Source organism: Barbus barbus (assembly GCF_936440315.1).
Source record: "Barbus barbus genome assembly, chromosome: 41".
Lineage (NCBI taxonomy): Eukaryota > Metazoa > Chordata > Actinopteri > Cypriniformes > Cyprinidae > Barbus > Barbus barbus.
This window is the reverse complement of record NC_136719.1, coordinates 2,101,395-2,173,483: the sequence shown is the minus strand read 5'-3', so window position 1 is coordinate 2,173,483 and position 72,089 is coordinate 2,101,395. Positions and strand designations below refer to the sequence as shown.

Below are 72,089 nucleotides of genomic sequence, written 5' to 3'. Positions count from 1 at the left end.
ACATACCACCTCAGCAGTGCCACAAACTGATCACCTCCATGCCACGCTGAACTGAGGCAGTAATTAAAGTAAAAGGAGCCCCTACCAAGTATTGAGTACATATACAGTAAATGAACATACTTTCCAGAAGGCCAACAATTCACTAAAAATGTTTTTTTTATTGGTCTTCTGAAGTATTCTAATTTGTTGAGATAGTGAATTGCTGAGTTTTTGTTAAATGTGAGCCTAAATCATCACAATTAAAAAGAACCAAAGACTTAAACTACTTCAGTCTGTGTGCATTGAATTTACTTAATACACAAGTTTCACAATTTGAGTTGAATTACTGAAATAAATGAACTTTTCCATGACATTCTAATTTATTGAGATGCACTTGTAGTATTATGTAGTTAGGTATTTTATTATATTTTTAGGTATTTTCTTTTCTTTTTAGTTTTATTGTATTTAAGTCGAGGTCTTCACTGGGGATATGTCCCCGGGGCTCATCCAGGTGTCCCGGCCTCCGCCAACGATCAGGGAGACATCATCTCCCAGCGCCGATCTACCATCTGATCCGGACACGGACTGAGAAACGGAATAAGAAAGAAACAGACAAATATTAGCATAGATGCCATTCTTCTTACGATGTAACGAGTACATTATGTGTTATGGGGAGTGTTCCTGGTTCCGGTTGATTTAATTAATGCAGCCTAACAATCCTTTAATGGATTTGAATAAAAGAAGCATATTAGTGTGTCATGTGTAAGCCAAGTTATAGAAATGTGTCTTTAATCTAGATTTAAACTGACAGAGTGTGTCTGCCTCCCGAACAGCGTTAGGTAGATTGTTCCAGAGTTTGGGTGCTAAATAGGAAAAGGATCTGCCGCCCGCAGTCGATATTCTAGGTATTATCAAACGACCTGACGACATGGAGGACTATTATGTGATAAGAGCTCGCTCAGGTACTGAGGAGCTAAGCCATTCACGGCTTTATAAGTAGTTAACAAGATTTTAAACTCTATACGATGTTTGATAGGGAGGCAGTGCAGTGTTGACAGAACCGGGCTAATATGGTCATACTTCCTGGTTCTAGTAAGGACTCTAGCTGCTGCATTTTGGACCAGTTGTAGTTTGTTGATCAAGTGTGCAGAACAACACCCAATAAAGCATTACAATAGTCTAACCTTGAGGTCATAAATGCATGACTTAGCATTTCTGCATTTGACGTTCTGCATAGGTCGCAATTTAGATGTGTTTTTGAGATGGAAAAACACAGTTTTACAGATGTTAGAAATGTGGCTTTCAAAGGAAAGATTGCTATCAAACAGCACACCTAGGTTCCTAACTGATGAAGAAGAAATGACAGAGCAGCCGTCAAGTGTTAGATAGTGTTCTAGGTTATTACATGTGGGGTTTTTAGGTCCGATAATTAACACCTCTGTTTTTTCAGAATATAGCAGTAAGAAGTTTCTCATCATCCAGTTTTTTATATCGACTATGCATTCCGTTAGTTTCTAAATTTGGTGTGTTTCACTGGGCCGCGAAGAAATATAGAGCTTCATTCACTGCTACGAATTGATGGCGGTCAGATAAGTACGATTTAAACCATGCTAAGGCACTTCCACTAATGCCAACAAAGAGTTCTAGTCTATTCAAAAGAATGTTGTGGTCGATAGTGTCGAATGCATCGCTAAGATCCAGTAGCACTAATAAAGACATACATCCACGATCAGATGATAGAATCAGGTCATTTGTAACTCTAATGAGAGCATTCTCAGTATTATGATACGGTCTAAAGCCTGACTGGAATTCCTCACAGATACCATTTTTCTCTAAGAAAATAACCATAACCATAACCGCGACTGATCTAGTGACCATCAATCCCAGTCAGCTCTCAGCAGAGTGAGACTATATTAACACTATTAACATAAAGATTAAAATGAACAATATTTAAGTGAGGAAAGTAAGCTAAAATTTCACTTACTGTATTTGTCAATGTTGCAGCTGATCATTTATATGTATATCCCTCCAGTTACAGAAATATGGCTTTGAATCCAGGTCTGCTGGTGCAGCGTGTGAGTGTGTATGGAAATGCATCTCTGATCATTCCAGCCTTTGCGTACACAGTCTGCACTGCAGTGTCAATTAAAACCCTCCAGTCGCTCCAGTCGATCAGACCTCAGCAGCCCGTGGTGTTCTTTAGTCCCTACTACCTCAAGACATTGGACCGTTTCTGGAAGGGGCTTGGCCTGAAAGAAAAACGCCTCTCCACAGGTTTCATTTTAGTTACAGTTTTTCTCGATTGCTTAAACACATTTCTTGAAACTATGCCTCTTATTCTCAAAACTGTAAACACGAATCCATAACTTCTAACTCAATTCCCCAGACTTCCTATATTCAGGTCAAAATGAAGCTTTCCACTCAAAACAGCTCAATCTTGCTGAAAAAACCAACTTTGCTCTCAGACATGACACACAGTCAAAAACACACACAACAGAACAGTTTTACACACTGATGAGATCAATTCAAAACAATACTACAAAAACCGGTTATAAGTGTGGTACTTCCCAAATGTTTTATTTCTCAATTTACAGTTTTTCTCAATTGCTTTGCCACATTTTCCGAAACAGTCTTAACATTCTCTAAACTGTGAGTGCAAATGTCACAACTGTTTGCTGGAACTTCAGAACTTTATTGCAGGTCTGCAAACTGTAGTTACTCTCCCAAAACATTTCATTCATGCTTTAGAACCTAGCTATCATGTCGGTAATTTGGCCAAGGCCTCCAAAATATAAAGTATTTTTGTCATCGTGTGAGCCACACTGGTCAAAATGTTTGGTTGTTTTTTCACCATGACTGTAGAAAACTGCGTGTAGTATTACCTGAGGCAAACTATGGCAATAGTTTAGATGACAGTTACTGTAGTCCTACTAAAACAGAAGGCTGCACATATATCCATTTCAAAAGTACAAATTTACACATTACTGTAGTGTTGTCACGATACTGGAATTTCTAACTTCGATACGATACCTTGAAAAATATCGATATTCGATACCATTTTCGATACCACGGTGAAACAAACTGCCACAATATTAAGGGAGTATTTTTTATTTTTATTTAAAGCTAAATATAACATGTCTAGAACATGACAATGAGGTATATTTCACATGAATAAAATTGTCTTGAGGTAGTGCACTTGTTCAAAATCCTCTCAGATTGCCATACATTCAAAAACCAATAAAGTGCAAGTAAAAAAGTGCAATCTTTTGTATTTCCAAGTAAAATCAAATCCAATCACAATGTCAACAAAAGATACTTAAACTTCAAGCAAAAACAAAATCAGTGCAATCTTATGCATTAAGTAACAAATTAGTAAACAAAATAATTAAATGGAATCTGTTGCTGCAGTTATATGCAGAATTTCTCTACAGAGGTGAGTGAGATTGACACCCATTACTGTATCCTACAGTTGTTTTGCAATTTTCAGATTTTGAGCTAGGAACATCAGCATGTCAATGTGCTCCTCTGTAAGCCGTGCACTTCTTGCACTGCAAATGTGCCCTGATGTACTAAATACACGCTCTGAAGCTGAACTTGAAGCAGAGATGCACAGATACTTCTTAGCAAACTGGGCAAGGTGAGGTCAAGTTGTCTCATGTGTCCTCCACCATGTGAGTGGGTCCTCTTCTGCACTGATTTCAGGCATCTTTTCATATACTGAAAACTCATTCTTGAGTTCCGTCTCTGCACCCTCACCTTCTACTCTGGATGATGAACCCTCTCCATGTTCACTCTTTTTTCCCCCCTGTATGTTTGTTAACAGTCTCTTCAGATCTGATTTAGTTTTTTTGCTGGTTGCTGCTTGTCATCTGGAGATGATGTTTGCTGACTTTGGCCCCCTGCTTTCAAATTGACACTGAATATAAAATTCTGTTTAACCTGCTCTCTTAAGGTTACAAAACTGTCCTTGAACCTTGGGTCAAGAAATGTGGCTGTGTTTAATATCAGCTGCAGATGTATGTTCTCATATCTCTGTCTGAGATCTTCTCTGATGTTGTCTTTAAGTTGATGTTTTAGGTTGCTGTCACCTTCCTCAACTGTCAAAGTAGAGAAGATCTTCCAACTCAGAGGCAGGACTGCAGAGAGAGTGGTGTGTTTTTCACCACTGAGGGCATCCATGAAAGAGCTGACGGGGCTCAATACCTCTTTTACAGTCTCAAGAACTGTAATATCTGAATCTTTGGGCATGAGGTGCCATTTCTTCCAATCATCAGCTAGAACTGAATAGACCGCTTGCTGCTGTTCTAGAAATCTCTTCACCATTTCATAAGCTGAGTCCCAGCGTGTGGGCTCATCATGGATCATTCTGTGTTCAGGCAGTTGCAAATCTTTTAGTTTTTTCTTCAGCTGTCGCAACATCTTTGGTGACCTGCTGAAGGCAGACACTGTCTTTCTCAACCTCGACAGTGATCCAGACACACGGTCTATATCCAGGCCCTTGTTAATGGCAAGGTGCAAGTTATGCCCAAAGCAGGGGACCCATGTGAAGTCTTGCTGAAATGCTTTCTTGTTTGCTGAAGCATTATCAGTGGTGATACCAGCCATGTATGACATGTCCAGCTTCCATGCTTCTTGTATCATCTCTTCCAATGCTTCCCTCAAGCATTCTGCTGTGTGCTCAGTGTTGAGCCCAATACAGCCCAATCACCAGCTCTGCATGTCCCAGGTTTCAGTGACAAATTGCAGAGTTACTGCCATGAACGTGGAAGTGGCCCTGCTTGTCCACAGATCAGTGGTGCATGAAAAAAAGGTTTTCCTTCCAAGATGGTTCATGACTATTTCTTTTGTTTCGTTATATAGGGCTGGGATTTTGGTGTGCATGAAAAAGTTCCGTGAAGGAAGGGCATACCTGTTGTTCAAATGTTCAAGAAGTTGTTTGAAGCCAGGTTTCTCAACAGTATACACAGGAACCTGATCCATGCACATGTACACTGCTACAGCCCTGTTCAGCTTCTTGGCTTCATTTGAGTTTGCTTCATACTTTCTTTGCTGTTTAAATACAGCTGGTAGTGTAGGTTGTGAGTGTGTTGTTTTTGTTGCTGGTCGAGTCTCATCTTCTTTCTGGTGCTACAAGAGAAAGCCAAACTTTAATAAACATTTTTTTTTATTTTTAGACCACACTTTTAAAATGAACTGAACTAACTAATCTTAGAACTTAAGTTAATGGTAATATATATTTGTTAACATTAGTTAACATGAATAAACAATGAAAAATACTTTCAAAACATTTATTAATCTTAGTTAAGTTTATTTAAACTAACGTTTACTAATACATGTACTAATTAAAATCCAAAGTTCTATTTGTTAATATTTTTTCATTGGACCAGCGCTAACATGATCTGTTGTATTTTTATTACCTATGTGGCGGGAGGAGCCAACGACAGACACAGTGGGCGTGGCGTCAAGCCTCGGAGAGGTTTTTATTAAACAAAACATTAAAATAAAGTGTCCAAAGGGGGAAAAGTGTCCAAAATAAACAGGGATCTGGTGTCCTCGTTGTGCCACGGGGCTAGTGAAGGAGGGTCGTGTTCGTCAGGGAAGGGTCCAGGGAAGGGGCGGAGTCCTGTGGCCGCACGCGCTCCCCTCTCGGGGCCGGGAGCGAGTGGCGGCGGCGTCTCTTGCGCGGCTCCTTCCATCTCCTGGATTCCCGGCGCTTCTGGGGGATTCGGCGGCTCGGCATCCTGGCCCGTCAGCCGCCTAACGGGTGCGGCAGTCCTGCTCGACGCACCCTTCCTGGACCCACAAGGACACCAGCGTGCATGCACGGGGAAGAGACCGGTCTCCCGAGGAGAGGCGCGTTCGGCATTTAACGGCGGCGGTGATGAGGCTCTATTCACGTCAGGTGCGCCTCATCACACGCCGCCAGCCCTGGCTGTTTCAGCGCCCCTCCTCTCTCACACACCCACTCCTGTCGGGAGCCTGGTGAAGGGCGGCGAATATGGGATGGGGTGGTGATGATGGACAGGGGGGAGGCAGCCGACTCATCACACCTAATGTTATCAAAGATTAAAATATACTGTAACAAATGCATTGCTCATCGTTCATAAATTCTGGTTAATACATTAACATTATTTGATGAACAGATTTTAATGCAAATGTGCGTGCATCACACGCAAAAACAATGCTGACTGGATTGACAAGAAGACAAATTGCAGAATTAAATATATATATATATATATATTTAATAAAGTTAAATAAGCACCAGTTAATTTACATTTGACCACAGTTAAAGTATTTACTTGTCTAAGATTCCTCAGTCAGATTATATTAACTTTAAGAATTGCGGTGAAAATACGAGACAACACACACTCATATTAACAACAATACTAGGCCATCTTGGTTAATGTTTCCGAAATGTTAAAATGAGAACAGTTACCAACCTCTCGAAATTCTTTATATAGATCCGGGTGTCGGTCTTTCAGGTGCTTTGCTATATTAGAGGTGTTAGCGCCTTTTGTTAGCACTGCTCTGTAGCAACTCTTGCATATTGGCTTGCTTGTGTCCTTCGGCTTTCCATGTTCATTGGCTTCATATCCAAAATATTTCCAGATAGCACTCCTGCTGTGTTCTTTATCAACCAGAGCCGGTCGCGGGGGCGCCGCACTCGCCATCTTTCCATTGACTTCACTTTCGCGATTTAACCAGAGCGAATGAGACGAGTGCGGTCACGTGTGGTGCTTGTCCACACGCCTTTGGAGAGAAGTGAAAGTGACGGCACGGCTAGTATCGGTGTATCGATACTTCGGGAAATTAATATTGGTACCGTTCAGATATTTCAGTATCGATATTTATCGAAATATCGATATTTTTGACAACACTACATTACTGTATGTGGGATATTGATTGAAAGAGACTGTTTCGAAATGTTTAAATTACTGAGGATATGGTTGATCTCCCAATAATTAGCTGCACACTTCAGCTATTGTAAGGCCATGACTGACAACATGGTCCACAATAGGGGCCCTAATTTCATCTGATATGCACCTCTGTCCTTGGCCTCTTCTGCCTCTTCCTCTGTTTTGCCTGTGTACAATTTTATTAATTATCTCCATCGAAGGTTCTGATTGGTGTGTGATACATTTTGACTCCTAGTGTTTCCACTTGGGTAAATGTCTGCTAATTGAGCTCAAACTGTGCAGACTTGAGTGAACAATATTGATTGCTAGTGCTTTCTAAATGATCACATGGTGTAAGCACTGAGAAATGTAGGGATTTGTGTGGAGTTTTGCAGTAACAGTTCACCAAATCTGATTCATGTGTTAAAGCAGGGAATAGTGTTTATAGTTCAGCAAAATGGGTGTGCTTTTTGAAAAATGGCGTTATGGTTTTGAAATTTTAGTTCAAAAGCCTGGTTATAGTGTTTTAGCAATCGAGAAAAACTGTAACATGGCACTAGAGCTGTGTGATGATGTGCATTTACTGTATATGGATTCTGGCCATTTGACATCAATGAAAAGCAGGAGACACTTCAACACCATTATTATGACAATAAACCACCCAATCAGTTCATGCACGCCATGCGAGAGGAATTTGTCCACTTGTTACAGCTTCACAGCCAGGGGGCGCTAACACTGCACCTACAGCCCTACTTGTAACACACACACACACATGTTGGTTTTTGTGGTTTATGGGGACTCTCCATAGGCGTAATGGTTTTTATACTGAACAAACTGTGTGTGCTATTGCCCTACACCAACCCTACACCTAAACTTAGCCGTCACAGGAGACTTTGTGCATTTTTAGATTTTCCAGTGTCCTCATAAACCACCTTCATATTGTAATACCTCTGTCATACCCATGTCATTATACAAATTTGTGTCCTCATAAACCACATAAACATGCACACACACACACACACAAACCACTGGCTTCAAAGACACTCCTATTATATAATATTATTATATAAATATATATTCTTAAAAAAATACACTTTAATAAAAGTTTGAATTCCAATAATAAAAGCATCTCATATTAGCAAAATATAAAGAATGAGTGCATATTTTCATCAGTTTTTCCAAAAATTCCAAAAATTTGCTTAAATAATTTTGACTTTTAAATTACTGATAAAAAAAAAAAGAGTAACAAGGTTGTATAAGTTTTTGAATTGCCTCATGATTTTTAATTTATGTTGATTAACGCTGGCAAAGTGTCCTTAATATTTGTAATATGTAATAATAACCGTGAAAGCAACAGGACTCTTAAAGCTGTGTTGTATTATAACACAATGCCATTTTGGTGTGACTGTATGTCACGTTGGTGTTCAACGTAAGGCCCTGAGTGACTTGTTGATTATATATAGGCCTATATATATAAATATATATATATATATATATAAATGTAAGGAATAATTGACGACGGGCTGTTGAATTATTCGAAAAATAATGCACACCTGAGGTGGTGATGCGGCCACGACGCGAAGCGTAATTTTAAACCGCAACGGAGGCTTGAGCCGTTGATAGTGCAGTTGATAGTGCTAATGCAGTTAATACAGTTAATAACTAAGTTATGAGGGGAAAGAGAGAGAGAGCCGTTGTTGTTATCTCGCTTGTGAGAATTCATGTACTTTTTAAGTTGTTAAACTACATTACTAATAAAATCGTCAGAGTAGTGCTAACAACATTAGCGCATCTGTTAACATGTGTGCAAAACTGTCTGTGAGGGAGAGAGAGAGCAGGAGAGATAGCGTATGTGCTTTCCGTACATAATAAACATAATTTTGTGGCAAAACATGGATATTATCTGTTGATTGTATCCTTTTGTTTACTATATTTATTTGTTTGGTCAGTGTCATTGTGGGTTTTGGTTCTTTTGCTGTTTTAGGTTGTAAGGACCTTTGAAACGCAAATCATTTGGCGAAGTGATATGGACATGTAATGTGGTGCCTGGAACTACGTTCACCGTGCGTTTCCCTGAAAATAATTTCACGCCTTAGAACATTCGTCAGCCAATCAGATTCAAACATTCAACCGCCCCGTAATATATATATATATGTTTGAACCCACCCATTTTTCATGTTACCAAACGTATTGGAACAGACAGGATTATCATAGATTAAAGTGAAAAATAATCCTTTGCTTTCAATAACTGCATCAAGCCTGTGACCCACTGACATCACCAAACTTTTGCATTCTTCTTTTGTGATGCTTATCCAGGCTTTCACCGCAGCCTCTTTCAGTTTTGGGGGTTACTCCCTTCAGTCTCTTCTTTAGCAGGTAAAATGCATACTCTACAGTGTTTAAGTGTGGAGATCGACTTGGCCAGTCTAAAACCTTCCACTTCTTGCCCCTGATGAACTCCTTTGTTGTTTTGGCACTATGTTTTGGGTCATTATCTTGCTGCATGATGAAGGATCTCCCAATCAGTTTGGTTGCATCTTTCTGTAAATTGTCAGACAAAATATTTCTGTAGACTTCTGAGTTAATTTTGCTGCTGCCATCATGTGTTACATCATTAATGAAGATTAATGAGCCTGTCCCAGAAGAAGCGATGAAAGCCCAAGCCATTATATTACTTGTGTAATGTGTACTATAGTGTACACCTGTGTTCACTGTGTTTCAGATGAGCTTGTATGCTTGGGATCATGAGCAGATCCTTTCTTCAAACTTTAGCCTTTCCATCACTTTGATCCATAAAATCAGTCCATAAAACCTTGTCCCAGAATTTTTGAGGCTCGTCTCCTATTCTTCTTGCTAATGAGTGGTTTGCATCTTCTGGTGTAGCCTCTGTGCTTGTGATCATGAAGTCTTCTGCGAACAGTAGATTGTGATACCTTCACTCCTGCCCTCTGGAGGTTGTTGCTGATGTCACTAACAGTTGTTTTAGGGTCTTTCTTTACAGCTGTCACAATGTTTCTGTCATCAACTGCAGATGTTTTCCTTGATCTACCCGTTTGAGGTGCGTTAGTACACCAGAGGTTTCTTTCTTCCTCAGGAGATGGTTGTACTTGCTGTTGCCAGTGTTTGTGCAATGGTTTGATTGATTTTTCATCTTCTCTCAGCTTCACAATTGCTCGTTTTTCACCCATAGACACCTCTCTGGTTTTCATGTTGGTTACACTTCTAACTAACTATAAATGCAGTCTGCACGGATCTGAAACTGAGCGCAGACATTCAGTGCTATTTATTGTTTGAATAATCAGTTAATAGGACACACCAGGGCAACAAAACACATCTGTCAGCCACATGTTCCAATACTTTTTGTAACATGAAAAATGGGTGGGTTCAAACAAAAGGTGCTATCTTCTAAGTTGTGTATCAGATCCAGATGAAAATACCTGTAACTAAAAGCTGAAATGTTAATCTCTCATCTCATATTCATCGTTTGATGTCAAACCCAAATGTTTTCAGTCTACAGCAAAAATAAAGCAATTGGCCTTACTGTTCCAATACTTTTGGAGGGCACTGTATATACACTCACCTAAAGGATTATTAGGAACACCTGTTCAATTTCTCATTAATGCAATTATCTAATCAACCAATCACATGGCAGTTGCTTCAATGCATTTAGGGGTGTGGTCCTGGTCAAGACAATCTCCTGAACTCCAAACTGAATGTCAGAATGGGAAAGAAAGGTGATTTAAGCCATTTTGAGCGTGGCATGGTTGTTGGTGCCAGACGGGCCGGTCTGAGTATTTCACAATCTGCTCAGTTACTGGGATTTTCACGCACAACCATTTCTAGGGTTTACAAAGAATGGTGTGAAAAGGGAAAAACATCCAGTATGCGGCAGTCCTGTGGGCGAAAATGCCTTGTTGATGCTAGAGGTCAGAGGAGAATGGGCCGACTGATTCAAGCTGATAGAAGAGCAACTTTGACTGAAATAACCACTCATTACAACCGAGGTATGCAGCAAAGCATTTGTGAAGCCACAACACGCACAACCTTGAGGCGGATGGGCTACAACAGCAGAAGACCCCACCGGGTACCACTCATCTCCACTACAAATAGGAAAACGAGGCTACAATTTTCACGAGCTCACCAAAATTGGACGGTTGAAGACTGGAAAAATGTTGCCTGGTATGATGAGTCTCGATTTCTGTTGAGACATTCAGATGGTAGAGTCAGAATTTGGCGTAAACAGAATGAGAACATGGATCCATCATGCCTTGTTACCACTGTGCAGGCTGGTGGTGGTGGAGTAATGGTGTGGGGGATGTTTTCTTGGCACACTTTAGGCCCCTTAGTGCCAATTGGGCATCGTTTAAATGCCACGGCCTACCTGAGCATTGTTTCTGACCATGTCCATCCCTTTATGACCACCATGTACCCATCCTCTGATGGCTACTTCCAGCAGGATAATGCACCATGTCACAAAGCTCGAATCATTTCAAATTGGTTTCTTGAACATGACAATGAGTTCACTGTACTAAAATGGCCCCCACAGTCACCAGATCTCAACCCAATAGAGCATCTTTGGGATGTGGTGGAACGGGAGCTTCGTGCCCTGGATGTGCATCCCACAAATCTCCATCAACTGCAAGATGCTATCCTATCAATATGGGCCAACATTTCTAAAGAATGCTTTCAGCACCTTGTTGAATCAATGCCACGTAGAATTAAGGCAGTTCTGAAGGCGAAAGGGGGTCAAACACAGTATTAGTATGGTGTTCCTAATAATCCTTTAGGTGAGTGTATATATATATTCATTCCAGCAGCACCTGTCGCAAAACATAAAGACTACTCGTGATTTTGTTTCTCATATATAATAGTTTTGCTGGTTAATGTGTTTCACGTGCTTGAGATGCCTTATATTATACAGCTCAGATGCTGTAACAGTGTATTCATAGCTGATATTTCTTTCACAAGTGACATTCCCTAACAGGCCTCTTATTCGATTGCTTCATTCTGCACTTAGTGCAGTGATGATCCAGTAGCTGCTCCTGTCATGCATTCTGAAAAGGGCCGAGGCCAGGGCTCTCTTAATCTCTCTCAACCTTGTTACTTATCATGCTATTATACTGCCACCTAGCTGTCATATGCAGAATCACAGTTTTTCACAGAACGTAACACATTCCCAAATCTTAAATAATATAGTGATGTCAGGAACATCCATCCTTACATCTTTGCAAAAATAAAAAGAAAGGAAAAATTGAAAATGTAATCTTACCGAAAGAGCATATGAAAACACTAGAAACTGACTGTGTTTGGTCACAAAAAAGTAAGTAAGAAAGTATGGAAAAAAGATTCAGTTCGAAAGGTTGGTGCCTCTGTTGACCATGTTTATTAATAAAAGCTTGCATATGGATCTGCATGCCTCACATCTAATCTGCTTCGTTAAACAAGTATATATATATATATATATATATATATATATATATATATATATATATATATATATATATATATATATATATATATATTTTTTTTTTTTTTTTAATCTGTAAAAAGATTTTTGTAAATCATTTTCCAGTGATTAATTTTCCTAAAAGCAAATGATGTACAGCATAAATTGCATAAATAACGATGTAACACATTAATGTTAGCAATGCTGATGTATTGCAATGATTTTAAATTGTTAGTTGATTTGTTTTTCTCATTGTGCGTAAAAGTTGTACATTTTGTACGAGACTGATTGTTTTCTGTATCATATACATTCATGGCCAAAAATATCAGCACCCTTGGTAAATATAATCAAAGAAGGCTGTGAAAATTAATCTGCATTGTTAATCTTTTTGATCTTTTATTTAAAAGATTAACAAAAATCGAACCTTTCATTTTATAGTAAGAATTTTAAATGGGGGACAATAATATTATGAAATTAATTATTTTCTCTAATACACATTGGCCACAATTAACGGCACCCTTTAATTCAATACTTTTTAAACCTCCATTTGCCAGTTTAACAGCTCTAAATTTTCTCCTATAATGCCTGATGAGGTTAGAGCAGCAGAGCAGCCACCGGGTCGCGACCCACTACCGGGCCGTGGACGAATTCCTACCGGGTCGCGAGAAAGTTTTGGGGAACATGTGTATAGATATGACGCACTGTTATTTATTGTGCGTAAATGATTTTTCTAATTATTCTGTATTTTCGTTGTATGCGATTGATGTCGAGTAGCAATTTGATGATTTCATGTTAAATTAGTAAATAAAAGATTGCTCTGATCTGTCATATAGGCTATTAAACGGATCGCAGTTGATCAAATCGATATGCCGCGCGGGCGCGCTGTCTGAAACACCTCTCTATGCTTGTGCGCGCTTCGGGTGTGTACAGCGCTCACAAGAGAGGTGTTTCAGACAGCGGGGCATACCGAGTTGATTCCTCTTTCATGTATCCCTGCGTTTAAGATACATATGCATGGGGGTCACAATACTGGAAATATTTCTCTTTTAAACCATGAAGACGAGCCAATGGATATCACAAAAGCAACGTGCAAACTTTGCGCAACAGTGGTGAACGTCTTAACTTCAGTCATACAGAAAGTGAAAGTAAAAAAAAAACTGATGGAGTTTTCTAATGCTGCATTAACAGCGCATATTCTCAAGAGACGAATATACTTCAACATGTGCTGATAACAGTATAAATGAATAGACCTGTTTTAAAGACCATCTACAACAACAAGACATTCAACCCCGGAAACGCCAGCAGAAGCTTAGTTTTGTGCTCAGTGACCCATTTTTGTGTTGTTTTTGAGGTTTGTGTTTTGATTATTGTACGTTTGGAAGATCCAAATATGGCCCATTATAAGATTTCTATCAGAGTCAGTCACTTATTGATTTTTTATCTGTTGGTATTTGATAGAATCCATGATGCCATGTGTCTAAACAAGATGTCCAGGACCTCCAGCAGAAATATAGGCCCACAACATCAAAAATACAGCAGTATATTTCATTGTACACATGGGGTACTTTTTATCCCTGTGTTCACCAAACCCATCTTGAGTGTTTGCTGCTAAAAAGCTCATTTTTTAGTTTCATCTGACCATAGAAGCCAGTCCCATTTGAAGCTCCAGTCGTGTCTGATAACTGAATATGCTGGAGTTTGTTTTTAGATGAGCTAGGAGAATTTTTCTTGAAACCCTCCCGAACAACATGTGGTGATGTAGAGGATGTTTGACCAATTTCTTTTAAGGTTTTCTGACCCCGAGACTCAACTATTTACTGCAATTCTCCAGCTGTAGTCCATGGAGAGTCTTTAGCCACTCAAACTCTCCTTCTCACCGTACATTAGGACGATATAGACACATGTCCTCTTCCAAACAGTTTCGTAACATTTCTGTTGATTGGAAATTCTTAATTATTGCCCTGATAGTGGAAATGGGAATTTTCACTGCTCTAGCTCTTTTCTTAAAGCAACTCAACTCATTTGTGAAGTTCAATTATCTTTTGCTGCACATCAGAAATATATTCTTTGGTTTTTCTCATTGTGATGGATGATTAAGGGAATTTGGGCTTTGTTTTCCTCCTATTTATATTTCTGTGAAACAGGAAGCCATGGCTGGATAATGTCATGTTCATAATCACCCTGGAGTGCTCAAAATTGTGAATATGAATGGGAAAATACTTCAGAGATATTTTACTCAGAAGAATTTCTAGGGGTGCCAATAATTGTGTCCAACATGTATTTGACAACATGTAAACAACAGATTCCATCATAAATTGACAATGTAATCCATAATATATTGTTTGCATTTGGGGCTTGATTTAAATAAATAAATACATACATACAATATGCATAGGCAGTACTGAGCACATGCACTGATAACCAATGTCTCATCAGAAGAGAAGTCATGGGATTTGAGGTTTTCATCAGTACTCCGAAAGGAATTGGAGATCTAAAACTCTCACAAAAAAGAGAAGCTTTTTAAACCAGTTACTGGCCACAAAAAAGCCTGAATGAAAGGTTGCCAAGTTGCTTAAAGTTTAAACGTTTAAAAAAAGTAACATTCTGTTCCTTCCAAATATGTATGCTGTTATATTTTTAAGTAGAATTTGAGGAATCTTCATGCAACTCTTTTTCATAGATCAGGGAAATCATGTCCACTGTATCTAAGATAAAATAAATAAATAAATAAATCAAATAGCTGTATACATATAGTACAACATGTAACTTGTGCACTGCAAGTCTACCACAGCCACATGGCAGTTTTGTGAAAAATGTCAAGAAAAACAGAAATACTGAAACCATCACAATACTGAAATCATTATTGACTAATCATCTAATCAAGTCTAATCTAGTCATGTTGGACCTCAATAACATTATGAAACATTAATGATTCTTGTGCATCATTGATAAGTAATTGGAAACTTATGCATACAGGTTTGGAAGGAATGAATAAGGGGAAAGGAAAGGGAAGTGGTGTGTGGCCAAGTATGGTGACCCATTTGTTCTCTGCATTTAACCCATCCAAGTGCACACACAGTAGTGAACACACACCCGGAGCAGTGGGCAGCCAATGGCTGCGGCGCCTGGGGAGCAGTTGGTGGTTCGGTGCCTTGCTCAAGGGTCTCACCTCAGTCGTGGTATTGAGGGTGGAGAGAGTGTTGGTCATTCACTCCTCCACCTACAATCCCTGCCGGACCTGAGACTCAAACGTATTGTTAAAAGCACTATATAAATAAAGGTGACTTGACATAAAATGTATGTTCATCTGCTCCGGGAAAGAAAAAACAAACAAACAACCACTCTTTCAGTGAACATTTCACATTGAATATGTCACAAAACGTACACGGCGGTATGTATTTTGCTTCTTGCAAAAAAAAAAAAGGTACAGTTACAGTTTTGATTCAGTATTTTTTGCTTAGTTACCAAGTCAAGTGGTGTAATATCCTTTTGCAAACGGAATACTAATTAGTATTCAACTTTATTTATATTTTATATTTATATTTATGCATATTTATTACCACCTCTCTTTGTTTTTGCTACGATCAGTTTCTCATCATCTAAAGGAAGTCGCTGTTGATTTCATTGGAGAGTTGGCTGACTGCCACCTCACTTTGAGTGGAGCCAATGAGGATGCGTGCTGTCCTTTGGGGTGTGATGTCCAAGTAATGCCCAGTTTGTCCTTCTGGACAATGTCTGCATGACTGGTGGCTCTCGTTCAGTCCATTAGAGACCCACGTGAGGTTACACTTATCCTTTTTGTTCAGTTTTGAAAGGCTTGTTGTACTTTTTTGTTGGCTTTCTGTCTGACATATGCAGGGACAGAGTGTTCTCTTGCACCTTGTGGCGTCCCGGCATAGAGATTTTCTGAAGCTGGGCTTAAAGACGAGGTAGACCATTGGATTGTAGAGGGTGGATGACTTGGCAAACATGGCCGCCAGGGCAAACGCTATTGGAGGTACCAAGTCTGAATCAGTAAAGGCTGCCCACATGGATACCACAGCGTACGGGCTCCACGCCATCAGAAATCCAATACATACTGCCACCGACAGCTACATGATAAAGGGAAACACATACACAGACAAAAATATCAGCAAACATTTATTTGCAATATTGGGTCAGTGATATGATTGAATGATTTATGGATTACTAAGTGTATTCAAAAGGACATTAAAAAGCAATTCACCAACAATGAACACGCAAAACCTGATTTTTTCAAATGCGACATGTTTCTGGATCAAAATCTTTGTTGACTGTGGAACAACATTGTGCTTAACCGATCAGATTTGAAGAACCAGTTTACAGTTTTTGTGAAGTTTAGGCTTACAATCAGTGTTTGGTGCTTGTACATCGGTGTCATTCACCATTTCCTCAGATTTTAGGGATTACTCATGGTTTATGTTAGGTGTAGGGATATGGTCAGTACAACATTTTTGGATTAAAATGTTATTCCAGGGTCCAACAAAATATGTTGACCTAGGAACACATCTAACTGAGCAAAATCAGGACTTGCATGAATATACATTTGAATTCTAAAGTGAATATTAATATTTAATTTCTGAACAAAATTGTTGCTGGACCAAATATACTCAAAAAGGTACATAAGCTTATTTCCACTGCAAAATGAATGAATGATTGTAATTCTGACTTCTTTTCCTGCAATTCTGAGAAAAAAAAGAAATGCAAAACTGCATAATATAAATTTAGAATAGTGAGCTCCAAATAATAATAAAAAAGGTAATTGCAACATTTTTATTTCATAACTTTTTTTCCCTCAGAATTCCAAGAAAAATGACAGAATTGTGAAATATGAACTCATAATTTTGACGTGTTACCTACGCCAGTGGAGGCTGTTTGTGTAATGGTGTGCAGACTAAGCTCCATTTGTTTAATCTATTTTATGGTCCTATTAGTTCAGTGTTGGACTGTTTGCAACACTTACTGTCCACAGTCTCAAGACTCATCTCTGCTTGCTTTTCAGACATTTGATCAACACTTTGAAGAAAAGACTGAACTCACTGTCATCCTGCCAGACAGCCCATCAGTCCATCTATACTGTTCTGTTCTTCTGTTCAGCTTTGCCATTGAAACTGGCTGCTGCTCCACTGCTAACATTGCTTGTAATATTACTGTGATAAATTACTTGTTTGTCCTCTGTTAGTTAATTTCTATTAATGTAAATATCAGCTAAATAAATAAAATAAGAAGTGTATGACTATATCTAGTTTATGCATATTTTGTTTTCTTTAAGCATGCACTGCAGTTTTGTCATCAGCCACTAAATGCTTGAGTTCTTTTAAATCGGGTGGATTCTGATTAGCTGTCTATATTTAATAATAATAATAATACATTTTATTTGAAGACGCCTTTCAAAGCACTCAAGGACACCGTACAGTTAAGATCAAGATAAGATATAAAATCAAGACAACAACAACAATTAACATAAGATAATTTAAAATTGATCTGAGAAGGCTAATATAAACAAATAAGTTTTAAGACATGATTTAAAAGTAGTCAGACAGTCACTTTCTCTTATAGATTGTGGAAGAGAATTCCAGAGATTAGGAGCAGCACAACTAAATGCCCTAGACCCCATAGTGGCTAAGCGAACAGAAGGTACAACAAGGGAAAAATATGAAGAAGATCTTAGTGTACGCTTCGGGATGTAGATATGAAGCTAATCAGAAAGGTATGGGGGCGTGAGATTATGGAGAGTTTTAAAAGTGAGAAGCAGAATCTTGTACTCTATATTTAACAGGTAGCCAGTGTAGATGATAAAGAACTGGAGTGATATGCTTGACGGAGGAGGTTCTAGTAATTATACGAGCAGCTGAATTCTGGACCAACTGAAGTTTATGAAGGAGTTTGTGTGGTAGCCCAAATAGAAGAGAGTTACAGTAATCAATGCGCGAGGTAACTAGAGTATGTACAAGAATAGCTGTAGAATTTAATGTGAGGAATGGCCAAAGACGGCTAATGTTCCGTAGATGGAAATACGCAGACCGAGTAACTGTTCGCATGCTTTTCAAAGGATAAAGTACTATCGAGAACAACGCCCAGGCTTTTAACCTAAGTAGATGGGAAGATTATAGAATTATCAACAGAAAGTGAAAAACTATTAGATTTTAACAAATTGGATTTGGTACCAACTAGGAGAACCTCTGTTTTGTCAGTATTCAGCTTGAGAAAGTTACACAAAAACCAGGATTTAATCTCTTCTAAGCAATCCAAAAGAGAGGAGGAGAGAAGGGCAGAATTTGGCTTAGAAGACAAATAAAGCTGGGTGTCGTCAGCATAGCAATGAAAACTGATACCGTATTTCCTAAAAATGTAACCAAGGGGTAGTAAATAAATTACAAATAAAAGAGGGCCCAGAACAGAGCCCTGAGGAACACCAGCGGTAACAGGTGAAACATATGATTTTAAATTTTTAAGTTGAACAAATTGTGTGCGCCCAGAGAGATAAGATCTGAACCAACTAAGAGGGACACCAGTAATGCCAATAGAGAATAGTCTAAGAGAACTTGATGAGAGATTGTATCGAAGGCTGCGCTTAAATCAAGTAGAATGAGTATAGTTAAAAGTCCAGAATCAGCTGTCATCAACAGATCATTAATAACTTTTACCATGGCAGTCTCTGAAGAAAAGACAAATTGTAAATTGGGCAAAAGTTGGCAAAATTATTAGTGTCAGCTCCCGGTTTCTTAAGTCTTGGAGTTATTACAGCAGCCTTGAAAGATGAAGGAACCACACCAGAGGTGAGAGAGGAATGTATAATATCAATTACTACACCAGACAGAGAAAATAAACAGGCTTTAACCAGGTAAGTAGAGAGTGGGTCTAACAGACAAGTTGAAGACTTAGATTGTTTGATAAGACCTGATATTTCGTCAACAGTTGGAAGTTCAAAACTATAAAATAAGGACAAACGAGAATCATGGGAAGGTAAATACAACAGATCAGATGCCACAATATTTTGAGGGGTTAATTGTTGATGAATATTTTCAATTTTAGCATTTAAAAAAGTCATTAATTTATCACATAAATAATTAGAATATAAATGAGAGGGAAGGGTATCCGGCGGCCGTATCATATTATTTACTGCATTAAACAAAGATCTTGTATTCCCTTCATTTAACCCAATTATAGTAGAATAGTAATCAGACAGAATTAAATCGGATTTCCAGATATTTTTATTGTTCATCAACTAAAAAAAATAATAATCTAAAAGTGATTCCAATTATATCATTTTTGTATGTTGTTAACATTATAACTGTGGTGTAAAATTGTCTATTCTCACAGAAGGATAATTATTAAAACCCATGGGTAATGTTATAGTTATCATTCTTGGAGTGAAAGGAATGCTTGCCTTGATAATCACTAGTAATTGACATCACAAAGAATGAAAACCAGAACAAAACATCCACAAAAGTCCACATTTTAAAGTATGACACATTTTCCATTGTTTCATCTCTTTGTTATCATTCATGATTTAAAAAAGAAATAGTATTTTTTTTTCAAACATAAATGTGACCCTGAACCACAAAATCAGTCTTAAGTGTCAATTTTTCGCTGAATAAATAAGCTTTCCATTGATGTATGATTTGTTAGGATAGCAAAATATTTGGCCGAGATACAACGATTTGAAAATCTGGAATCTGAGGGTTCAAACAAATCAAAATATTGAGAAAATAGCCTTTAAAGTTATCCAAATGAAGTTCTTAGCAATGCATATTACTAATCAAAAATTAAGTTTTGATATATTTACGGTGGGAATTTTACTAAATATCTTCATGAAACATGATCTTTACTTAATATCCTAATGATTTTTGGCATAAAATAAAAATGTATAATTTTGACCCATACAGTGTATTTTTGGCTATTGCTACAAATATACCCCAGCGACTTAAGACTGCTTTTGTGCTCCAGGGTCACAAATATGATAACAATGATAACAATTTAAAAAAATGATGTGTACACTAAGTGTGCAAGATTTCAGGAGAATTTGTTATCAAGGTACCACTTTACAATAAAGGCCTTAATGCAATAACTTTTTAGTAAAACTATCAAAGAGCAATGGATTTGTTGAATTGTTATTGATATGAAATGATACAATATCCTACGATATTTATTGTTAATGATATATACATGTAGCAAAGTTACTTTCCGTTAGTTATTTGTCTAAATTATACTCAAAATATCAAAATAAAGTGTTACCAAAACTTTATTGTAAAGTGTTACTGTTATCACTTTTAACCTGGTTAATTATACCATTTGACATTTCAGTTATTTGGAAAGTTATTAAATGTCTTATATACAAGAAATGGTTGCAACCAGTGAGGAATCAGTATTTCTACCACTACCTCCAACAAGTTCAAAGGAAGTGGAATATCTATTCTCCTTCAACTCTTACCTTGACGAGAAGTGTCTGTACATTGGAGATTTTGTTCTGAGTAGAGACGTGCTGCTGCACTGCATTCTGGGCCCCCCGGACCGTCACCAAGATGAGCATGTAGGAGAGGAAGATGATGGTGCAGGGGACGATGTAGCAGAAGAAGAAGAGGCAGACGATGTAGATCATGGCAGGTGTGTTGTAGCTGGGCGCGTGCCAGTCGATGCAGCAGGCCGTGCCGTAAGGCTCTGAGCTGTACTGACCCCAGCCTGAGAGCGGACCTACTGCAAACACTGCAGCGTAACACCACACCCCAACCACCAGCAGACGCGCGTGGGACGGGGAGAACTTATTACCTGATCAAACAAAAACAGAGCATGGCAGATTGATCATTTTCAAAATAGCATTCTGGCATACAATTCCTGCAGTGCATAGTATTCCAGCTGTATCTCATATGCTAATTTCAGGTGCACTTTAGTAGACAGTGTGAGCAAATAAATGGACATTTGGAGTTAATGTCTTTTAATTATTTTTTCCTCTGTCACTGACACTCTGCCAAAACGAACTCGTAACCTTGGGGGAAAAAATGGCTTAATTACATACTGTATGACAAGTTCATTTTCAAAGAAGATAACAATTTTCGAAAATCTTTAAATCAAACTGCAGTTGGGTTATTTTGATTAAGTAAAAATGGTTACACTTCATTTTGATAGTGCACTTTAGGCTTTCTACTAACTATAAGTACTGTTGTAACTACATGTCAACTAATTCTCATTCATTTGCAACTACATATCTACTAACTCTCAGAGTAGACTCTTAGGGTAGGTTTAGGGTTAGTAGAACAAGTTGACATATACTTGCAAAGTTTCTGATAGTCAGTATGTTGTATGTTGTGGATCCATCAAAATAAAGTGTTAGAAGATATTGAGCAGACAGTCTACTAATACTCTAATGACTGCTAGTTGACAGGTAGGTGCAAAGTTACTTACTGTTAGTAGAATGTCTAAAGTGGACTATCGGAATAAAATGTTACCGTAAAAATAACTAAAACAATATAGCTAACACAATAAAAACATATAATTAAAAAATATATATTATAAATTATAATGATATTATAAATAATTAGCAAATTTAATAAAAACTGAGTTATCTGTTTTTGCAAATAAACTCTTCATATGTAAATAGAGTTATGTGTTCCATAGTAGCCTGCATAGCAAAATACATTCAACTCTCTTAACGTCAAGGTGAGGTGTAGGAGAAACGCACGGATACGATGAAAATAATGGTAAACAGTCTTTAATACATCCACATAAAAGTAATCCACATCAGGTAGGCAGGATACACACACATAGGTAATGGTAACGAGACCAGACAAACAAACACTCAACAGAATACAACTTATAAGAGGAATGTAAATGAGGATAATGACTAGACACACCTGAAAATAATGACGCAATCAGACATAGACAGAAACTAGCCCTGCATCCCAATGTGCATACTATCCACGCTATCTGCCCTAAATAGTAATGAAAATGACTAATGTCACATAGAATTTAGGATGGATAGTATGCACATTGGGACGCAGGCTGTCACACTGAGCACATGAGGAATGAAAACACAAACAGTCCTAGGGTGTGACACTTCACCAGTTTCTCTTATTACATAGAATCACAGCAATGAAATGCAGTAATCTGTGAAATTTTAAATTTTAATTTTAAACATCCATCTCCTGTTTTGCCATTTTTTTGCATTATAAGCTAAAAGTAGTACTTATTCAAATGCTGAATATGACACTTCAGCTTCAGCACAACAGCATCACAATATGTGACTGTGAATGAGTCAGAACCTCTGTAACTTACCGTAAAAGAGGGCAGACAGAGTTAGCCTGTAGGAAAATATTATCTCTCCAGTAAAGGAAAGGGTTTAAGTATACAGCTAAACTCACTCGCAGCAATGAGTGAGCGAGTAGGGTTATAATCACATTAGCCTTTGGCTTTAAAGTACCACCATAAAAATAAAAACTTTACAAAGCAAGCATTTTACAATGGGTAAATATGAGCAGTGTACAATTAGCAGGCGTGTAATTGTTAATCTGACCATTTTCAAGCTAGCCTAGATTTCTCTGCCTCCACTGAACATTCATCCCACCACAAATCATGATACATTATTTCCATATTTTATCTTCCGTTTATCATTTAATGTGTGAATAATGTTTTTATGTAAATAAAAGCCTGTACATCATATAAAGCAAACTTGTCAAAACACTTTGATTAAACCACTCAATTCATACTGATTTTCATTTCTGATGTATTTTTGAACATTTTAAAGCACCAAGTTGTGGTGTAATGTATTTTCTGTGGAGGGAGACAAATCTCTCAGGTTTCTCAGGTTTAAACTCGGAATAACACGAGTAGATATGATCCATTTAATATGAAACAGCTAAGCTTGAATAATTGAATTTATAATTAATTTATATAATCTTGGTTTTGAAAGAAAGGAGACTTGCTCTCGACATCCAGAATTGCTGTTTTACTCCACAAACTATTTGAAGTACAAACCAGCTCAACACAATATGGCCTGTACTTCACGGAAACAAAAGAATATGAATGAACCCCTCCAGGAAGGATCTGGCTGTGTACATGCATTTAAAGGAAGAGAGTCACAGTCTCATCACAAGTGAAGAGACAGATGGTTTGAGAGAGAAGGCAGCTTCTGTGATAAATGTTATTTATTCTGAACAGCAGCTTCTCATCATGTTTACAATTCAAACCATCAAGTGACAACAAGGAGCAAAGTGTGTCAAACGAGCAGTGTGTAAAATGTTCATGAAAGTATTATTATAGAAACTCTCACATTTTGATTGATGAGCTTTATGATGTTGTGGTATATTGTCATTGAGGTTAAATACTGGGTAATTGCCACATGCCTTGATGTTCTTGAGTTAATGTCCCAAGAAACACATTTTAAGGGCAAGATCAGGCACATGACGGTTATCTCATCTGGACAAAACTCAGCAGTTTAAATGAATAAATAATTATAATAAATTACCCACTGACAGTGAGAATTCATTCATGATTTACTCATATTATTTTAAACCTCAATGGAGCACAAAAACAGATGTCAGACCTGGAGTGGCAACAAAATGAAGGAGAGGACTCTCATAGAAGGAAACCTGTCATAAGAATAAAGGTGGCTGTTTTTGTCAAACTGGAGAACAGACTACATGTATGCAAATGTGACCTGCAACAGCATGATCACATTTCACACCTCCCACACAATCACATCTTATGATAATAAAGTTTAAATACAGATGATTCTTCACTACCAGATAACTAATGAAAACACCCTGCAGAGAAAAACATCCTCAAAATCCAAATGATTATGAAAGCAATATGCAACATAAGCATCAATATTGGAAGGAGCTGTGGAAGGTGGAGGGTTTCTGAAATGTGCTGCAACTGCTACCACAAGCACTAGCCAAGTATTTGAGCAACGAGCTCATTGGCCACCGATACAAGAGAGAACCAATCAGCTGTGCCATGTGATAATGATGCCATTATGTCATATTGAGTTAGACCTATCTGACTGCGCCATCAAGAGTTTCATGCCAGAACTTTGGATGTATACCCCTCCAAAATAAATAAATAAAGAAAAAATAAAGAAAATCACAATATTAATTAATTTGTTGGCTGCTTAACACTTTCCAACACTCTTAGAAATATGCAGAAATTGCACCACTAGGGGTAGTGCCCTGGAACAGTGCCCTCGAAACCACAGCTTTGTACTTTATTTGCACCTAAAGTGTTCATATAGTAGCTCCATAAGGCAGTGTTTATTAACTATAGTTTCAGGGATGAACCTACCAAATTGATTTAGATGTCTCACTACTTAAAACACCTAATTCAGCTCATCAGTTTCTTAGTGTGTTGAAAAGGGTGACTGGGCACCCTGATCTAAAACATTGTGAGAGGTGGGTCCTGAGAATGAGAGCTGAGAAACACTCCTCTATGGTTCTTATACCTAAGATAAAAAGTTTATTTTTGGGTACTGGGCTAGTAACAAACTGTTGTATGCCTTAAAAAGATGCAATTTTTGCACTTTTTTTCCCTGACAGTCAAGCAAGCTAATATAACATATAGAATTCAACTGATATACTGGTACCAAAAGTGTGTTTTTGCAGTTATGGCATAGAAGAACCATTTTTGGTTTCCAAAAGAAACTCTCAGCGAACAGTTCCTAAAAGTATCATTTTGAAGAACATTTGAAAGGTTTCATTGATGTTCAAGGTGTTGCCAATAAAGAACCTTTATTTTTCAGAATCAGAATCAGAATGAGCTTTATTGGCCAAGTATGTTTACACATACAAGGAATTTGTTGTATTGACAGAAGCTCCACAGTGCAACAGAAAGACAGCAACAGGACAGGACACAGATAATAAAATAATAATATACAAATAGCCAAATAGGCAATGTACGAAGCAGCAAAAACACAATATATAATATAGACAACTATGTATGTACAGGTCAAGTATGTGCAAATTAGAAACGAGAAAATAAAAATAAAATAAGTGAGTGTGGTGAATGGATAATGTATTATAGTTGTGTGTTCCACGTTTATTGTTGAGTGTTCATGAGATGGATTGCCTGAGGGAAGAAACTGTTCCTGTGTCTGGTCATTCTGGTGCTCAGAGCTCTGTAGTGTCGACCAGACGGTAACAGTTCAAAGAGGGAGTGTGCTGGGTCTGAGGGGTCCAGAGTGATTTTACCAGACCTTTTGCTCACTCTGGATAAGTACAGTTCTTGGAGAGTGGGGAGGGTTGTACCAATGATTCGCTCAGCAGTCCGGACTACCCTCCGTAGTCTTCTGAGGTCAGATTTGGTAGCTGAGCTGAACCAGACAGTTATTGAAGTGCAGAGGATGGTTCAATGATGGCGGAGTAGAACTGTTTCAGCAGCTCCTGTGGCAGATTGAACTTCCTCAGCTGGCGAAGGAAGTACAACCTCTGCTGGGCCTTTCTGACAATGGAGTCTATGTGAATATCCCACTTCAGGTCCTGAGAGATGGTGGTGCCCAGGAATCTGAATGACTCCACTGCAGTCAAAGTGCTGTTCATGATTGTGAGTGGGGGGAGGGCAGGGCGGTTTCTCCTGAAGTCCATGATCATCTCCACAGTTTTGAGCGAGTTAAGCTCCAGGTTGTTAAGACTGCACCAGACAGCCAGCTCCTTAACCTCCTGTCTGTAAGCAGACTCGTCACCGTCCTGGATGAGGCAGATCAGTGTGGTGTCGTCTGCAAACTTCAGGAGCTTGACATAGGGGACTTTAGAGGTGCAGTCATTGGTGTAGAGGGAGAAGAGCAGTGGGGAGAGCACACAGCTCTGAGGAGCTCCAATGCTGATGGTACGAGTGTCGGATGTGAATTTACCAAGCTTTACTAACTGCCGTCTGTCTGTCAGGAAGCTGTTGATCCACTGACAGACAGAGGTGGGGACGGAGAGCTGGGTTAGTTTATTTTGAAGGTTGTCCATGATGATGGTGTTAAAAGCGGAGCTGAAGTCCACAAACAGGATCCTCACATAAGTCCCTGGTCTGTCCAGATGCTGCAGGATGAAGTGCAGTCCCATGTTGACTGTATCATCCACAGACCTGTTTGCTCTGTATGGCAAACTGCAGGGGGTCCAGTAAGGGACCAGTGATGTCCTTCAGATAAGCCAAAACCAGACTTTCAAATGATTTCATGGCTACAGACGTTAGAGCCACAGGTCTGTAGTCATTAAGTCCAGTAATTTTGGGTTTCTTTGGGACGGGGATGATGGTGAAGCGTTTGAAGCATGAGGGGACTTCACACAGCTCCAGTGATCTGTTGAAGAGCTGTGTGGAGATGGGGGCCAGCTAGTCAGAGCAGGATTTCAGACAGGCTGGTGACACACCGTCTGGGCCTGGTGCTTTCCTTCTTTTGTTCTTTCTGAAGACCTGGCACACATCTTCTTCGCTGATTTGAATTGTAGGTGTGGGGGAGAGGAGGGTTGCTGGAGGTGTTAATGGTTGTGTGGAGAGGTGTTCAGGGCGGGTGTGGGGTGTTTTTTTAAAACGACAATAAAACTTGTTCAAGTCGTCTGTCAGTTGTTGATTCTCCAGAGTGCTGGGGGATGGTGTCTTGTAACTGGTGATATCCTGCATGCCTTTCCACACTGAAGCAGGATCACTGGCAGAGAATTTGTTTCTTAGCTTGTCAGAATAATTCCTCTTTGTCACTCTGATCTCCCTTTCCAGTGTGTATTTGGCCTGTTTGTACAATACTTTATCCCCCTTTCTGTAAGCATCTTCTTTGGCCTGACGGAAGCTGTCTGAGTTTTGCAGTAAACCATGGTTTGTCATTGTTGTAGATTAGATGAGTCCTGTTAGGAATGCACATATCCTCACAGAAACTGATATAAGATGTTACAGTCCCTGTGAGCTCGTCCAGATCGATGGCAGCGGCTTTAAAAACAGACCAATCAGTGAGAGAGAAACAGGCTTGTAAGTCCCGCTCTGTTTCATTAGTCCATCTTTTAACAGATCTTAATACAGGCTTTGCAGATTTAAGTTTCTGCCTGTAGGTCAGAATAAGATGAACAGTGATCAGAGAGTCCTAAAGCTGCTCGTGGAACCGAGTGATATGCGTCCTTTATCGCTGTGTAACAGTGATCCAATATATTACTGTCTCTGGTGGGACATGTGATGTGCTGTCTGTATTTTGGCAGTTCGCGGGAGAGATTTGCTTTATTAAAGTCCCCGAGAATGATTAAAACAGAGTCTGGGTGTTGTTGCTCACTCTCTGTGATCAGATCAGCGAGTTTCTGTAAAGCTGAGCTCACGTGTGCTTGCGGTGGAATGTAGACACTCACGAGAATGAACGAGCAGAACTCCCGCGGCGAATAGAACGGCTTGCAGTTAACGAAGAGCGTTTCTAGATCTGAACAGCACATCTTCTTTAACACAGTTACATCTGTACACCACCTCTCATTGATGTAAAAGCACGTCTCGCCGCCGTGCGATTTCCCAGTTGATTCTGCGTCGCGATCTGCTGTGATCAGCGTGAAATTAGACAGATGAATCACGCTGTCTGGTATGTCGGCATTTAGCCAGGTTTCCGTGAAACACAGAGCAGAAGAGTTAGAAAAATCCTTGTTTGTCCGGGAGAGCAGAAGGAGTTTGTTTGTTTTGTTGGGTAGAGAGTGGAGATTCGCCAGATGGATGCTAGGCATCGGCATTCGAAATCCACGCTGTCTGAGCTTCACAAGTGCGCCAGCTCTCTTTCCCCGCCTGCGCCTCCTGTAGCGTTTGACCAGAGCTACGGCTCCGCCAACTACAATGTCCAGCAAAACGTCTGCAAAATCAAAATCCGGTAAAAGATATTTTGGTGTTTGTTCTGCCGAATGTTCAGCAGGTCATCCCTGGTAAAACTGATTGTATTTGAAAAACAAAAAACAGGAAAAACAAACAAAAACAGTACAAACACTGGAGAGCAACGCACAATAGCTGCCATCAGCGGCGCCATCTAGTAGTCTTGTACAACATTTTAAGAGTGTACTTAACAATTCATTCAGATTGTAGAGCCAGAGCTATAATTATTGCTTTAGTGAGAGGCTGTGTCTGTGCACGCCACTCACTTGACTCTCCATGGGATTCCAGCATGTTATATAATCATTTTATGTGGTCTCAGATTTTAGAGATCTTTGCTTCATTTTCATTTCATGGGATTGAATTATTGCTGCTCTCCGAGAGTTTGAAGGTACAAACCAGAAATAGATTTCGTAGAGGGCCATCTGAATGGAGCTTTGTGAGCATTAAAAAAACTGAGGAGTTGCTGGAGACATTGTGTGTTCAATGATATCTCAAAAATCATATGTATGCTGTTTTTTATGTATTTCAAATTGGCCACATAGTTTTCCTGATATTTTTTGGTCCTTGTGTTTTTTTTAAAATGGAAATGTATAAATAATACAAAGTGTAGGCCTATTTGAAAAATAACAAGAATACGGTCTTTATCCCTTTGTTTTGACATGCATCTGATTTATTATTTATTTGGCAGAGATTTCCTGTTTCACACTGTAAGAGAGCAGAAGCAGCACATGCATGTTGTTTTTACATGATAAAAATACTGTAACTTAAGCTATACCTATAGCAATTTTAATATATTTTGTTTTATTTTTAAGCAATTCGTGGCAACAGTGTGTTTTTGTTTTCTTTGTCACACAGTCCTGAAAGTCATTTTGTGACATCCTTTATCTTTTGAAATGACTGTTTTCTTGTGTCAAACCGTGATGATTTTGACAATAAACAATGCACTGCCACTTTAATTGAGGCTAAGCAATGCAGCGAAAATAGACATGATGCCAAAATGATCACAACGCTGCTCCTATAGCATCGGCCAGCCCTGATGCCAGTTAGTTAAATGGTGTAAGACAGCTCTCTTATCACAGCAGTCTGGCTCTCCTTGACATGTTGCTCAGTGAAATCAGAATAAAAAGGCACCTTCATCAATCATTTGTTGGGTTGGGTTGCATTTAATAGCAAGAGTCATGGGTGGGTGGCAGTTTCAAGGCTGCTGCGTTGCAGAAATTGAGCTGCTGCTCACCCAAATACACACTCATCACCCTGTTTCTCCCCTCATATGCTTGATTTCACCATACAACTGATAACACAAACAATCAATCCATAAAAACTGCAGACACAAAACAATTTGCCTCTGCAGGAATGACTCCTAATTCTGATTGAATTAGTTTGTTGTATTAAAGCTACAAACACACTACTGATCATATATTTTATATTAGGAACAAATTTAACTGGTGTCTGTTTGCTATACATGGTCCGCAGTTTGAGTATGAGACCCCTGCTTTAAGGTTTGTGTCTTTAAGAAATTTTTAAAAGACAAATCCATTTAAAAAATTTAGGGGCAGTCGTGGTCTAATGTATAGAGAGTTGGACTTGTAACCTGAAGGTCGTGGGTTCGAGTCTCAGGTCCGGCAGGGATTGTAGGTGGGGGAGTGACACCTAAGTCGTGGTCTCAATACCACGACTGAGGTGAGACCATTGAGCAAGGCACCGAACCCCCAACTGCTCCCCGGGTGCTGCAGCATTAGCTGCCCACTGCTCCGGGTGTATGTTCACTACTGTGTGTACACTTGGATGGGTTAAATGCAGAGCACAAATTCTGAGTATGGGTCACCATACTTGGCCACACATCACTTCCCTTTCCCCCTTTAAAATGAATCACTGAAGTAAGTATGACTTGAGCCCCCATCTGACGTGACGTGTTATGTAACAACCTATTGTTGTTATATAGGTGTAATGGCTATATAGGTCTTCTGTCTATCAAGACTCTCAAGTTATAAGCAGTTTCTTTCTGTCATTCTTTGACATTTCCCATCTCCTTTTGTTGCTGTCCTTCTCTTGAGCAGTCTTGTTTCTTTGTCTGAAGCACTGGGCGTGTTGTTTTCATCCTTGTAAGGAACGAGACTGGCTTTGACATTTTCAACGCAATTACTAACCTGACTCTCACACAAAAACTAAAATAATTATTTTCCAGCTGTGTCCTGCTGAAATGTTCATCTGCAGCATCATGGACTGTCCACTCAAACCAATCAAACTCCTGCAGTGTGACATTAACAGTCCAAAGTTAATGTCACAGTTTATCACAAAGGCAGAGCCTCAAAAAATATATAATATTTCAATTTTATTCAAAATGTCTATATTATATTCTAGATTCCACAACTGTTCATCTGCTTCCCAGTGTAAGTAACTCAGACGAATACAATGTATACGCTAAATTTACGCTCAGGGACTGAATTAATTGAACTGAATTAAGTGGTTTTAACCTGAATTACATTAGCACAGTACACACACCTCCTGCTAATCAAACCTAGCACCATGCTAAACCAATGCTAGCAACAGTTGAGCTACAGGTACATGTGTTCACTTTTGAAAAACAGCTACCTAGAGAGTCAGAGCAGAGAATCATCGTTGTTAGCAGGGTTTAATGAAGAAATCAGAGGTTTATCTTATTATCAGTGGGTTGTTGCTTCTTGCCCAGAGAATGATGACTCATTGTCTTTACTTCTGCAAGACATATTGAATTATTTCCCATCCCACAACTACTTTCCATCCAACCTCCAAGTGCTTGTTTAATTTGTACAAATGTATACAAATTGAAAAATACGGTAACACTTTGCAATACGGTAGGACTAATATGCATTAATTCATGCTTAACTAATGCACAGATAATCATGAGTTAATGGATAACTCATGAAGAACTAAACCATTTATTAAATTACTGCATCAGCAACTAATTAACACTCTATATGATTCATAGATTATGTAATCAAATAGTTATTAGTGAAATGTGTAATATTGTATTAATTCCCTAATAACACATTATATTAAGTAATAGTGTAAAATCATGTGTTAATTACCACATTTGCAAATATATCTTTATGTTATGACTTTACTTGTTGAGGCACATGACTAGCTAACTAATTAAAAATCCATAACCATAATGACATATTACTCAACAATTAGTTGATAGTTCTGTGCCTCAACAAGTAAAGTCATAGCATAATGGTACCTTTGCAGATAATTAGCTACTGATTAATTAAAGCAGACAACTGGAAGTTGAAGTGCACAGCTTTGGCCACATATGAATTAACAATTAACATATGAATTTACACCATTAGTTAATATAATATGTTATTAGGGAACTAATACATTATGACACATTTAACTAATAACCATTTATTTATTAATTAATTAATGAATCATATAGAATGTTCATTAGTTGCTGATGCAGTAATAATTAATAAATTATTTAGTGAGTTAACTTGTGAATATCTGTGCCTTAGTTAAGCATTAATTGATGCATATTTGTGCACCCCTATTGTAAAGTGCTACCAAAAATACACTTTTTAACATTATATAATAATGTTCTAACATTACAATTCTAACATACAAATGTTCCTTCACTGGCTGAAAAAATAAATACAAATCTAGTCACAAGAAAAACAAATATATGCCAACTGTTAGTATTATTATTATTGTTTTATTTCTATGAAATCTGAACAATATCTCTTGCAGAAGTGAAGCCTGCGGTGAAGATAGCAATCGGAATCATTTGGCTCACACCAGCTGCCTCTGGCACGCACGGCTAATAAATAATCTTTTTTTAAATACTTATCCCAGATTTGCAGCCAAAGGATGGACAACATGTGCATTAAGCCACTTCTGACCAAAGACACTTCTAATGAACAAATTAGTGTGCTCCCAGATAGCTTATGAAAACCCACAAAGGTCTCATAGCCGTAATAAACCTGACTGACTCCACAGTTTATTTGGAGATTAGTAACAGTATCAGACCCTGACGGATAATGTCAGTGATAAGATTTCTAGGCCAGCCAATAAAGATTTCCCAGCTAAAAAGCCCTTATTAAAAGGTTAATTTCGTTTGTTAAATAAGCACACAGTCTGTATTCATGTGTCCTTCACCAAATTTACCTGATTTTTTTTTTCTGCTTTGGATTTCGTCAATACAACAGCATGTGAAGGCTTGAGATCTGCTTTATATTTATCATCACATAAAGCAAAAGCTTCTAAAATGGCTGTCATTTAGAGTTAATTGTCTGAATTTTATTTATTATTTTTTTTAAGACAGAAAATAGCAGACCTAAATGGATAATGTTGCCACAAGTGGCACACATGTGGAGAATGTGGCAAAAACATCAAATTTTAAATGACAGATGCTGTTATTTTGTGGTAAGCTGTGCATTCATTGTTTACTCATGTGCATTCATCAATAATGTATGACATTTGTCAAGTATCATCAGATAGTACTGCTGATAGTACTGCATTGTCAAGTTTTGACAATGTGCTTAAATTATATAGGCAAATTAGACATTATGGGACATTTCCAAAGATGTATTGGCCTACTGTACAGTGCCCTCCAAAAGTATTGAAACAGTAAAGACAAAATTGCTCTGTTGGCTGTGGAGTCAAGACATGTACAAATATGATTAAAAGATGAATGTGAGACAAATCTACAGAATGTCACATTTTATTATTGGGTGATTCAACACATAGATGTTTTACCAGCTAAGCAGTTCAGCACTTTTAGAGTTTCATCCCTCTATCTGATGTGAGCATAAGTATTGGAGCAGTTGCCTCACAGGTCTTTCTAAGTGATCAGCTGTGTCCTGTTGCATTAATTCTTCAGATATTAAAAGCAGGGAATGTGTCTTATCAGTTATATCCATTACTTCTGTATTCTGAATCCTGCATTCGATGATGACACACAAACCAGGATGAAGATGAGGGAGCTGACTTTGAGAGAAAAACAAGCAATTTGGATGCTAAAAGAAAAGAGGAAGTCAGTTAGAGCTCCAGCAAAAACAAAGGGCATGGAGAAATCAAGAGTTTGGAAACCACCAGCGACACCAGCAACCAACAACGACCTGATTGGCTGAGAAAACAACAGTAGTTGATGACAGACAAATCATAAAAGCTGTGAAAATGAATCCTAAAAGACATGTCTGTAAAATCACCACAAGATGCAAACCTCTGACCAGCACCAAAAATAGAAAGACAAGATTAGAGTTTGCAAAAAAGCACAAAGGTGAGCCAGAAGTGTTTTGGAACTGTGTTTATGGACCAATGAGACAAAGATGAACCTTTATCTAAGTGATGGGAAAGCAAAAATGTGGAGAAAAAAAGGTAACTGCAATGATCCCAAGCATACAGCCTCATCTGTAAAGCATGGTGGAGGTGGTGTCATGGCATGGGCATGCATGGCTGTCTCTGGAACAGGCCCTCTCAACTTTACTGATGACTTAATGTATGATGACAGTAGCAGAATGAATTTGGAAGGGTACAAAACCATCTCGCCTACCAATATTCAAGAAAATGCCACCAGATTCATTGGGAAGTGCTTCATATTGCATTAGGTCATTGACTACATTTACAGGCGCACGAATAATGAGATTATTTCCAATAATCAGAGTAAAGACTTAATGGCATTATGATGTTTACATGTCAAGAGCAATGCTCTTCACTCCCGTATACATGCAATTTCCATATTCTTATTATTCGCTAAGAATTGTTCATTTTTTACTGCCATTATTCACATAACCCACTGCACAGCACAAATGATGGACTCAGAAAGAGCAGGTGTGTTTGGCCGCTGTTTTAATCTTTTTACATCTAATGCATAATGATTTTGTATGGCTGTATTCCATGCTTTTTTGGCGCCATAGAAATGTGATGGAATTTGTTTGCCTACGCTGCTGTCCCGTTCTACACGCCGTTTCTGGATGAGGGTAAGGAACAGAGACTGGTGGCAGCTAGTTGTGTTTTCCACAGAAATGCGATGCTTTCTTCCCCGTCATCATTTCTAATCAGCGTATTATTACACAACCCGGTCTCATCCCAAGTCGTCACATATTGACGCTTGGTTTTTGCGTCGCTTTTTGACGCTCAAGGTACCCCTTTAGCGTCACTTTTCGACGTGAAGGGAAGCGTAACTTTTCGGCGTCGATATGCTAACGTGCTATTGGGAATTTTATCGTCATAATAAGGTTGCCATTATTGCATATATGTAGGGGTGTGAGTTTTGAATGTAAACAGTCAAAATAGTGACTTACCCAACCCCTGCCCCTAAACCTACCATCTGTGAAGAAAACGCAAGATATAGGAGGCAGATGCAAGTACTGGCATAATTTATTTAAAAATGATTAATATACGCTAAGTGTTTCCTATTTAAAAAAATTACCTTCCCTTCACGTCGAAAAGTGACGCTAAAGGGGTACCTTGAGCGTCAAAAAGCGACGCAAAAACCAAGCGTCAATATGTTGGGATGAGACTGTGTTATATTACAGGTGTGTGTCACGTCATTCGTGAATGATACAAGTGCATGCGCACTTTGGTCAGAGCGGCAATACTGCGATTAAGGTGTTTACATGCCTGTATATTTCGATTAAAATCGGCGTACGCCACCTATGTTAATACAATTATGCTTGCTGCGATTATGAGCTTAATCGCATTATGTAGATAGAAGTATTGCCTTTACATGAGGTAAAGTTTAATCACAATATTGCCAAAATCTAATTATAATCGGATTATGAGGCGTTAATTAAATAATAGCTTTTAATCTTATATATCTGCCTTATGTTCAACTGTCCCAATACTTATGCTCACATCAATGAGTGGATGAACTCTAAAAGTGCTGCTCTTTTTATTTGGAAAAACTTGTATGTGTTGAAACGGCTAATAATAAAATGTGACATTCTGTAGTTTTGTCTCATATTCATCTTTTAATCATATTTGTAAATGTCTTGACTCCACAGCCAACAGAGAAATGTAGTCTTTACTGTTCCAATACTTATGGAGGGCACTGTATATCTATCAGACAATTTGATGAATCAAAATACTCTTGAAAGTTTTCTTTTTGAAAATTACTTTTTTCATGAGGGTCTGTGAATCAGCAAAATACTTCAGGAGTTCAGAAAAAAAAAAACTGTGAAAAACAGAGTGAAAAAGACTGTTGCCATGCACTGTGCATTTTTCCCCACATTGGCTTAGCAGAACAGTTGTTTAGTGATAATGTTATACAGATTCTTTGAGGAAATTGTTAACAAATTTTACATCACATCTGCACCTAACCACCCTACAATGAGTTACTTGGCTGAACTCTCAAACAGCCGTGTGCCTTTGCAAGAAGCATTTGGCCAACAGGAACCACAGGTGTCTTAATCAGTGACAGGATATGTCACTGATTATTATTATTAAATCTTATTCACATTTTAACATCATATTCTGCTTGATTATGTTCAAACAAAGACAGGTCTTACCGTAGTTGGGGCAGCAGACTTTGAGCCAGCACACACAGGACAGTACGGTCAGGTTACTGAGGCTGCAGATACCAAACAAAACTCCACAGAAGGCATAACACATACACATCACCTCCGTGAAAATCCACCTGAAAAGAGAACAAGACATGTGCATTCGCTGAAAGCAGGGATGCTCAATCCTGTTATTTCATCTAATCCATTTTTTGTTGTTTTCTGTTATTATTATGTTGGACCGTTTGCCTGAGGCTCTGGATTACGGGAGAAAATGTTGTAAATGTTCAGTTTCTTTCACAGAACAATCGTTTTGCTTCATAAGACCGCAATAGATCACCAGGGGCCATTTTATGCTGCCTTTATATTATTTTTTGAGTCTCAAAATTATGGTAGCTGTGGACTTGCATTTTATGAATCACCAATTGCACCTTGAATACTGAGTGCTTAAATAGTGAGGAAAAAAAAGTTTAGATTGCTGCATGCAATGACTTGAGCATTATGTTCCACCTCATGAATCAGAGATCAAAATCAGAAAATAAGGAACAGTGAAAATAAATTTCCATGACTGGTTTAGAATCATGTGGGGCAGACTACAATTTATTTTATTTATTTATGTATTTTAGAAAAAGGCACAAGCAGTCTCTTATCCTAAATAAAGCAATGAACTTTGTACATGAAGCAGTGGCAATAAAGTAAATAATAACATTAAAGCAAAAAGAGCGAGTCACTGAATTTTAATAGTTCAATGAATATTCATGTTGTAGTTCCATTTGTTGTCTACATAACTTCCCGTTTAATAAATTTTGCCTCCTCATTTCATAAGTTCATCTCGACACTGGTCCATTTCTCACCGCCTACTACACATTTTCTACTGCAAGCTGCATGTTGGAAAAGCATTTTTGTAGAGCATAGCACTAACAACGCCCTTGGGTCTGATTCCTAGGCAACGTGTAAAATAATAGAATGTAGATCTTCAGTGTAAATCACTTTTGATTCAATTTCCAAATGCATAACTTTAAATGTAACTGTATGAACAGTTAGGGCGTTTAGAAATAACATAGTCCATTTACATTTATGCATTTAGCAGACGCTTTTATCCAAAGCGACTTACATTGCATTCAAGTTACAGTTATATCATTTTATCAACATAGTAAAATGAAAGTGAAGTGACATGTGGCCAAGTATGGTTACCCATACTCAGAATTAGCACTCTGCATTTATCCCATCAAAAGTGCACACACACAGCAGTGAACACACACAGTGAACACACACCCGGAGCAGTGTGCAGCCATTTATGTTGCGGCGCCCAGGGAGCAGTTGGGGGTTCGGTGCCTTGTTCAAGGGCACATCAGTCGTGGTATTGAGAGCGCTGGACATGCACTCCCCCCACCTACATTTCCTGCTGTGGACCTGAGACTCGAACCTGCAACCTTTGGGTTATGAGGCAGACTCTCTAACCATTAGGCCACGACTGCCCCTAAACGTAAAAGCCTGGAATAACAGCTCAGATTAAGGGTGTGTGTGTGTATATTCAGCAAATGTATATACTTTTATTGAAATACTTTATAATTTTTAGTGGACATAGTGTCAAGATGTCTCCACCTGCCTTCCCTCTTGTCCTTGGAAAATAAGTTTGCATGAAAAATGTACAGGCTTGCCAAACTCTGAATACTGATTCTGTGCTATTTGATGTAGCCCCAATAATTTCAAATTGAAACAACTACTCCTGCTTTATCTTTATTCTTCATTATTTATTAGGTTTGTAAAGGTGAACACGGTTTAGTCAAGAGCCCCTTTATTGTGAACAGCAATCCAAAGCATATTTGAACTCATGAAATTGATGTTAAATTTTTTTCATGTTATTATAAATCAGCCTTCTGCATAGAAGAAACATGTTAAATACAAATTAAATAATTATTTTCCTCAATTTGTATGTCTGTATGTTCCAGCGCTCACGTTTTCTGCATTCAAAGGCAGAGTGGTAACCACATAATCAATGATAACAGCAATAGTATCATCAAGAGGGTCAGTCATCAGAGAGATCAGGCTCTGAGGACCCGGAGCCTGCGCTCATATGTTTCCAGCTCTTAAATTTGATTTAATTTGCTTTTATTATGCTGACGCCTTTAAGCCGATGAGAGAGAGAACAAGATGACCCTCTTTAATGAGTCTCAAGAGGACACAACAAAAATATGTATATATAAAGAGAGATGGGAAGACTCTTATTCTACAAGAAACGTCCCTGCTGTGAAAGAGATTTACCTGTGAGCAAAAGCAGAGGGAATAGCAAAGGGAAAGAGGAAGATGGTCATGCCCAGGTCACTGATGGAGAGGTTGATGATAAAAAACTCGGCAGGCTTTAGAGACAACTTCTTACGATAGGCTACAAACAACAGAGTGGTGTTTCCCATCAGAGACAGCACACCTGCAATGAAAGAAAGAAATATACAATCAATCAATCAATAAAAAAATGAATGGTAAAGCTGCCTTGAAACAATAGCAAAAAGTGACATAACAGGGGTGTCCAATCCTTTTCCTGAGATCTACCTTCCTGCAAAGTTCAACTCCAGCCCTGATCAAACACAACTGAACCAACCTCGTTCTTCAGATCTCCAGGAGCTCTTGATCATTACGGACAGGTGTGTTTGATCAGGGTTGGAACTGAACTCTGCAGGTAGGAAGATCTCCAGGAACAGGATTGGGCACTGCTGCGCTATACAAACAAATGTGAACAGACTTGAAAAGATAAGGCTATTACAGTAGTACGCAGACTGAATATGTTATTTTAAGGATTAAACAGAGAATACTATACTTTTAGTAGCTGAAAGTGTTATTAATAACAGTTTCTTAGATGCACAGGATAGGGGATTCAAATCATTCCAATTCCGTGGAAATCTGTGGTGATTTCTGCAGGTGCAGATTTTGTTTGGTTCTAAAGGATGTTAGGCAAAATAAACTTCAGCCATGGAAAAAGGTTTCCTTCTTTCTTTTTCTTATTTTTTAAATAATTAATTCATTAATTGCACCATGAACACCAAAGTGAAATGAGTATGTTATTTGTTCATAGTGCATCTAATCGAATATCATGGTTTCCAGTTTTGATCTAATAAATAAATAAATAATATAATTTTTAAATAGCATTTTTCTTGTATGAATGTTTTTGTCTTTGTGAAAATAAATATTTTTGATCAATGTTAAATGACAATTAAAGGGGTCATGAACTGAGAAACCAACATATAAAAGGCAAGGCAAGGCAAGGCACGTTTATTTATATAGCACATTTCATACACAGTGGTAATTCAAAGTGCTTTACATAAAAGGATGTAAAATCGTCATTAAAAAAACCAAACAATAAAAACAAGGAATTAAAAAAATAAAAATAATAATCCCAATAATAAAAACAAGAAATTTAAAAACAAACATTCTCAAGATTTTTTCAAACTCTTCCGCACTAAGTGAAAAAAACCTTCCAAAACACCTAACTATTCCATTACTTCACACCCTACTTTGACCATCATAAACCAAACAAATAGAACTCAAGTGTCCTACTTTCAACTGATTAACCAACACAGCACTTACTTTAGCCTTCTGTTTAAGCTTTTAGAATTATATAGTTTAGTTTTTAGTTTAGTTTCTTATAAAGCACATTTCTACTGCCTTCAGAGCAGCCCAAAGTGCTGTACAATGCATTCCATAAAAACCCTAATACAAACAATGACACACACAACATCTTAAAAAGGAAAACATTCATTACGTCTCTCCTAAATCAGATTCAAACACCATAAAATAAAAATGCTGGCAGTCTGGCAGCTGCATTTTGAACAAGCTGTAATCGATTTACCAATGACTGAGAAATTCCTAAATACACAGCATTACAATAATCCAATCTAGATGATATGAAAGCATGGATGATTGTCTCCAAATTTCTAGATGAGAACATAGGTTTAATCTTAGATATTATCCTTAAATAGTAGAAACTAGTTTTAACCACAGTATTAACTTGTTTGACAAAATTTAGCTCTGAATCAAAAAATACACATAGATTTTTCGCGAATGGATGAACATTTCTAGAAAGAGGCCCCAAATAACTAGAAATAATTGGTGAAGAGCTAAGAGGACCAAAAACAACCACATCTGTTTTGCTTATCAAGCTGGGTGTAATGGGACAAACAATTGAGTTTCGTCAGCGTAACAGTGGTATGCAATCTCATGTTTCCTAAAAAGAATACTCCCCAACGGTAACATATATAAAGAAAACGTCTCAGGTTACGTATGTAACCTGGTTCCCTGAAGGGAACGAGACGCTGCGTCGACAACGCTACAGGAACGTCTTCAGCATGACCGCGCTCTGAACCAGAATGTAATCTGTCCAATGGATGGGCGAGACGTCATAGGCGGGTGACGTCACCGACCGGGAAGCATAAAAGCACGTGCGGTGGAGCCAGCGTTTGCTTCTAGGAATGAAGCAACCACTCGCAGGGATGCAGGAAGTATGGCCTCGAGACGCAGCGTCTCGTTCCCTTCAGGGAACCAGGGTTACATGCATCAACGCTACGGGAATGAGATGCCCACGCCACCAGACTCCCAAGTACCTACACTGTGTGCATGCCTCAGGAGCACTACGAGGGCGAAAGAACAGAAGAGCCCAGAGGGGCCCTGAGAAAAGCATCCACAATCCACAACCAAGGGTCTGCTCAGAAGCAGGCAGACCCCGTTTAGGAGGACCGAAGCATACAGCAGTTGGTCCGTCCTTCTCCACAGGGCAGCTCTGTGGACGTATGCGTCCAGTACTGGAACTGGACACATGCAATTAAGCTTCCGCTGGTCGGGCTCCCGGAAGGGAGGAGGACTGAAGGCCTGCAGCATGAAAGGCCGTGGTATAGATGAGGGGACCTAGGAAATAACCCGCTCGAGGGTAGAGAAACGCTTTGGCCAGACCAGGGGCAAAGTCGAGATAAGAAGGGGCCACGAAGGGCCTGAAAATCCCCACTCTCTTAAGAGAAGATATTGCCAAAACGAAGGAAGTCTCAAAGTGAGAGTGCGATCAAAATCTCTTCAATAGGCTCGAATGAAGGTTACAGAGAGCTTCTAAAACCACAGCCAGGTCCCCGTAGGGACACGTCGTACAGGAGGCCTCAGCCTCAGCCTCAGCGCACCGTGGAGGAAACATGTAACCAGGGGGTGTCGACCCACTGTAAGGCCACCGAGAAGGGCGTTGTACACGTAAACCTTCAGGATGGAGTGAGTTACCCCTGCGGAGAAATGGGCCTGCAGAACCTCCAGCACTGTACCAAACGGGCAGTTAACTGGGTCAAGGTGGCGGTCTCCACACCAAGAAGTGAAAAATTCTCACTTCAAAGCATACAGTTTCCTCGTAGAGGGAGCTCTGGATCGGAAGATGGTCTCAGCAACCTCGGTTGAGAGACCAGAAGCTATGAGCTACGCCCCCTCAGAGGCCACAGCCACAGCTTCCACAACTCCGGGCGGGGGAGAAGGATAGTGCCCCCCGCCTGTGAGAGGAGATCTCTCCTGACGGGAATCTCCACGGAGAGCCGTCGAGGAGAGAAATCAGGTCCGAGAATCATACTCGGGCTGACCAGAACGGTGCTACCAAAAGTAGGCTGACCTCGTCCTGGCACACTCTCGCCAGAACTCCCGGGAGCAGAGCGATCGGGGAAAACGTACAGATGAAGCCTCGGCCAGGTCTGTACCATAGCGTCCAGTCCAGAGGAGCTGGAGGAACTAGAGGGGCATAGCGCCTGAGTCGCAAAGTCAAAAACTTCCATATCTGCTTCACCACCACGGGTGAAGCATCCATTCCCCGGGCCTCGGCCCCTGCCTCGACAGGATGTCTGCTCCCTGAAATACCCAGGGATATAGTATGGATCTCAGCGAGCGAAGTTAGTCTGGGACCACACGAGGATCTGATGCGCCAGCTGTATAAGGGCCACGAATGCAGACCTCCCTGGTGGTTGATGTAAGAGACCACCGCTGTGCTGTCGGTGCGCACCAACACATGGTGATCCCTTAGGTCTGGGAGAAAGTACTTGAGTGCACGAAACACGGCCAACATTTCCAAACAATTGATATGCCACATTAGATGGCGACCGCTCCACAGACCGTGGGCAGGGTGGCCACTCATGACCGCTCCCCAACCGGTGAGGGATGTGTCTGTCGCTAGCATTACGCGGCGACAAGGAGCTCCCAGCACCGTGCCCTGAGACAAGAACCAAGGTTGTCTCCACATGTCTAAGGCTCGGGGAGAACCCCTTGGTTCTGAGCCACCACTGTAGGGGTCTCATGTACAGCAGGCCAATAGATATCACGTTGGACGCAGCTGCCACGAGCCCCATCAGTTTGTGAAACTGCTTGACAGTGAGTGACTGGCCCTCTTTCACTATCTCGACTGACGTGAGGATCGACTCGATCCGAGCAGGAGACATACGTGCCTGCATCGTGGTCAAATCCCACACCACGCCTAGATAAGTGGTTCTCTATACTGGAGAAAGCACACTTTCTTGGCGTTCATTCAACCCCTACATGTGTGCGAGAACGACATCTCGATGCTGAATCGCCACCTGCTCTGATCAAGCTAGAATCAACCAATCGTTGATGTAAAATTGCAGGGTAAGAGTGCAAGGCCAATGGGAAGAACCCGATATTGGTAAGCTTTGTCCCCAAAAGCAAACCTCCGGGACTTCCCGTGAGAGGGAAGGATGGAGACGTGAAAATATGCATCCTTAGATCTATCATGACAAACCAGTCCTCGGACTTGGCCTGAGACACGACTGATGAGTGTAAGCACACTGAACTTCAGTCACATGACTGAGCGGTTCGACTGATGCAGATCTACCATCCTCCTTTGGAACAATAAAGCACCGGCTGTAGAACCCGGACTCTCCTCCTTGAGGAGGGACCACCTCGATGGCCTCCTTTCTCAAGAGAGTGTCTACTTCCTGTTCCATGATCAGAGCCTGCTCGAATACAAACGCCAAACTGAATACAAAGGCCTTACTCTACAGTACGCAGGACCCAATGAGATCCATTTGGCAGTAGTTTCCATGCTGTCTAAATGGTCTACTAAGGGAACCAGTCTCTCGAGACTGGCCTCTGATGTATCCAGAGCCTGCTTGGGGCACACTCCCCGTTGAAAGGCAGAGGCAGAGCGCCGAACTGAATACAAAGGCCTTTCTCTACAGTACGCAGGACCCAATGAGATCCATTTGGCAGTAGTTTCCACGCTGCCGAAATGGTCTACTAATGGAACCAGTCTCTTGAGACTGGCCTCTGATGTACTCAGAGCTGCTGGCACCAGGAGCTCTAGAGACCCCCGCAGGGGAGGCGAGCTTCTCAGCTCCGCTACACTTCGGGGCAGAAGAGACTGAGAACATTGCTTCAGGGGAGGCGAGCTTCTCAGCTCCGCTACACTTCGGGGCGGAAGAGACTGAGAACACAGCTGCTCCCTGGAACCCTGGCAGGGTTGGCAGACTGGTCTCCAAAGGGGACTGGGGTGAGATGGACACCCGCTCTGCTCCAGAGGGGTCTGCACTCGTAAGCCCTGGGCCACGCCTGTAGGGCTTCTTGGCCGAGGACCCCTTAGACTTAAGAACGGTCCGCAGATCCGGCTTAGCCTAGAGGTCCCTGACCCAAAGCGCTTGTCACCATGGCCCCACCTCGGTGGGGTGCGAGTAGCCATGCTCTGTTCTGTGCCTCTCTGACGAGGGGCTGGCACGCGGCGAAGGCTGCTCCCGCCCAGCAGCCCCCTGAGGTAGAGATAGGCGAGGGAGAAACCGCTGAAATGCCGCCGCTTGTATACGAGCCTCCTGGTACCTGTTGACGAAGCCACACAGATAGCTAACGAGCGTCTGTTCCACTCGGGGCATCGCTTCTGATATGAATGAGAATTATGTAATGCACGCGTCGCCTCGGCAACGAGAGCGCTAGATCTGGGGAATGCAGGAGGAGATAGGGCGAACCCCTCTCCAACCCGTTCGCCAGATCCATGTTGCGATCCCCGCAATCTCACTCGCCGCCGTGCCTCAGCAGCGGCGGGAATGCGAGATGTACAACGGGGAGAAGCACAATCAGCCCCCTTTTTTTTTTATAGCTGACTGCGCGCCGTTCTCATTCATAATATGCTTGTTTCATTGACGCCTCCACCTCCTAGGAGGAAGACAGGTCTTAGGGAAGGGAAGAAGATAGGGGCTTGCCCGTCTTCATTCATCTTTGTTCTTTATACGCTAGTGAAAACTCACTCCTCAAAGAGAGCCTTCAGAGAGCAAGCATAAGCTCACAAAACGGGCAGTCAGCTCCCTCGAGAGCTGAACCTGCGTGCTCTGCTCTCAAGCAGACCACACACAGACTGCGTGTATCCCCAACAATGATATAACGTGTGCAGGGAGGAACACACAGCCCGCAATGCGATCTGCTATCGCCCATGTGCTTGCACATATTGCTGGAGCCTAATTCAAGTTATTGTGCCAGAACAAACAACACTAAAAAAGACTCACAACACAAATCGACAGACACACAGACAGAGTAACGGTTGCTGAATGACAAAAAGCAAGCACCGGCTCCACCGCACATGCTTTTATGCATGTTTAAAATAGCAGAGTTACCAGAATCCAAAGTGAGCAAGAGGTCATTTGACAGTTTAAGAAGAGCCATTTCAGTGCTATAACGGGCCTTAAATCCTGATTGAAAATGGTCATGAATATGGTGGTCTGTTAAGAATGACAGTTAAATTAATTTAAAACAGTTAAGAATAGAAAATGATTATACATAAATTACAGTGCAATCAGTTCGGACGTAGCACAGTGCTCGTTCAACAAATGCACAGCTAAACAGATGAGTTTTGAGTCTGGATTTAAATGTTGCTAATGTTTTCCTACTCCAATGCTCACTTTTTGTTAACCAACAACCCTCACTATGTCCCACAGACTCAAGCTGCATTGCCTTTGTTTGCTCACTACTCACTGGGAAAGCGTTAGATTGGGCCACCGCTGTCTGGAGGATGGATGGCTCATCGTTCCCCACCTTCAATGTGTTTCTCCAGCAATTCCGCGATGTGTTCGAACACTCAGCCGAAGGCAGGAGTGCAGGTGACCAACCGCTAACTCTTTCTCAAGGAAGAAGGCCCGCCGCGGAGTACGCACTGTCTTTTTGAATCCTCGCGGCTCAGACTAACTGGGTGAAGGACACCCTAAAGCAATTTTTCTGGAGAGGTTTGAATTTGGAATTACAGTCGGAATTGGCCTGTCGAGGTGAGGGGAAGAGTTTGAGTGAGTTCATCGATCTTGCTATCCAAATCGATAATCTGATCCACTCCCGACGCTCTGCTCAAACCGCGCCTCGTTACATGCCTGAAACCGCCACCGCAGCCGAACCCATGCAGCTGGGATTCACTCACATCTCACCCGAAGTACGAGAACGCAGCATGCAGAATCAACTGTGCCTCTATTGCGGTCAAGCTGGAGACATGAAAATCTCCTGCCCGGTTCGTCCATCATCCAGTTCTCGATCAGTGACAAAAAATAATCGTCAACAAACCTTATTTCTGTGACTAAGACGAGACGTTGACGAGCTAAAACTAATATCTGATGATAAAAACTATGACGAAATTTATGCGCGTCTTCATTAACAAGACGAGACGGGACTAAAATGTTATTTGAGGACTACCGGACATTCAAAATACATCCTATAGGCTAAGTTAACTGTCTTTCAAAATGTGCGTCTCTGTCATTGGATAAGGTGCGTTTGCATGGCAGCCGCAGTGGACGGATAGGCTACCAAAACGCGAACTAGAGATCTGAAACAATGGCCTCAGCACCCGAAGGGTTAGGGAGTGGGTGACCAGACGTCCCGTTTTTCCCGGGAGTCACAATTCATTGTCGATTAACTTAAAGTCAGTGAAGGTGCGATAGGCGGAAACGCGCTGATAGAAGTGCTTTCTCTCGCGCACGCTCCACTTTGTTCAGTTCTCATACAGCGCGCGATCAGTTCTCAGTGCTCAAATACACAAACAGCAGTCCAAATGTCTCTCATGTAGAGTATCTCACGGAAATGCAGTCCGTTATGGTTTAAGTGAGCTTAAACAGGGGGGTGAAAACTGAATGTATGTCAGTAGGCTATTACATACATACCTTCCGTCTTTGGACAGCATTCCTAATTATCTGTCATAAATGTTAACCAACAAAAGATGTTAAATAAATGTATACTTGTTAAGTAAACCTACTGTATCTGAAAAATTAGTTTAATTTATATTTCTACCAAAAAATTTAAATGTATTCCAGTTTTTCCAAATTCAATCCTTGATTCAAATTTCTCATAACTAAGCTTAATTGATTTGGTCTAAAGAAAGAAGAATTAATGACTATTTTTGTTTGAATACTACATTTGAAATAGCTACCAAAATAAATGTTGGTAACTGCAGTTTGACTAAAAGTAATGGCTAAAAGTTGACAAAAATGCAATGACTTTTCGTCGACTAAAACTAGACTAAAACTATGAAAGACTCGAATGACTAAAATGTGACTAAGACTATTAAGCATTTTCGCCTCAAGATAAAGACTAAGACTAAATCAAAAATGCCTGCCAAAATTAACACTGTTCTCGATCGGTGAGTGTTCATGTTACAACCCCTACATCGAGAATTAAGCTTCCAGCCAAGCTATTAATTCAGGGCAAAATAATTACCACTACGGCACTGATAGATTCTGGAGCGGCTGGTAATTTTGTCACATGAATTTGCACTGCAACATAAACTGAAATTAACTCCCTGTAACTCTCCCATGGCAGTGGAGGCGCTAGAAGGCCGTCCTCTCTGAGAAGGGAGAGTGTTACGCATCAGGGAGGAAGTCAAGTTACAGATCGGAACCCTGCACTCTGAATTCATTCAATTCTATGTTATCCACTCACCCAATCACTCTATAATTCTCGGGTTACCATGGCTGCGCACACACAACCCACAAATATCTTGGAGAGAGGGACAAATCCTTCAATGGGGCGCTACGTGTCAAGAGTGCTGTCTTTCAAAAATTCCTAGAGCTCCCACTGACCCATCTTCTCCGACCGCTCAGAACGCAGATAACACAAATCTGCCCCTCGAATACACTGATCTCTTCGAAGCATTCAGCAAAAAGAACGCATCCCAGCTCCCAAATCACTGTTCAGTCGATTGTGCCATAGATTTGATGCCTAGCTCCACTCCCCCCAAAGTTAGAATCTTTCCATTGTCTCAACCAGAGTCTGAAGCCATGAAACACTACATTGAAGAAGAATTAGCTAAGGGTTTCATCAGGCCATCAACTTCTCCAGCCTCAGCTGGGTTGTTCTTCGTGAAGAAAAAGGATGGAGGACTTTGACCGTGCATCGACTACCGCGGCCTCAATGAAATCACTAATGAAATCATTAATTTCCGCTATCCATTGTCACTAGTTCCAGCCGCGTTAGAACAGCTTTGACAGGCCAAATATTACACCAAGCTCGAGCTACGTAACGCCAACAATTTGAGAGGGTGATTAATGGAAGACCGCATTTTCCACCACTAGTGGGCACTATAAATACCTGGTTATGCCATTTGGCCTTGCCAGCAGTCCATCGGTCGTTCAGTCTTTCATGAATGACATCTTCAGTGACATGCTCGACAGATGGGTAATTGTATATATTGATGCCATTCTGATATATTCCAACACTCCGGAGGAACACATTCGCCACGTCAGGTCAGTGCTGAAACGTCTCATACAATACTAACTCTACTCCAAACTGAAAAGTGTGAATTACATCAAACCAGCATCTCATTCCTCGGGTACATTATCAGCCAGGAGGGGGTAGCAATGGACGAGAAGAAGGTCAAGGCAGTTCGAGAATGGCCACAGCCCCAGACAGTCAAAGAATTACAACGTTTACTAGGTTTTGCAAACTTCTACAGGCGAATCATCAGAGATTTCAGCAAGATCACTGCACCATTAACAGCCATGACTAAACGTCACTCCTCTCAATTGATTTGGTCCCCAGAGTCACGCCAAGCATTCGATGAACTTAAGACTCGCTTCACTTTTGCACCCATACTCCGACATCCTGATCCAGAGCGTGAATTCATTGTTGAGGTCAACGCCTCTAACACAGGGGTAGGCACAATACTGTCCCAACGTCACGGTTCTCCAGCTAAGATGTACCCCGTGTGCCTTTTTCTCCCGCAAACTCACAGCCACAGAACAGAACTACGACGTAGGCAACTGTGAACTCCTGGCAATGAAATTAGCACTTGAAGAGTGGCGACATTGGCTGGAGGGAGATGCTCACCCCTTCATTGTTCTCACGGATCACAAAAATCTGGAGTATCTGCGTTCAGCTAAACGTCTAAACCCTCGACAAGACCGGTGAGCATTATTCTTCACAAGGTTTCGATTCACTGTTACATACCGGCCAGGCACGAAGAATACCAGAGCCGATGCTCTCTCTCGCCAAACTGAAAGTAGTCCAAGCCATTAGCAACGACAACATAATCCCCGAAAAGATTCTTGTGGCACCAGTACAATGGGACATCATGACCGAGACTGAACATCTAAATCTCCAAGATTCGCCACCTCCGGAATGTCCAGCTAACCTCACGTATGTCCCTGAACCCCTCCGACCACGATTACTTACCCAAGTACACACAACACTCAGTCCGGGTCATTCCGGAATCACTACCATGGCAAATCTGCTCAGAAAGTGTTTCTGGTGGCCCACATTACTGACTGACACAACCAAACTTGTCCAGAATTGCATCACATGCAACACCACTAAATCCCCTAGACAGCTCCCGGCTAGTTTGCTAAACCCACTTCCCACACCACGCCGACCGTGGTCCCATATTGCCATTGATTTCATCACTGATCTGCCCAATTCTCATGGTAACACCACCATACTCACCATAGTTGACCGTTTCTCCAAAGCCTGCCGACTCATCCCTCTGCCCAAACTCCCCATTTCCCTTGAAACCGCTGAACTGCTCTGTAATCATGTATTCCATTTTTATGTCTTACCCGACGACATCGTGTCTGACCGTGGCCCCCAATGCACATCGAGGGTATGATCCGCCTTCTTTAAACATCTCAATGTTAACATCAGCCTTACTTCCGGTTACCATCCCCAGTCTAACGGTCAGACAGAATACCTGAATCAGGAGGTGATAAGGTCTCTCAGATCATACCGTCACCAACACCAATCTGATTCAAGCAGGTACTTATTCTGGGCAGAATATGCACAAAATTCACTGACAAAACCCGCCACAGAAATGACCCCTTTCAAATGCATTCTGGGCTTCCAACTAGAGGTGTCCGATATGACAATTTTTGATCGTGGACGATACAAATGTCTCCACGGTCTGCTTTTGAAGAAATATTGTAGTATCGTGATACAACACACATTATGTCAAACACAGTTCTGGTGCCTCCGTCTCTATATACTGTACAAAACGACATACAGCAGTAGAGTTACTCTGACAGGACACTGCACTTATTCGCGATCGCAAAAGTACATTATTTGCACACAAGCCTTGCTGGTTAAATGTTTAATTCGCACGCTGGTCTGACGTGCGCTTTTTCTGAGCGCATACACCTGAAGCACGCACACTAAAAGTGAAGTGAAGTGACATTCAGCCAAGTATGGTGACACATACTCGGAATTCGTGCTCTGCATTTAACCCATCCAACGTGCACACACACAGCAGTGAACACACACACACCGTGAACACACACCCGGAGCAGTGGGCAGCCATTTTATGCTGCAGCGCCGGGTGAGCAGTTGGGGGTTCGGTGCCTTGCTCAAGGGCACCTCAGTCGTGGTATTGAGGGTGGAGAGAGCGCTGGACATTCACTCCCCCCACCTACAATTCCTGCCGGCCGGAGACTCGAACCCGCAACCTTCGGATTACGAGTCCGACTCTCTAACCATTAGGCCACGACTTCCCCTAAAAAGCCTGTCTAACAGCGCCTGATTACTCAACTAAGTTATCTTTTGCGCTAATACTGTCAAAACACACAAGGTTTACATACAGACTAGTATAAAATAGACTAAAATAGTTAATTTTATAGTAAACTAAATAGTAAATAATCCGTAGAAATGGATGCGGGCCTGTATATTAGATGCGTGCAGGTCTTAAAAGGACAGGACACTAAACATGCTGTCGACTGTCATTAAAGGGATAGTTCACCCTAAAATTTAATTTCTGTCATTATTTACTCACTCGCATGTTGTCCCAAACCTCTATTAATTTCTTGTGCAGAACCCAAAATAAGATTTTTGAAGAATGAGGGTAAACAAACAGTTGCTGGTCCACATTGACTTTGACAGTAGGAAAGAAAAATCATATGGAAGTCACTGTGGACCAGCAACTGTTAGGTTTCCACCTTCCTCAAAATAGCATTTATGTTCAGCAGAAGAAAGAAACTCATTCAGGTTTAAAACAACTTTAGAGTAAATGATGGTATAAAAATGAAACATTATGACAGAATTGACAGAAAGATGACAGAATATAAATTTTTTGGGGAACTATTCATTTAACGTTAACAAAACAACAAAACGCAAAGAGAAAAATCACTCACTATTCTTGACTGAAAAACTTTAATACAGTTGTTTTAGGAATCAGTCTATGTAATGTTTTATTTTTAAATTTGTTCATTCAATTTCATTGAATGCTCTGCTAAATACACCTATTGTACCTGAGAATAAAGCACTGTTTGTTTTATTTGTATATTATGTGTATTTGTAATGTGTATCTTTGTTCTTATTTTTTTAATAAGAAAGTTAAAATAATGACAAGATTTTTATCTTCACCCACTTTGGCCTAAATATCTGCCATGTCTTTTTTTTTTTTTTTTTTTACCTTGAAAGGCTTCTCTTTATAGTTTGGCTGTAATGTTCAGACAACTTGTAAAACCAACATGACAAAGAATTGTGATAAAATCGTGAATCGTGATATTTAAAAAAAAAAAATTCGTAATATATTTTTTCCATATCGCCCATCCCAACTTCTAACCTCCATTGTTCCCCTGGTCAGGCGAACCCACCGACCTACCATCCATTACCGACTGGCTGCAACACAGCGAGTAAATCTGTGATCGATCTCATATCCATCTCCAACATGCCGTTAGAAGACAAGTACACCAAGCCAACAGACATCGACGTCCTGGTCCCGAGTACGCTCCAGGGTATGAACAAAAGATCTACGTCTTCGACTCCCATATAGAAAGCTCAGTCCCAGGTATGTTGGTCCCTTCAAAATTTCTCCAGTATCATTTCGTTTGGAATAATGCCCTCTAATTATCGTATTTCTCCCACTTTCCATGTATCACTCCTGAAATCCGCTGGTGGTCCGAGTCAGAAGAGGGAACCCAACCGCAGACCCCCCTGCCTTTTCTGGTTGACGGCGAGGAGGCCTATAGAGTGCATGAGCTGCTAGACTCAGGACGCCGGGGCGGGACCCTCAAGTATCTGGTCGACTGGGAGGGGTTCGGTCTGGAGGAGCGTTCCTGGGTCAATGCAGGAGATATCCTAGACCCCACACTCACTGAAGATATTCACAGGATGCATCCGGAGAAACCGGCCCCCCGACCGTGGGGGAGACCCCGGCGTCACTTGCTTCCTCGCGTCAGGAGCTGCTCGCAGGGGGAGGGCTCTGTTTACAGAGGAGGCTCACGTACCGCCTCCTCCGCACCACCAGAGGGAACCGTCACCTGAATACTAGTCAGTTGCCATTCGGACTCCATTTCCCATCTTCCCTCATACCTGGGACTGATCCCACCTCCACACCTGCACCTCATTTACACACACACACATATATAAGCCACACACTCACACAGACTCTTTGCGAAGTCTTGATTTGCCCTGGCTAGCATTTCTGAGTGTGCTACCCGTGTTTGTTTTCTTGGTTTGCTCTTGGACAGTTCTCTCGTTACTCTGATTGTTTTGCTGCCTGCCCCAACCCGGATTGTTTCTACTCGACTGTGATTGTTTGCCACCTGCCCTGATCATGCCTGCTGCAAATGGATCCAAACTTCTCTGATGTGTTGCAACCAGTGCTGGTGATAAAGGCATGAACAAGTTTCTCCAAGTCTCGACTGGAAACAAAACATCTAATTCTTACAATGTTTTTGAGATGATAGTATGCTGATTTAGTTACTGCTTTGACATGACTACTAAAAGGTCTGTCTCCAGAATCACCCCAAGATTCTTGACTTGATTTTTAGTTGTTTGACCCCTGGAATCAAGGTATGCATTCACCTTGAGAACTTCATCTTTATTTCCAAATGCAATGACTTCAGTTTTCTCCTTGTTTAACTGAAGAAAGTTCTGGCACATCCAACTGTTAATTTCATCAATGCATTGGCAGAGGGAGTTAATGGGGCTATAGTCATTTGGAGATAAGGCTAGGTAAATCTGGGTATCATCAGCATAGCTGTGATAGGCAATTTGGTTTTTCCTCATTATCTGACTTAGTGGGAGCATATACAGGTTAAACAAGAGCGGTGCAAGAATTGCGCCTTGTGGGACTCCACATGTCATGGACGTCCACTTAGACTTATGCTCTCCTATACTCACATAATAACCTCTCCCTTCTAAGTATGACCTGAACCATTTGAGTACCATCCCAGTCTCTCTAGAAGTATGTTATGATCAACAGTGTCAAACGCAGCACTAAGATGTAGTAGTACCAGCACTGATATTTTGCCAGAATCAGAATTAAAGTGAATATCATTTATCATCTTAATGAATACTGTCTCTTTGTTGTGATGCGCTCAGAAACCAGATTGAAAATTGTCCAGGTATCCATTTGAGTTTAAGTAGTTCTTCAGCTGATTTAAAAACTACATTTTCAATAATCTTACCTATGAAAGGAAGATTTGAGAATGGTCTATAGTTGCTCAATATGGTGTTATCAAGATTGCACTTTTTCAGAAGGGGCTTAACAACTGCAGTTTTCAGGGAGTTTGGAAAAGTCCCAGAAAGAAGTGAGGCGTTCTTCTAAAATTTTGCTATCAATTGCTTAAAAAACGGACATAGTTACTACTTTTTGAAATTGCGGTCGAATCTGTGTGACCTCTGCATAACTAGATGTGCCAATTGCCTTTCTAATGTTATTGATCTTCTCAGAAAAGGAAGCAAACTCATTGCATTTGCTGTCGGAAAACATTTCACTGGGAATCTCACTTGGGGGGGTTTGTTAATCTCTCAACAGTAGCAAAAAGAGTGCGAGTGTTACTGTTTATAAGGTTTGAGAAGAAGGTCTGTCTAGCTGTGGCTAGTTTCACATTGAAAGCATGAAGGCTGTCTTTATAAATGCTATAGTGAATTTAGAATTTCGTCTTCCGCCACATCCGCTCCGCTTTTCTGCATTGTCTTTCATTTCATAAAAGATCATTGTACTAAAATGACTATTTATAAAACTATAAAAACATCCTGTAAGTTTCAGAGCTCAAAACTTTCTCATTAGCCTAAAAACAGCTTAGATTGAAGGCAGTCTGCCAAAACAACAGCTTGTGAAATCTTCTACTCTGATGTAATAGTATCGCTTTCTTTTTTTTAATCTAATTTCATGTGATTATGTATTTAAATTATGCATGAATATGCCCAAACACTGTTAAATGCAATCTCTGTGCGAGATATGTGATATGTTGTCATATTTCTATAAAAATCTAAAATAGCCTACATGTTTGTGTTAAAAGAAAAATGGATGATAAATATATCTTTCGTATGGAATTAAATAGCAAGCACTTTGAGTATCTTGTTCATCATATTTGTATTCATACAAAGGCAACAGTACTGAAATTATATCATGTTTATCAGCAGCACATATTATGAGTGAGAATAACACAATATCTGCCTTTTGATCTCGTAGTTATCTTCCTCTTCGAGAGGTCAGAACTGTCCATCTTGACCGCGCTTATTTCGCTCCTCCCCTCACTGCAGCCACCTACTCTCACCTACATTTCAGGCGAGGCGCATCTCAAAAAAGCCTATAGCCTAATCAACGCCTGCTTTGACATTGCTATCCATTGATTATACGTCACTACCTTTTAGCCCCGCCCTCCGATTCTACATCACTGCCTGTTTAGCCCCACCCTCCGATTCTACATCACTGCCCGTTTAGCCCCGCCCACCAGGCGAACGCAGGTCTACACAAAAATAAATTGAAGATGCTCTGAAGACAACAAGATGCTGTGAGCCAAGCTGTGGAAAAACAATATTTGCATTGCCTTCCTTCTGATCCCAACATTAGAAAAGAATGAATGAACATTATTTTTAATGAAGATCCAGACAGCGTCAGTAAAAACTTGGACCTTGTTCACTTAATGTTACTGCGGATTCATTAACAAACAAGGCACAAATCGATGCAAGATTTTCAGAAAGATTGAAACTAAAAGACGATGCTGTGTGACTATATTAGACAGTAATATCCAACAGTAATGTCGCAACACAAGTGTGAGTAACTGTTTTCATTACGTGATCACTATTGCTTTGTCAAAAACAGGACAGAAAATGGCCTATTACTTCTAAATTATGATGTTTTTAAAGCAAAAAATCTTGATAACATTATAAGTGGACCTCAGAGAACAGTATATATATAGAAAAAACATTCATGATCCCTTTAAAGGTTTGAAGCAAACCATAAATATAATTTGAGAGGGGGAGAGAAAGAGAAAGTATGATAAGCATGATTCTCAGTTACTATCCTTAATTAAGCTTATTTGCTTTATAATAAGATGCTTACAGAATAATAAAAAATAACATGTTTAGCCAATATTTTTAGGCCACTTTGACAGGCACTTACCAAAGATGGTGTAGATGGTTCCCAAGAGCAAGTCGTTCTCTTTCGATATTTTGGACTGAAACATGTCAGTTCCGGATGAGTTTTCCATCTGTACAGAAGAAAAGGAGCAAATGTAAGACCAGTATGCAACATCTGCATTTGTTTTATTTTGCTCACCTTCCTTTTTAAATCTGAAAAGTCATTTTCCCATAATTGATCAATGCATTTCCATTAGCACCTGCTCCAGTTCAAAAGATAAGTTCTCCAAAAACGAGAGATGTCTCATTATGTCTTACAATTAATCAATTTTGCTCTGAAGTGCACACAGTCCACATGGCAAAGAGATGTAGCATGCGCGCATTGATGCATACAGCACACACACTCACAGCACTAGAGCATGACGGTGTGTGTAGAGACTCTAAATGGGATGAATACATTAATTTTATGAATATAGTGAATCATACTACAATCCTATAACATTAATCTGGAGTAGTTTAAATAGAGCACAGAGAATATTCAGAGGCAACACATGCGTGGTAATATGGCAGCACTTCTATTGCTTTCTCATTACTAACACATTTTGCCTTCCTCCACTTTCATCTTTAGCCTGCAGGCACCTGCCCCAGAGGAATATATCACACACAAGAAATGATCCAGCTCTCCACATCCTCTCTCTCAGCCTACAGCAATATTTTTTATCAAACAAAATATCGCTTTTTGATATCGAGAACGAAACATTTATATTTATCCCACAACCAACAGATCGGATCCCCCGCAGTCCGTTCAGGAAATGCTGGGTGCAAGACAAGAGTTCTTACTTTGATTTATGGATTCGCCAGTTTTGCTGTCAGCCAGATGTGAAAGTATGGGTTTTGTGATTGATGCTCTTGAGTGTTGAAAGCTTTCGCACGGTGGACAGCAGAACATCTTGCCAACATCCGAGTCAGTTAGGATGCTCAACAGCAGATACGCATGCGAATGAGATGAACTGAACATCAGCCAGCAGATGCTTAACATCTCATGTTCAAGATAGAATTAATCATTCAAGATTAAACAGGTAATTCTTATCCTCAATTAAATGTCTCTCTGTTTTCAATTTGACACTTATCTGTGTAATCTTGCTCCTGGGTGAGTTTCTATAACAACATTTGGTCACACTTTATTTTGAGGCTCAATGCTCGCAACCAACAAACATTTAACTATGACCTTTAGGTCAACTATGATGTAATTTGCTGCTTATTAATAGTTAGTAAGGTAGTTGTTAAGTTTAGGTATTGGGTAGAGTTAGGGTCGTAGAAACAAGTCTTCTGACCACTAGACTTTTAATGTGTAAAGATCAACATATTGTGTTGATGGACCAATGGTAGTTGGTCTCCAGCAAAAGGTTTGTTTAAAATAAATTGATTATGGTAATACAGCTACATACCTCTCAACTCGTTTTCATATTATATTCTGAAAATGTGATTTCAGAGATGTTCAGCAGAGTATTCATTAAAATATTTATCGGTTTTATCAGATCTCAGTATTATATTAATTATCTGACAAGTGGGCAAATAGGAAAATAAAAATCCATAGATCCACAAAAACAAATCACAAATGAGATCTACAGAGCTTATCACAACTGTTTCTCTAAACTAGTGCTGTCAAACGATTAATTGCGATTAATCGCATCCACAATAAAAGTTTTTGTTTACATCATGTGTGCACTGTGCACATTTATTATGTATATTTAAATACAAGCACATACAGCATATATTTTGAAAATATTTACATGTATATATTTAAATTCATATAAATTATATAATATATAAACGTCTAACATTTAAACGTAACATTTTTCTTAAATGTATACATGTGTGTGTATGTACATAATAAATATACACAGCACACACACATATATTCTGTAAACAAAAACTTTTAATTTGGATGCGATTCATCGCGATTAATCGTTTGACAGCACTAAAATTAATTAATTAACATACAATAGTAATAACAGTAATAATAATAATAATAATAATAATACTAATAATTAGATTAAAGGGCAAACAGAGACTCAATATTAATCTCACGTCTCTCCAGAAGAGTTTCAAAAGATCTCAACAATGTCACAAAATGGGCAAATAATGATTCTGATGATACTATGCTTCATGTTTATTAGAAGCATGTCATTTAGGATGGATTATTTTATGTTACACAGAAGAAAGAAAGGAATATGAGGAGTAAATTATAGCTTTTATCATTTTTGGGTGAACAGTCCATCTAATATATCAAAAGTTGGTTTGAAATATGGGGTGATGGATTGTACAGTCATGCATTCATGAATAAAAACTAAATAATAATTTCTTTATAGTGGTGTGACACTATAAAGCATCTGTCTCTTATTCTGTCCAGTTGAGAACCGAAAATCTGCCTTATCTATGCTTTAGTCTCTGGTTAAATATGAATCATCTGTTAATAAGGCTTTTCCAATAAAATGTATGGCACGCCTGAAGCAGTCTGTGGTTATAATCTCTGATTTATCATGATTCTCATGACTCATATTATTACACTATTATCATTTAATGGCAGCTCTGATTATAGGTCTCTCTATATCTTCTTAGTGCTGGTATCAGACTCCTTGCAACTTATCCACAGTAATTCACTGAATGTTTGTCTAAACATAAATATTAGTATATTGCACATTTGATATCAAAATACAATAACCCTTGTTTGGTCCACTACACATCACCTCCTCATAGCATGCTTTGTATTCTTATTATACTGAGTCAGAATAACATCTTTGGAGTTTAACGGAAGTTATGTGTTAGTGTTTAGTTAATAAAACGTTTGTGCACGAATTACATTACACGATATGACTTGCTACATATCATGCTCTACTGCATTAGTACTGTAAGAAAGTTATTTTGTGGTCACGAAAATATAATGTTGCTAACACTTTAGAATAGGGAACACTTATTCACTATTAACTATGACTTTTCCTTCAATAAATTCCGAATTTGCTGCTTATTAATAGTTAGTAAGGTAGTTGTTAAGTTTAGGTTTTGGGTAGGATTAGGGATGTAGAATAAGGCATTAATATGTGCTTAAGTAGTACTAATAAATGGCTAATATTCTAGTAATATGCATGCAAATAAGCAACTAGTTAAGAGACCCTAAAATAAAGTGTTACCATAATTTCTTATAGTTTATATGAAATTACACTGAATGTTCGCTGAACTAACAGATTAGTCAATTGTAATATTAATTCTGCTACAGTTACTTCTGGCAGCTGAAATAAATAATTATATTTAACTGGAATTATTTATATGCATTTCCGTTTTAAGCTAATTTGCTGCACATGCTTACTTTTAGATGATTGTGAGTTTTACAGTATGCAAATCTTTTTTTGACTGGTGGCGGAGACTCCCTGTGCAATTTTGTTCTAAGAGATATGGCCCGCTTATTTATGGTCCCTGTCTTCCAGCCTCTTGAATGTCTGTCAAGTATTAATAGAGGAGAATAGACATACATTTATCTTGATAAAGGAAGATGTATTTCCCTACACAAGAGACACAATCAATCTGCATATAAAAAGTTAATAAAAAAAAAAAAACCCCTGGAAACTGAAATTGGTGATAGTGATCTCAGTGAGATTGAGTCATTGGCTGTTTCTTAACAGGGCCGCTGCTGGCCAAATGGGTTCCCTAAACAGAATTGTATGGTTGTGCCCCCTCCCCCAAATATTATGGATGTAAAAAAAAAAAAAAAACACCTACAGGGATAAAAATAGAACTTAAGTAAAATATAATAGTAAATTAATTAATTAAATAAATTGTAATTAAGCTGTATTATTTACAAATGACAGTTGTAGCTCTAGACAGTTACCTATGCTATAATTTTATTAATACAGTTGTCTGATTGATTTTATAGTCTCAAGCATTCAAACATCATGCAAAAGAAAATTAAGCAGTTTTACTACGATAAAACCATGGTTAATTTTTGTAAGGGTTGTGATGTCCACATGTTTTTGTTGAATAAATTATAGTGGCTGTAACATTTTTATCGTAAAAAGGTAGCCAAAAATGAAAGATTTAGTGGATATGTGAATTGGCTTAAATGTCAAAATAACAAGGATTTGATCATCCTAACAGCAGCAATCACCAGGCATTTGGTTCTCTTTCAAGGTTTATGGTTTATGTACATTAATCTTTTAACATGTAATGTACATAAATTGTTTATTTTGTATTACATTATGTATTTTAACAGTGTTATTCAATGAAGCCATATAATTATTAATTAACCAATCATTGCCTCATTGTTTTATATAATGCATTTTAAGTACTTTTTAAAGGCTGTTGTTGGGTTAGGTCTGTTTTTATAACCACAAAAAATATTGTCTTAATACTGTCTTAATTCTTTGTAAACTATAGTTGCTAACATAGTTGCTTTGAAAAACAAGTCGCTAGGGTAGTCTGAGATTTTTTTTTTTTTTAATTGCTAAATTGGCAACACACATTTCACATTTCAGCATGTCCCGCCAGTCATAAACCACTCCCCCTTTTTTCTGCAACCTACAGCAGCAGAAGGAAGCATGTGGCTGCCTCCACTTGCAACGCAGGCCCTCACATCTCAGATTTTCCTTCTACTTGCCCTAACCCCTTTCCTTTTCAGCAGCCTCCACTAGTAGCGGACACTAGTGCGAGGCCACCTCTGCTAGCAGTGCAGGTTGCACAGGCTCTACATCTTTTTTTCCCTGAATGTCACAAACCCCCATGGCCTGCAGCTACAGCAGCTGAAGCAAGTGCAAAGCTGCCTCCGCTTGCAATACAGGCCCTCACATGTCTTTTCCCCTGTTACTTCTAATCCATTTTCCTTCCAGTGACCTCCAGATGCTAGCATAAGGCTGCCTCCGTTAGTGGTGCAGACCCATCCACAGCCTTTTCTATAACCAACTCCCAACCCCCTACCCATGGCCCGTAGACCCACTGTCCAACTCTAGCGTGAGGACGCCTCTGCTTGAAGCACAGGCCCACACATCTCAGTCTTCTCCTGCTGCTACTAATAACCCCTTTTCCTTTTTCAGTGACTTTTAGCTTCCATAGCAGACGTTAGCGTGAGCACGCCTCCGCCAGCAGCACAGACTCATCCACAGGACCTTGCCTCACCTCACTCCCAACCCCTTCCCCTACCCACGGCCCACAGCCCCACCGTCCAACTCTAGCGTGAGCATGCCTCCGCTAATGGTGCAGGCCCCCGATGTCTGCCATTCCCCCTCTCTTTCCCTCTCCTTCTCCCAGTCCCAGAGCCGTCCCAGCGGCTACCTTTCCTCCTCCCCTTGCTCGCCCTTCCTTCTCACTATCTTCCGCCACGCCCCTACCCATCCCTCCGAACGCTCTCGCCTTGGAACTACCCCCCGTAGCCAGCAGCTTCAGGACACTGATTTTCTGGAAGATCAGACTGTTTGGCACCGGAGGTGGAACCACTCCCAATCCCTTACTACTTCAATCTCCTATCACCAATCCAACCACACCAAACCCTCCTAGCCTATCTGCCTTACAGAAGCCCGCAGGCTAAACTCCCACCTGACCTACTTTGTTGATGACTCTAAAAGCCACGCTACACGGTTCTGGTTCCAAAAAACACCTCAAGTCCGTTCTACTGCCATGCGGCATTCCAGCAGATCATTACTCCTTCTCCTTTCCCTCCTCTCCCAGCACTCGGCCAGTCAGAGGCCTTCAAGACCTACATTTGGTCAGATAACGTTCAATTCAAAGAAGCTCACCGAAACCTCATCAGCTGACCTTCAGACCCACCGTAGCCACCCCTTTTAACATCACCAAATCCACCCATAGAAGCTCATCTCCACATCAACCATCCCAGCAGCTCCCGCAGGAGCCCTATCTGTATTTCCCCACTGCTGCAGCAGTGACTGTTCCCGCAGGAGAACTACTCTCTCATTCCCACCACCATAGCGGTGTTTGCTCCTGCAGGAGCCAAACTCTCTTCTCAAAGGTCACAGCAGTGCCGTTACTCCAAGTGATGTCCAGCACCCCACCAAACTTAAGCTCTGCAAATTTTGGGGGGTCATCAACACACCTCTCTGGCTGCTGTCCTGCGCTTATTGCATCTTTGGGGGGAGCGCTCTGGGTCTGGGTTAAATGCCAAGCTCGGACCCCTCTCCCCGGACAGGGGGAGTACCCCGGGCTTGGGAGTTATTACCGAGCTCGGAGCCCTCTCCCTGGACAGCACACCAAATACGCATAACCTTTACTCAGTTTATTATATGTAAGTGTGAACTCATGAAACAACCAAATACAGAATTTTATTTGCAGTGCGTTTCTTTGTTTGGTTGTGAGTATTTGTAGTGCATGTGTTGTTAAATTGTTAAAGCTGTTTTCTTATTTGCATTGAGCTCTCTTCATTTCTTAATTTCTCTACATTTCTTCATCTGCCATAATAACAGTTTCATAGTTCATGGTAATTTCTTAAGATCAATTTATTACATTTTTTAAGAGATATGGATAAAGAATGTATTCTTGGAGAATGTTCAATGCAGCTAATGTAACATGATGCAAATGTAGGATGAGATTAAAGTTTTTTTTTTGGAACTGATTAATTGTTTCAGAAGTAGAGCAAGCTATTTATTTTGGATAATAGATTATGTACACAATCTCTTTTCCTTTGGAATGATATGTGGACTAATAAAGGCAATACAGTTAATTCAGATTTAATGTTGCCTGTAGGACCTATAAACCGAAAACTGGCAGTTTGATCTGTTCAAACTCTGTTCCTTTCCAGTCTTCACATTCGCTGACCCAATTTTTTTTAAGGTAAGAGGTTGCAAACAATTATTTTAGCTACATTTAAACATACCATTATTTTTGTTGCAAATGCCTTTGGATAAAAGAATCTGCTAAATGGGTGAATGTAAATTAGCAAAATGCATCCATGTGTTTTGACATTTTTCCCTTTTGATTAGGTTGTGAATTACAAAAAATTACATTAGTGTGTAAGCACATTTTTTCTCAGCTTGCAGAACAGCACAGCACACAGTTAATGCTAAAGAGCTTTCAAAGACTTGTTTTCATATTTTCAAAATCCCTTTTAAAAATTCTCCACAAGTTTCTTTTCTCTTTGTCTACTTGCATTGGAACGACTCAGAAAAAATAGACATTAACTTCAAAAGACAGAAATACGCTCATTCTCAAGCACAAGTATGCAACACTGTTACTGCCTATACTGCCTAACTATATGTGTTACTGCCAATATATGGATTACAATCCAAGTATGCACATCCAGCAGGCCAAAAGCTCAGTGCGGGTGCGCAACCACAGTGTCAGACAGGAAGAGCAAAGCTGGCACACCACAGCTCTAAAAGTAGAAAAATATTTCTTCATGTTCTCACCACAGGTGACGTTTTGAGTCTCTTTATCACGTCTGATGAAGAGCTGGTAGGCTCGAAACATCACCTGTGGTGAGAACATGAAGAAATATTTTTCTACTTTTGGAGCTGTGGTGTGCCACCTTACTGCCAACATATAAACATACGCTAAGACTATACAAAGACAATTTATTTTCAGTAACACAATAAGGTTCCATTTGTTAACATTTAATCATAATGTCAATTATAATTTAAACCTTTACCAAAATCAAAAGTTGTATTTGTTCAAATTAGTTAATGCACCTAAGTCAACATGAACTAACAATTAATATTGATATTTTTATTAACTAACAACATCAAATATTAATAAATGCACATGAGATGGTTTTCTCATTCAAGTTAATATGGTAACACTTTATTCCGATAGTCCACTTTAGACATTCTACTAACAGTAAGTAACTTTGCAACTACATGTTAACTAGCAGTCATTAGAGTATTAGTAGACTGTCTACTTCATATCTTCTAACAATTTATTTTTATGGGTCCACAAGATACTATGAGAAACTTTGCAAGTATATGTCAACTTATTCTACTAACCCTAAACCTACCCTAACAGTCTACTCTGAGAGTTAGTAGATTTGTAGTTGCAAATTAATGAGAAATAGTTGACATGTAGTTGACATGTACAGACGTTACAACTTGCCATGACTATTTTCTAGTTCCCTTAATCCAACTCATACTGTATCTGAACATAACTACTACAACAACTACCGTACAACGACTTTATAAATAAACAGCAAATTGGGAGTTTATGAAGGCACAATAGGTAGCTAATAGTGAAAATTGGTCTTGTGACAAAACATGGATTGTATAAATATTGATCTTTTGTAACTCAGGAGGCTTAATTGATTTTAATTGTTAACCATTAATTGTTTATGTATCAATGCTGTCTCATATCTATGAACTACATGAGTTATACAGTCAAAAGAGTTTCTTTCACCAAGTGAGAGAAAATGATGCAAGAAGGAGTATGAGAGAAATATGTAAGGGTAGATGAGGTTAGATGGAGATAGATAAAAGCTGCTGTAAATAATAAATAAAGTATGGAAATTCAGGAGATTTAATTAAAGCCAATGAAACAAGGGACTTGAGTTACAACAATAAGGCTGATTATGTAAACAGGACATAAGCGATTATCTTCCATCCCTGAGGGTGCATATGGAGAGACTGTCCTCTCTTATAGCTTCAGTATTACATCATCCAAAGAAACGTACAGAAATGAAGATCCCCTGCCCTCTCAAGCTGCTATATTTATATTAACAATCTCTTCCTTTCTCTCTCTGAAGCCTTTCACCAGCTGCTTAGAGAAAACAATTAAAAAAGATTCCCCATACTGATGGATTATGTACAGTCAAAACCTGATCGAACCCCTTCTCCAAAACACAAGGGAGAATTCACTGAGAATGATTCACAGCCACTGATAACGCTGTTGATTTCCACACACTGTCTGTGTTGTGTTGGCATCCTATTCATTTTAAAGGATTATGCAAATCAGGTAATGGCACAAACCCCCCTCCAAAAAAAAAAAACCCATCTGAATGCAAGGGTGTGCTGAAAGAAGAGGACCACTGCGATGGCATGCTGTACATCACTCTACCACTATGATCTAGGATTTTCAATCAGCTCTTTACAGCTAAAGTCCATTAAAACCACATTTAGAGGTAGACAGAAACACAATTTTCCCTCAGTGTAAGCAGACACCTATTTAACCATGTATCAGTTTAGGAAATAAGTAGAGAATCCAAATTGGATCACTCAAATCACAATCTGAAAAGAACGTATTCACATTGCATTTATCATGAAAATGCTATCACTTGTCACTTAAAGCTGCCATAGAATGCATTTTTACAAGTCCATTTACAACCCTAGGATTTCTCCCTAGAATGAAACAGTCTGTTATTGGCTTATTTGGCAGGGTCATGAATAATAATGACCTCTGCTCTGATTGGCTGTTTCACAGCGCGGCTCATTTCAGTAACTCACAGCAAGAAGGAAACACAGGGAGGAAAATATATATTTAAATACTTTCTCTCGCAGTTATATCGTCGGGTAATTATACTGTATATAAAATGCGGGCATCAGGGAGCCGTTATTAATTTGCGAGGCATTGAAACTGCTTTTGAACAATTGGTCAATCGTGTTATAGTTTCACTTTCAAGATACGCGATCGTACAAACTCTGTTTATACTATGGAGCGGCAGTGCTTACCACACATTTTACAAGATCAAATGCTTGTCAGTGGTGCTGAGGATCTGTAAATCATTCGCCATCATCCTCATCTCTCCTCACTCTGTTTATGTGGTAGGTGAAATCGTACTGCAGTGTTAACATGCAACAGCTAGCGAGGAGCTGACCATGTCCCTTTAGTGGCTCGCGTTATTCTAGTAGAACGCGTTTTTTGCTTTCCCTGCCTTTCTGAATACAGACACCAACCCATCCCTGCACAGCCTGGAGCATAACATTTATTTCCATGGTCTGCCATTTTCACTGTTGTCCGCTCTTGTTTCTTCACAATGCCTGCAGAACTTCTGATGTTTCAGCTGGCGGCTGGCCTAGAACATGGGCGGGTTTATGCAAATGTTGGGGGCGTAGTGATCCCGGCGGTGTTATGTTCTGATTCGCCTGTTTTTCAGTGGTCTTTTTTTATTCATGAGATTTACATAAGAAGGAGGAAACCATGGTGTTTGAGGTTCACTGTATATAATTTCCATGTACAGAACTCTTATTATTCAACTATGCCAAGGTAAAGACAGTTGTTCATTCTATGGCACCTTTAATGAATATTTGCTGATCTGGGCTGTGTGTCCTGTAAACAATGTAACTTGTTATTTAATAGTATGATGCATCATTGGAGAAACTAAGCCAGCTAGTCACATCTGTTTCCCGAAATTGTAGTAACATGGTTGTTACTGTGAACCAACAATGTTGGTTGAATAAAATAGGGCTGTCAATAGCAATGTCACAGGCATGTACGGGAGCAATAACTTCTGTTAATTAAGTGATTTAAAATCTCTGAGATTCTGCTATAATGAGCATGGCATTGATGACTATATTGCTGTTTTTGTTCCTTGTGATTTTGCTTTATTTGATTCATCGCGGGTTATGTCATACTCTGGGTTCCCTTATGCATTTATGTAACAGTGCACGTATTCGTACTGAAAAGTTTCATTTTTTCAGTTTGGTACTTGGAATACTGTGTTCAGAATGCAGTGTTCAGAATGCAATTTCAAACGAGTTTCACCTCTAGTAAGGGACAATATTGTTTATATCAATGTACTTTGATGTTGCATCTGAAAATGATGAAGGACGATGGCTGGATAAGTGCACTATCCAAGTTATCTTAAACATGAGATCAGATACTGTATGTGTTGTTTAACGCATTTGAGATTTGTATTGTGCATTGTTACATCCCTAACTAAAACTTATATCTGTTCATATGGAATGAATGATATAAAATGTAGTGCATGCTAGCTTGCTTATTGTGCCCAAAAGCATGAGTTAAGTAACAACAAGAAACAATGCTTCTAATCACAGGTTGAGAGCTGTAGTTCCAGCCATGTAATTTTGCAATGCTGTTTGTGAAAAAAAAAACACCCAAAAAAACAGAATCACTTAACTACTACATAAGTTGCAACCATACTTGGCTAAAAATGCTTTTGGAAAATGCATCCAAGACAGGTATCCAAAAAAAAAGCACTGTATGGAAATTCAGTGGTGTTCACATCACAACAGATATTATGCATTTTATTAATAGCTGATTTCAAGATCAAACACCACAATAGTAAAGAGAGAGTGGAGAATTTACATTTAATGGAGATAACTCTGTATTGAGTTTCAGGATATGATGCTATATGATGGTTTCAGAACCAAGGCTATATGTACTGCAGTAAGTAAATGTCACAGAGCTCTTTAGACTCTGTGTACTTAAACAGTTGATGCCAGCTTTAAGCTGCAAGAGCACAGAAGGTGCATGTTCATATAATCCCACCAATCAGCAGTACACCACTAAATAAATATCTGTCTTCTCATTCACTCTGAATCTCCTTCCACCCATATCCATTTTCCCTTTGGACTTTGGTCAAGGACAGAAGTATGAGCTATACGAGTCAATTACAGCAAATCAAACTCGGCTTACCCTTTCCACCTCCCATTTATAGACTATATGAGCACATGACCTCATGAAATACTGATAGAAATATCTGACAAGCCAATACCCTCATTAGCTTCACACCAAAGAGTCTGGCAATTAAATTAATCAAAAGTGTGGCATGTGTAATTAACCTGCTCCTCTCCTCAATATGGATACCAATTAATGGGACCACTGTTGTTAAAGAAGCAAAACAAAAAGTAAACGTAAAGGTACATCCGTAACCCCTAAATCAGTGGAGTGCAAGCAGATTGAATGAAAATGAGTGAGCCACCAATTCACCAAAACATGAAATATTTACAAACCGCAATAAGATTGTGTTGGAGTTAAATTTCGCACATTTGAATTAGATAAGAATTAGAGTACTTAGTGATTTCCAAGGCAAACCTGAAATGGCATTAACATCGTGATTATAAATTATTTTAGACCCATAGATTGAAATATATTTTTAATAAATATATGTTGATATATTTAAATATCATACATTCAAATACTATATATGTAAATGTATTTTGAAATATATATTAAAAATATATTTAAATATTTGATTTTGGCCGCTTTTTAATATTTTTCACATATATTAAATATATGTAAATATATTTTATTGAAAATATTTACATATATTTATTTCCTTTATATGTAAATACATTTAGATATCAGACTATGTAAATATATTAATTTGCAATATATGTCCATATATTAATTTCTAATATTTGTTAACATATTACATTTCTGTACATAAAAATGATATTTTATACAAAATATGTAAATATATTTTGAAATATATATTAAAAATATATTTAAATATTTGATTTTGGCCGCTTTTTAATATTTTTCACATATACTAAATATATGTAAATATATTTTATTGGAAATATTTACATATATTTATTTCCTTTATATGTAAATACATTTAGATATCAGACTATATATATATTAGATTTCTATAAATGCAAATATATTTTAAAACATTAAAATATTCAATTAAATAAACTTTAACATTTCATAGAATATATTCCCGTTTACTCAAACTTTATGCAAATAAATTAAATCTCCACACATGCGAATGTTTTCATTATCGAGAATATAATTGGCCTCTTCATAATAAATAGAATACAAACAAAATTTGGGCACTGAAAAACTTTCCTGACAATGTAACTTAAAAACAGTAACAATATAAATTGACTTAATATAAAGAGAACATTTATCAACACCAGTTCAGCATGAACCTACAAAATTATGAATGCTTACGATGTTTCTTGCACATAAATGAAAGATTATCCTTCTGTAAGCATCCAGGGTCAAAACATTATGCAAGTCTTAGTAGGCATTCAACACACTGTATTTAAATATTTAAGAGTCATCATTAACTATGCACAATTTCTCAACTAATCACATGCTCCTCTATTGAACCTGAATCAAGCATTGTAATAAATCAGCTAATCAGGCCCTTAACCAACCCACTTCCAATAATTAATTGGAAATCATGCAAAAACAATTATTAAAAAAAATAAATAAAACATTGCAGGTTACTTTGTTATGCCAGTAGGTGGGAGCAAGAGACTGTCTTAATGAGTTAGTTAACCAATGAAAGAATACTATGACAAATATATCACTTTATAGATATACAGCAAATTTGGGGGGAATTATGATTCACACTGATGCACTTCTGAATAGATGGATTATATCAAACCAAGTTTAATGAATCTCACACCTAACATACAGCATTATGGTCATTTCACACAGCCACAAAAACGATTTTCTTTAAAAAAGAAAATGCTTATTTTGTTTTGTTTGGTCAGTGCGTTCACCCTGTTGGAGTATAGCAAGTGTGAAATGGCTTTTAGGTGCTTTGAGGGAAGAAAAAAATGTATATATATATATATATATATATATATATACGGTCATCGCCAAAAATATAGGCACCCTTGGTAAATACTATCAAAGAAGGCTGTGAAAATGAATCCGGATTGTTAATCCTTTTGATCTGTTATTTAAAAAAAAAAAAAAAATCACAAAAATCTAACCTTTCATTGGATAAAAAGAATTTAAAATGGGGGGAAATATCATTATGAAATAAATGTTTTTTTCTCAAATACACGTTGGACACAATTATTGGCACCCCTAGAAATTCTTATGAGTAAAATATCTCTGAAGTATATTCCCATTCATATTCACAATTTTGAGCACTCCAGGTTGATTATGAACATGAAATTATCCAGCCATGGCTTCCTGTTTCACAGAAATATAAATAAGAGGGAAAACAAAGCCCAAATTCCCTTAATCATCATCACAATGAGAAAAACCAAAGAACATATTTCTGATGTGCAGAAAGAGATAATTGAGCTTCACAAATTAGTGAAGTGGCTTTAAGAAAAGAGCTAGAGCAGTGAAAATTCCCATTTCCACCATCAGGGCAATAATTAAGAATTTCCAATCAACAGAAATGTTACGAAACTGCCTGGAATACGGCGTGTGTCTATATCGTCCTAATGCACAGTGAGGAGGAGAATTTGAGTGGCTAAAGACTCTTCAAGGATCACAGCTGGAGAATTGCAGAAAATAATCTCTTGGGGTCAGAAAACCTTAAAGGAGTCGTATGATGCTTTTTTAAAGATCATTATTTTGTGTATTTGGTGTAACATAATATGTTGACTTGCTTTAATGTTCAAAAAACACATTATTTTTCAAATACTGTACATTATTGTAGGTCATTTATGCCCTGCCTCTCTCAAATGTTTCGTTTTCTACAAAGTCCCTCCTTCCAACAAGCGCAGTCTGCTCTGATTGGCCAACTGGCATTGTGGCACAGTGCATTGTGATTGAAATGTAACGCCCCTTTCCATAATCGCAGCTTTAGCTTTCAAAATAAATGTAAAGACAGTTAATAATGTCATTATATTTACCATCAGTTCAAGCCAGAGAGGGGAACAGACGATTTCTGACGGGCTATACACTCCTCTGTGATGTGACTCTGTGTCTCTCTCTCTCTCTCTCTCTCTCTCTCTCTCTCTCTCGCTCTCTCTCTCTCTCCCTCTCTCACACACACGAGCACACACACACACACAAGACGCGCAAAACTCCGCATTTGAACAGTCAATAGCAAATGCTTGAACTAATAACAAAACATACATACAGTCGCTGATTTAGAAGTGCCAGATTGTCATAGCAAAGTCAAAATGACCTCCTCTCCTAGGTTCATGAGATCATCCATGCGTTTCTGTTCTGTTGCATCTACTTTCGGAAGGCCAAATATAGTGCTTTCGCCTAGAAACAAAACAGCTTCTCCTTGTCATGGCTGAATCAACACTACTGCAGTTACTGAAACCACAACTTACAAATATTTCCACATCATGACGTAGACATGTGGGGGCGTGTTTGAATGAGCTGTTTCAGGGGGGCGTAGCAGAGTCTTAACTTTGATAAAGAATATCTCTTTGGTTTTGAGACTTTAGTCTTTTGCAACTTCAGGGATCTTATCTATGCACAATCAGCTTGTAACACTCCAAAGAGAAAGGAAAACTTGAAATCGCATCATATGATCATATGAAAAATGTCAAACAGCACCAACATCACCATTTGGACAATAATCCAAACACAAACCTCAAAAACAACACACAAATGGGTCACTGAGCACAAAACCAAGCTTCTGCTATGGCCATTCCAGTCCTCTGGCCTGAACCCTGTAGAAAATGAGTGAGGTGAACTGAAGAGAAGAAGCACCATCATGGAGCTGTGAATCTGAAGGATCTGGAGTGATTCTGGATGAAGGAATGGTCTCTGATCTCTTGTCAGGTGTTCTCTAACCTCATCAGGCATTATAGGAGAACATTTAAAGCAGTTAAACTGGCAAATGGAGGTTTCAAAAAGTATTGAATAAAAGTGTGCCGTTAATTGTGGCCAATGTGTATTAGAGAAAAACATTTATTTCATAATGATATTTCCCCCCATTTTAAATTCTTATTATCCAATGAAAGGTTAGATTTTTTCAGAATTTTTTAAATAAAAGATCAAAAGAATTAACAATGCAGATTAATTTTCACAGCCTTCTTTGATCGAAGGCCACGTACACACTACAAGTTTCAGGAGTGACAAATGCATTTAAATGTGGGAGTGAGTCCCGTAAATTATCGTTCCATGTGTGTACGGAACAGCACTCACTCCAGCACTCACTTTGTAACCATAGTAACATTCTGTCCTCTTGTGGGAGTGAGTAAAATTTAGCTGTTTGTTAAGTGCCATTTTTTGACTAAAGACTCTTTTTGTCTGTCGATTTTAACTAAACTACTGCTGATAAACGTGCAGCGTTATGTTTATGCTCGGGTGGCTGCTTTAGAGAGCGCTGTCTTGCAGTGTTGCCATGTCCTCATATGTCAAGCGCTTTTAGGCATGTTGTTTGGTCTTATCTCATAAAGATAGGCACTTTATGAAGTGATCTGTTGGATATGAGATTTTTTTGGTGTTATAAAACAAAGAATTTGGGTATTTAAGTGTTTTTTGTGCTTGTCCTTGTTTGTTGTTGTTTTTTTCTATGTAGATCTGGCAACACTGACACTTTACCGCAGGGCTCATGAGTGCAGCTAGCCCCATGCTAAGTTAAGACTTCTTTCACTGTTATTTTCTTGCATCTCACAGACGAATACACAGATGAACGTTCAAATACATCATTAAAAACTAGTTGTTCAGTTCGGTTCTGTACACACTGCGTAGAATTTCTATAAATGCGGTTGTCACTACCTGTATTTTTCAGGAGTTAATGCGGTTGTCGAATGCGGTTGTCAATACCATATTTTAGTGAATTATGTGTGTACAGAACGCGATTAAGGAGTAAAAGGTGAACTGACAACCGAATTTAACTGCAGTGTGTACGTGGCCATATTTACCAAGGGTGCCGATATTTTTGTCCATGACTGTATATATGTGACCCTGGACCACAAAACCAGTCATAAGTGTAAATTTTTAGAAATTGAGATTTATACATCATCTGAAAGCTGACTAAATAAGCTTTCCATTGATGTATGGTTTGTTAGGATAGAGCAATATTTGGCCAAGATACAACTATTTGAAAATCTGGAATCTGAGGGTGCAAAAAAAAAAAAAAAAATATTGAGAAAATTGCCTTTAAAGCTGTCCAAATGAAGTTCTTAGCAATGCATATTACTAATAAAAAATTAAGTTTTAATATATTTACGGTAAGAAATTTACAAAATATCTTCATGGAACATGATCTTTACTTAATATCCTAATGATTTTTGGCATAAAAGAAAAATGGATAATTTTGACCCATATAATGTATTGTTGGCTATCGCTACAAATATACCCCAGTGACTTAAGACTGGTTTTGTGGTCCAGGGTCACATACTGTATATAGTTTTCACAAGAGAACAAATAATATGCTATTAGAAAGCAGTCCTTGTGAGTGAGAAGTCTGGTGTGGAGCGTGGATCTGGAGCTGAATTCTGTCCAGGTTGTCACAACATCTCTTAATTGTTTTCACGAACAGCCCTGAAATACGATTCAAATATTAACAATGACTGTTATAAATGTAATGTGTAGCTTTTACATTCACAATGCTCATTTTGATCTTTGTGGTGAAGTGTGCAGAAAATTCTGCCAGACTTACATTTTTTTTTAAGTTTTCAAGAGTGCAATTAAGATTTTAAGTTTTAGGCACCTTTCAGGCTTGTGTTGTCAGAGAGTCACCACAGTCTCCACTAACGACACTCACCAGATCCCAATTCCCTGATTTCTGATCACCGCCACCTGTCAGCACTCATCAACAGCACTATATCCCTACACTCCTCCCGTTCACTCACTGTTTGGTCTCAAACATTCCATGTTGACTAACCTGACCCACTTACCTTTTGTCTACTTACCAGTTGCTCCAGTGTTCCTATCCCTGTTCTCCACCGCTCCAGTTCTCCACAGTCTCCACGCTCCGCTGTTACCTCCGGATCCCCTGGAAAAGGAAAAAGGACATTCACACTCAGATAAGTCCCTAGAGACATTCCCATTCCCCACCTGCTTACCTGGACATTCTGCTCATCTCTTCCCCCTCTGCTGCTACTCAATAAACCTGTTGATTGTTTTGCACTTACCTCTGTGTCCAGT

General features: G+C 39.4%; 1 protein-coding gene across 1 annotated transcript; it reads right to left on the bottom strand.

Annotated features, from left to right (window-relative positions):
* Nucleotides 1–15,920: 15,920 nt before the first annotated feature.
* LOC306860481 (opsin-5-like) lies at nucleotides 15,921–54,520 on the bottom strand (the record flags this gene model as incomplete). The annotated part of the gene is made up of 5 exons (XM_079402217.1): nucleotides 15,921–16,412; nucleotides 20,774–21,108; nucleotides 35,625–35,752; nucleotides 37,881–38,043; nucleotides 54,433–54,520. 5 exons carry the CDS (start codon nucleotides 54,518–54,520, stop codon nucleotides 15,921–15,923), a joined length of 1,206 nt encoding a protein of 401 aa, XP_079258343.1.
* Between the last annotated feature and the right edge of the window lie 17,569 nt (nucleotides 54,521–72,089).